At 39.7% G+C, this 71721-nt stretch overlaps 4 protein-coding genes and 1 long non-coding RNA gene across 6 annotated transcripts in view; 2 read left to right on the top strand and 3 right to left on the bottom strand.

The window, feature by feature from the left end:
* LOC141753476 (uncharacterized) overlaps positions 1-21831 on the top strand; it is a 56170-nt gene extending 34339 nt beyond the window's left edge. Inside the window, exons 2-3 of the long non-coding RNA XR_012590462.1 lie at positions 16878-16961; positions 21656-21831. This is a non-coding gene — a long non-coding RNA (uncharacterized LOC141753476). The remainder of the gene's footprint in view (positions 1-16877; positions 16962-21655) is intronic.
* A 1945-nt stretch (positions 21832-23776) lies between these two features.
* On the bottom strand, positions 23777-29232 carry htatsf1 (HIV-1 Tat specific factor 1). Its single transcript, XM_074612199.1, has 10 exons — positions 29009-29232; positions 27797-27961; positions 26581-26818; positions 26289-26336; positions 26046-26200; positions 25726-25889; positions 25480-25576; positions 25306-25395; positions 25061-25198; positions 23777-24763 (listed from the first exon to the last, which is right to left on the bottom strand). The coding sequence occupies exons 2-10, from the start codon at positions 27959-27961 to the stop codon at positions 24458-24460; spliced, it is 1401 nt and encodes a 466-aa protein (XP_074468300.1). The 5' UTR covers positions 29009-29232; the 3' UTR covers positions 23777-24457.
* A 1229-nt stretch (positions 29233-30461) lies between these two features.
* On the top strand, positions 30462-47747 carry LOC141752594 (uncharacterized). The gene is made up of 8 exons (XM_074610635.1): positions 30462-30692; positions 31429-31553; positions 33678-33889; positions 36449-36468; positions 38704-38782; positions 41003-41145; positions 43662-43873; positions 46785-47747. The coding sequence occupies exons 1-8, from the start codon at positions 30564-30566 to the stop codon at positions 47110-47112; spliced, it is 1248 nt and encodes a 415-aa protein (XP_074466736.1). The 5' UTR covers positions 30462-30563; the 3' UTR covers positions 47113-47747.
* On the bottom strand, positions 47657-53675 carry bnip1b (BCL2 interacting protein 1b). 2 transcript variants are annotated; one of them, XM_074612201.1, is made up of 6 exons: positions 53519-53675; positions 51786-51878; positions 51601-51692; positions 51027-51134; positions 49649-49767; positions 47657-49465 (listed from the first exon to the last, which is right to left on the bottom strand). In XM_074612201.1, the coding sequence occupies exons 1-6, from the start codon at positions 53600-53602 to the stop codon at positions 49269-49271; spliced, it is 693 nt and encodes a 230-aa protein (XP_074468302.1). In that variant the 5' UTR covers positions 53603-53675; the 3' UTR covers positions 47657-49268. The 2 variants fall into 2 exon arrangements, with proteins under 2 accessions (XP_074468302.1, XP_074468301.1); XM_074612200.1 differs by having other exon boundaries at positions 51601-51878.
* Positions 53676-62346: 8671 nt separating this feature from the next.
* The window catches only part of crebrf (creb3 regulatory factor), a 30517-nt gene continuing 21142 nt past the window's right edge, over positions 62347-71721 (bottom strand). The window contains exons 5-10 of the mRNA XM_074611739.1: positions 71570-71721; positions 71211-71408; positions 69538-69727; positions 69262-69335; positions 68897-69016; positions 62347-65819 (exon numbers count right to left, since the gene is read on the bottom strand). The exon at positions 71570-71721 is cut by the window's right edge and continues 1026 nt beyond it. Of these exons, the coding sequence (XP_074467840.1) occupies positions 65701-65819; positions 68897-69016; positions 69262-69335; positions 69538-69727; positions 71211-71408; positions 71570-71721 (853 nt within the window). The 3' untranslated portion in view covers positions 62347-65700. The remainder of the gene's footprint in view (positions 65820-68896; positions 69017-69261; positions 69336-69537; positions 69728-71210; positions 71409-71569) is intronic.

Below are 71721 nucleotides of genomic sequence, written 5' to 3' on the forward strand. Positions count from 1 at the left end.
TGTCAACACACTCATTAGCGCCAAGCCACACTCACTCACAAAAACACGCGCACACACACACACAAACAAGCCACAACTTGCCCAGCAGATACACATTTAACCATGATGCCTCAGGGGACAGCCAGAAGGTAGCCGGAGGGTAGAAAACAGAGAGAGAGAAAGAGATGGAGGGAAGAAAGAACAGTGCAAACATCTAAGGTCACATTCCTCCTGGTGCAGCGAGCTTCCCGCTTTGATTAAAATTGATTTAAGTTTTGTAGCAGCAATGATTAGTGTTAAAGATAATACTCCTCACTCTGTAACTCGTGCACACCAACATACAGTATCTTGGCTTCATAACTCCGACAGACGTGGTCTTGTTCATGTAAGCCACATTCTTCCATATTTGGGCATCCTTCCCATTTCCTGCTATGAATATGTATGCGAGTGGATGGAATCTACCACAAGCACACCATAGAGAGCTCCCGACACGCGCACACACACACACACACACACACACACACACACACCTGAATACCACTGAGTGTTAAGAGATGTATATCAACACTCATGTGAAGCTGAACAAACAGAAACTACGGAGAGTTAACCACCATTAAATGAACTCACCAAATCTCTTGTAGATTATTCGCTCTAGTGCTCCATGCTAACACTTAAGCATTAAATACTGCATGTTGAGTGACAGTAGGTGACTTAGCCAAAGTAGGGTGATCATATTTTCAAACCCCCAAACCGGGACTCTAAGTGTACCGCACGTGCAAAACATACGTTGTTGAAAGTTGTGCTGAGCATCACGAACGATGTACACAAATCAAATAGATTACATTTTGTGATTATTTCACGAACTGCTGTAAGACTGTGTTGATATGTCCCACTAAATCAATTTGTATGTAATCCACGTAATCGTGAACCAGGAAGTATATATGGCGACAAACGCTGCAAAGGGAGGATGTCGGGGTGGATGGGTGGGTCAAAAAACACTTTCGCCCAGGAGACTGTTGTTCGTATCCTGTGTGAAACCAGAAGACACAATAGATTTATTTGTCACGTAACTTCCATACTTAACGCTACTTCCGTAGTTATTTTAACCCAAAAACCACGATCTTTTCCTAAACCTAAGTTGTTTTGTTGCCTAAACCTAACCAAGAAGTTTCCTGTGAAGATGGAAGTTTATTTTGAAAATACTCCATGCATGTAACAAGCGGATATTAACACGTGTTGCTGGACAGTCTTAAAAAAATGCACGAAAAATGAGTAATAACTTTCGTAAGATATCATATGAACCGTTGTATGAGAATACATTGATCCTATTCATGAACGTACGGAGGGAGATCTGGAGGAAACACAGGCCCAGATTTGCTCTACATTCAGTATGAATGCATTTTTAAAACTTGATTTGGGTTCCTGTTTCTTGAGACTTGACTTTGATAAGATGAGATGCTTCACTTTTGTGAAATTGTATTCATCTTGACCGTGATAATGCTTTCATTCTATTAAAAAATTAATATGCTGGACTTGATTCTCGTTTAGCTCGGTTTCACACTTTTTTACTCGAGACTGCAGAGCTGTGCGGCAGGTATAAGTTAAACAAGCAAATTCAGGAGACAAGCAGAGTGAGAAAAAGTTGGAAACGCCTCTGACATGTTAACACACTCGGGGGTGAGGTGAGTAACCACAGCTTTCTGTATCCACAGTGATTAGTGCCACAGCAACTTCCTCACTTCACCTCAGCAGAGCATCTCACGGCTGGAAGCACACACACACACACACACACACACACACAAACACACACACACACACACACACACACACGCACACAAACATACAGAGAAAACCTCTGTTTAAATAACACATGTTACACACACACACACACATTCACTCTGTTATGCTGTAATGTGTGACAGTGATGTGGAGCATCATTACAGAGAGACAAAGCAAACTATTTTTGTTCTGCAAAAACAAAACAGGATTCAACACTTTGTAGCACTCTGTTCGGAGACAAAGTATAAACAAGCAGTATAATTATGGGCTCATTTGAGACAAACAACCAGCGTCTGTGTGTGTGTGTGTGTGTGTGTGTGTGTGTGTGTCTGTTTGTCTGTCTGTATGCGTGCGTGTGTGTGTGTGTGTCTGCAAACACAGCTACGTTCTCTATCAGGGATGAGATGAGAAGAAAAGGATGAAAGATACTCTGTCTTACTTTGACAAGATGACAAATAAATGACACACCAATACACACATATGTACACTTGTGTAAAACACACACACACACACACACACATGCAAGCAAGCACACAAACACACACTCCAAACAAATTTGTTTGAAAAGTGACACTTTTCACACTGTCATTACACAGCTCACGGCTGTCATTTTAGCGTTTCTCATCAGTACATCACACAGACAAAAATTTGTTCACACATGCAGAGACACGCACACACACACACACACACGCTGCTACAGTACCATACCGGGCTGACAAATGCGCAAAATCATTTTAACACAAACAGCGAATGCACAGCCAGGGAGCTACAAAAACCTCTTGTGTTTCTACAAAACAAACTGACTTTTTTAGTTCTGATGAAACTCCAACAGGAAGCGCTAATGAATACAAACACCGATGTGACGGATGCAAGGATGTATGTTTCATATGGGGTAATATTAGCATAAAAAACTGTCAGATTTATTTTCTCAAGGGAGCGAGACACCACTAGCATTAATATGATGGGTTTTAGTGTAAATATCATACAGCATTCACCACTGTTGATATGTCAGAGGAGTTTACCTCCTCAAAGGATTGTTTTTGAGAACATAAATTATCCGGCTTTTGTTAAATGTCCATCAACATTTCAGGACTAATTAGTGCTTAGTTTTCTTGAGGTATTTTCTTGAAATGTATCAACGAATATCTTCATTTGACTTACAGCCTTGCATCACTGGTGAGCTTACAGTAAATCAGCTCAAACATGTGTGTAAAACCCAGCACTTCAACCAATCACATTAATATAAACAAATGATTATCTTTTGATTTAAACCGTCGCAAACGCACTGTAGTGCACGTTTGTTACAAAACTGGCTCAAAACTATGATTTTAAGATTTCTTAACAATTTTTTACTCCTGAGTTGCAAAAGAAATAAAAACACTGAATCATAAGTAGGATTGAGCTTTTGTTGGCTCAAATTTCCCCCCTTGTTATTCTGGAGTAATTGTGCCCTTCTTGATACAGAAGGAAGCTGAAAGAAAAAGGGTGAAAAAGGAGCCGTTAGGAGCTCCACTTGAGTCTCTGATAACAAGCCCACTGCTCTTTCTTTCCCCTCGCCTTTGCACCAGCTACCAAACTGCAGTGTTGCATTTTTCAACATGAGAAAAAAAGATGGAAAACAGGCAACATTGAGAGCGGTGTCGTTCTTTAACCCTGTCCAAATGAACTGTAAAGTTTCTACATATGTTTCCAAACTAATCCCTACACTTTTTCAAGTCCATCTGTCTTTATTTAGATTTTCTGCAGCTGTAAAGATCAGACAGAGTTGCCTTAAATTCTATTTTATCCTATTTAAAATGCTGTCTTACTTTACTTTATAAGAGTATTTTGATATGCTGAAGGAGGTGATGGACAGAGCCATACTGCCCCCTGTTGTGTCAGACGGATCATGGCACCATATACTGTATTTCACAAGTCTCAGTTACATTTTCTAATTTTATGTTTAATGTCTTAGTCGGGGGAGAATTATTCAGTATGACAAGAAGAGATAAGACACCTGCAGTAGTGGAAGAAGTATTCAGTTTACTTCAGTAAAAGTACCAAAACATTCATGTCAAAATACACTACATTACAAGTAAACCTGCATTTGAAAATCATACTTGAATAAAAGTAAAGAAGTATTATCAGCAAAATAATTTAAAAGCTTCGAAAGTAAAAGTACTCATTCAGTCGATGACTGATATGTTATTACATCTGACATTATTAGACTGCTGCAACGATTCATAAGCAGCATTTTACTGTTGGTTGAGGTGGAGCTACTTTTAACTACTTTATATACACTTTAGGTCAGTGGTTTCCAACCTAGAGGTCGGGCCCTCTTCTAAAATAATAAATCTGAGGTGTCGTGAGATGATTAATGCGGAAGAAAAGAAGAAAAACAAACTAAACTCTTTACCTCTTTATGCTTCGAATAGTTATTTAAATGAAACTATCTGAAAGGTTTCAATGTGGTATGTCTCTTTGTTGGAACAGCTAACAACTCATATACATCTGAAACGTGACAAGAGGCCCAAACTTTTTTTTGAAGGGGTCACAAGCCAAATATGTTGGGAGCTACTAATTTAAGTAGGGATGCACCAATTCCGATACTGGATCAGATATCGGGGCCGATACCGACTCAAATAGCTGGATCGGATATCAGTGACAATGGGGCAGATCTATTCAATTCGGTTCTATGTTTATATACTGTATACATTATAGGCTGGAATTTGAATTCCTGTTGAAGTTTTGACCAATTTGTTGCTGCATTCAAAAGGTTTACACTTCACTTTTTTATTTTTTTTTTAAGATGCTGGCATACGATTTATTATTTTAATAATAAATAACTAAGTAAATTTATATCTATGTATTTATTTTGTTTAACAAAGTTAGGAAAGCAATGTTTAAGTGAAGCCTGATATTGCCTTACACATAAAAGAATGATCCCAATCACTTCCACACAGTGAGAGATACAGCTTATTGATTAAACACTGGTATCGGATCGGTACTCGGTATTGGCCGATACCCAAAGACAAGGTATCACTATTGGTATCATCCCTAGATTTAAGGCATTTTATTTCATGAGTGTATTATATGTTGTTGTTTTTTTATGTAAAATGTAAATCTTAAAAGTACAGCAGTCAAATAAATGTAGTGGATCAATATAAAGTAGCATAAAATGGAAATACTCGAGTAAAGTTCCTCAAAATTGTACTTAAGTACAGTAAATATAGTTAGTTATTTTCCATCACTGGGAACCTGCATAATCAGTGTCTACTAATAAACAAATTCCGCTACTGAAATTGTGAATTTTGTCAGTAGTTTCATTGGTTCCTTTAAGATTGTAAGTTCATTTCTCACTTTTAAAAGCAGAGTTGTACTGTACGAACCCAAATTTCTCATTTTTTCTTGCTTCTCTCTCTAACTTTCTGTGTTACATGTATCCAAACTTGGCCAGCTAACTTCCTCCTGCAGCAGTAGAGAGAGAGAGAGAGAGAGAGAGTCATAGAGAGGGAGAGATGGATGCACACATAGTGAAGAAGGAGACAAAGTACAGATGAAAAATAGTAACCTGTGACGGATGAGCGACAAAAACAGAGATGCGAATGGAGAGATTGATGGCCGGCTGAGAGAAATATAGAGGGTAGAAGGAGAGGGATGGGTACGGAGAGTTGAAGCTGGCAGCAAAAGTGAGTGAGAGGTTGAAAGCGGAGGATGAAAAAGTAGAGGAAAGGTTCATCTCTCTCCCCCTCTTCCTCTCAGTCCCTTTCTCTTCGTCTTTCTCTCTTGGCCAGTTGACAACTCAGTAGGAGTCAGACTACCATCTGTCTATTGGAGAGGAGCGAACAGCCCTCCACCTACTTCTCCTCCTCCTCCTCCTCCTCACTTCCCTCCTTATCTCCCTCCATTTCTCCTCCTCTGCGTCCTCCTTGTGAAACTCTTCCTCTCCATTCTGACAGCATGTGAGAGAAAGAAAACCAGACAGAGCCAATTGACAGACAGGATACTAATACGCTAATATGCTAATCCTGCTTTGCACTTGTATGCTATCTGGGCTGTTTTATAGCGTATGTGTGTGTGCGTGCATGCATGCGTGTGTGCGTTGTGTGTGTGCGTGCATGCATATGTGTGTGCATGTGTGTGTGGCAAGGCCTAGCCCCTGGGTAATAAAACAATACAAAGAGAGCTTTAGGCCTGCTGGGCCCGCAACAGCACTTGAATACCAAATCAGCCAGCAGAGATCACTGGGGGAAAGGTGTAGTGTGTGTGTGTGTAGTGTGTGTGTGTGTGTGTGGGGTGGGGGGGGATGTGTGTGTCTCTGCAGGAGTGAGACAGATAGCAGAAAGCGGCCTTGTTTTTCCAGTGGTGGTGACCGTTGTTTCGGTAACTCCTGCTTCTAAAAGTAGGAGAGCAACTTCGCAACAGCTCCGGGCACAGATGGATGAATTTCTAAAAAAAAGAGAGGGAGATTGATGATGGGGGGGCGCCTGAAAAAGCAAACAAGAACGGGGGATTTATAAAAAGATATAGAGTACGGAGCGCCGTAGAAAGGATTGTACAGTTAAAATGCTATTTCCACCAGTTTCACTTCTCTGTTGCTTCGACACACGGTCATATATATATACACACACACCCATCCCGCCCATTTCTTCCCTCTGTATCTCACCCTCGTCTGTCAGCCAGCCCTTGCCTTAATGGACCATACACACAATTACTACTGATTAATATACCACTTAACATTTTGACCCCATTCAGGCAACACACACATATACACCACTTAACATTCTGGCCTTGCCCTGGTATGATTGGCTTCTCAGGTACCCAGCATGCTGCAGCGACGCTCCAGGGCAGCCCCACTGAGACCACTGCTGTCTGAAGAGCAGAGTAAAAGTGTGTGTGTGTGTGTGTGTGTGTGTGTGTGTTGAGATGAGAACATGCCAGTGCCAGCCCCCTGAGGGACCACCATCCAGTCCAAGTCCTCAGGGAGCCTCGACACTTTAGGAAATGCCACTACAGTGGGGCATCATCGCAGCCAAGAGGCCCAGAGGGATAGAGGGATGGGGAGGGAAGGGAGGTCGATTGGGGAACAGTGGGGCCCGATCATCATCAAGGGCCCCAAAGGGAGGATGGACTGATATATGTGAAAGGTGGATAAAAGATTGAGAGTGTAATGAAGAAGCGGTGGGTGAAAAGCTGTCAATGCATCTCTACATCAAAGATGAACTCGTCCGAAACTGAACTGTAGTCAAACACATCGCTTCCTATACTGGCAACAAGAGTGTGAGAGGATAGAGGGATATGAGGAAACCAGAGAAAATATTATGTATGAATACAATGCAATTCTGACCTGTGGAGACTTTGAGTCAACATCAAGCTATTCAATGAATTGTGTTTCTAAAAGAATAAAACTTAAACCTACATTAACAGATTTTTTTGGCCACTTGGGGGCAGCAGAAACACGGTGTGAACACAACAATGACATATCGTCACATTTGAAGTTGATATGACGAACTTGTAGCAAACAGTTGCAGCAGTTACAGAGCAACATTATCATTCATTTAGAGTAGTGTTTCTGTCCACCTGGTGAATCCAGTATTCTCTCTCTTTTATCTCCATTTTTGGTCTCCACCATCTCCTGAGGGAAATATCTGTCTCTTTAGCTGCTAAATGCTCCACTATGTTCACCAGCTAGTCGCCAGCTGTGTCTGTCTGCTGTTTGGAGCTGAGCAGCTAGTGAATGCTGGGATTTTAGAGCTTTTTCAGCTTTATGAGAGCCGTGAGAGTGAACCATAACGTTGCGATCCGGACAGCTAAGTAATGAGCTTGTTATAAAGCTTCTTAAAGCCGAGGGGAGCTGCAGATTCAGGTTATATTTCTCTGTAGGTTCATCACTACGAGCGACTCCTTTCACATAGTTTTCACATTGTCAATTTATACATTGTTATTATAAATAAATATAATTCTTCTGTTACACAAATGTTTTTGCTAAACACAAAATAATGGGACTTTTTGACACGGACTGTTGCGAAACTGTCTCCAAAACTGCAGACCGGTGACAAGTAAAGTAGCGAAACATAATAAATCCAGCTGCTTCTACATATATGAGCATGACGGTTATGAAGGGGTTGAGTCTGAAAATGATGTAAATCATAAACTATGGCCTTCACATGTTGGATTGTACGTTTACGGACAGACAAATCAGATTGTAAGCATTTGTAGAAACGGTGCCACACTACTGTTTTTCGTACGGTAAAGACAACAGTTTGCCATCACAACACTTAAACAAAAAGGCTTTTGTTAAGTTGCTTTGACAGCTCACATTTAGACTTTTTGTCTCAGACAGACAGTAAACCTGCACACGCTACAGTCCAAGACCTGAGCAGAACTTTACTTTATTTCACCACAAACCAGCTTAATTTAGTAAACTATTCACTTTAGTATGGTAAGAGTGTAGCTGAGAGCAAAAAGATAAAAGCGCCACAAGCAACCGAGTGAGTTAAATGATATGAAGAGAGAGAAAAAGAGGGACACATTATAGAGATAAAAGGTTTGAACGTGGCATAAAGGTATAGCAGTGAGGGAGTAACAGATCAAGGTGTGCGAGGACCACAAGGGAGAGGCGGGGATGGTGTGGCAGTGAAGGCTGGAGGGAGGGTGCGAGTCGAAAATACAAATCAGAGGAGAAACATAGAGAAGGATATTAATTATATTCAGGGCACTGATGTGAACACACCATGGGCCTGATGTTCTCATGATGGAGACATGCACATCACACAAACCCAAGAGGGTTACCTGGTGCAGGAGAACTGTGATAGTGTGACAGCTCAGTCACAAAAGTTTTACTGAGTTGAAGAATGCATGACGTTTATCCTGCAAGTTCACAGAAGTTGAGGAAACTGGGTTTTTATTTGTCTTTTTAGCGTGGGCATCTGTCTCTATGTTGAGTCCAGGTGTTGACAGACAGCAAAAATGATCTCAGATCATCATGGGAAACAAATTAAATCCAGAGATCTTGGATAAAAATATTTTTCAATGTTTCTCTTTATTCTATGTTTTTTTTTTCTATATTTTTATTTTCTATACATATTGAGACCTTTTACATGCGTAATAGTAGCAATACTGCAGTATAAAATACTTAAAAGCAGCAAAAAATACAGTATCAAAAGTAAAAGTACTCAGGCGCAATGTTCAGAGTGTTATATGTATCATATATAAATTGTAGGCGTTGTTTCAAAAACGTAATTTAACAACTTTATATTATCTATAATATACAATTCTTTATATTTTATAAACTGAATATGTTTTATGTGTAAAATCTTAATGTGCAAAGTAACTATCAGGTAACAGGTCGCTCTTTGAAAAAAGATTTTAATCTCAATGTGTATTTTTACCTGGTTAAATAAAGGATATATAAACTATAGCTGTCAAATAAATGCAGTGGAGTATGGATGGAGTAATGCAGTAAAAGTAAAATTTCAATACTCGAGTAAAGTACAATTACCTCAAAACTATACGTGAGTAGTGCTAACTTACTTTCTGCCACGGCACTGTAGTTCTTCCAAGTGATTCGGTGCTTGCAGCAACATTTAGACAGAAAATCAATTCCTGATGCGCTTCTATTCACGGCTGCTACAGGGCAAGCAAAGGTATATGTCCTGCCATAGTTTGTACACAAAGTGCTTGCATGCCAAAAGGAAATGTAAAAGAATGTAAAAACTTGGAAATATGTTAGTAATCTGAGTTTTTTGTTTCTTGCACTAAAAAATATTAATTGTCGACTATATAATTGACATGTTGTGTTCATATAATGTGAATTCAAAAACATATACAGTACTTTTCACAATCAAAAAATGTACCATTGTTGCAGCTGTATCTAGTAGAACATTTCTGCAAGACATCTGAATTTTAAAGAATTGTAAAAGCGAACAAAAATATCTACCTGTGCAACTGCAATGTAAATTAGCCACAGCAGGTGCAGCAACTTCAAATGTAACCCTGTCTCCTAGACATTATTCATACAGGCCTACTATTAATTTGCAACAGCAAATACATTATGCATTATAGGATGATGTTTTTCAACATAAGGAAGTGTTTTAGATGAACATAATTGCAAAATGTTCATACTGAACATGTCTGCGTTTTATTTATTTGTTTTCATTAGGGCTGTCAAAGTTAACGCGATAATAACGTGTTTATGCAGATTCATTTTAACGCCACGCAACTTGCGATTGTTAATTAAACCGTTATTTGACCTTTCAGAGGTCGTAGCGGGCTCAGTTTTAAAGCAAGAGTGATGATACTGGCATGACATGAAACTACAAAAGGGGGAGGAATCTATTGGTAACAAACATGTCTGTTGCGAAAGAGGCTAAATAACGCTCCAAACGTATGCTACATTTTGGCGTGAAAAAACTGGCAGAGTCATTTTCAAAGGGGTCCCTTGACCTCTGACCTCAAGATATGTGAATGAAAATGGTTTCTATGGGTACCCACGAGTCTCCCCTTTACAGACATGCCCACTTTATGATAATCACATGCAGTTTGGGGCAAGTCATAGTCAAGTCAGCACACTGACACACTGACAGCTGTTGTTGCCTGTTGGGCTGCAGTTTGCCATGTTATGATTTGAGCATATTTTTTTATGCTAAATGTAGTACCTTTCTGGGCAATATTTGTCATTGTTTTGTGTTGTTAGATTTCCAATAATAAATATATACATACATTTGCATAAAGCAAGCATATTTGCCCACTCCCATGTGAGATAAAATATGGACAATCATGCGATCAATTGCGATTAAATATTTTAATCGATTGACAGCCCTAGTTTTCCCACAATATCTCGTAGCGAACAAAGCACGATTCAACTTTTTTCTTGTTGTATTTTGGCACTCACAGCCCCCCTTGGTTAAGGTTAGAGAAAGATTGCAGACAGAATGTTTTTACTTTGGTAACTGAAATCACAAATGTGAGCATTTCATACAACCACTGCGCAGAACAATAATATAGCTCCCACACTGAAACAGCATTTCCAGGCAGCAATTACATTTCTCTTCAAAATTTAAGTTTAGTAGTATAGAAACATAAACATTTTAGACATCTACAGTTAGTTTCTTACTCACACCAGAGATGAAACTCATGTGGTGAAGAAAGCTGATGTGTTGCAGTGTTTTGCCGCTAATGAGATATTGACTCCATTGTGACTGTGGTACATTGTTTATCCCACTTATTTATTTATGCACAATTGATGTGTGGGTTCAGCTGAGTTCCTACAAACACACACGGTGAATGAGCGAGGCAGAGAGATCAATATGCAACATTAACACAGGATAGTCTTTAATGTTATTTTCATTTGGGAAACACAAGCCCACTGTTTATTTCCATTTCCACAATGCTCATTCACTCTTATGATTGATACCTCTCGGTGTAGCTGTCTCACCCCCACCCCACTACCCCCCATCCAAACGCACACACACACACACACACACACATCACACCCGGCCCTCTCTTTTCTCCCTCTCTCCTGGCTGTGTCAGCAGCAGCACCAGCAGTACTTGGGTCTTTGTGTCTCCTTCATATCATCTTGTTAAAAATTAAAGTGATTCTACTTCCCTCCATCTTTCTCTCTCTCTCTAATGCTAATCTGTTCCCTGTTGGACCAGTATGCAGATGAGACGCAAATACAGCGCAGCCTGATGAATAGTGATGAGGCTACAACACACACGCACACACACATAGACACACACCTGAGCAGCCTTGGAATGCCCTGTGGTTTACCTGTCTGTCTGTCAATCAAAGCAGTGACCGAGTGAAGGAAGGTTTGTGTGTCTGTCTGTGTGTGTGCGTGTGTGTCCTTAAATTCACCCCTCAAACCATGAAATTAAAGTTAAATTATGATCCAAAAAGTCTGTCATTTTTTAAATATAATTGTTTTAGAACAAGCAATGATCTTTTGTCTTATAATTTGGTTCATTTACAGACGAAAAAGTGATGTTAGTAATGTTTTATATATAATATTTGATCAGGATTAATCGCATGATTGTCCATAGTTAATCGTGATAAATCGCAAATTAAGTGCACATTTTTTATCGCACATTTTTTGTCTGATCTGGTCAGAGGTCAAGGGACCCTTTTAACCTTGGAGCGTTATTTAACCTCCTCCCTGACAAGCTAGTATGACATGTCTGGTACCAATAGATTCTTTAGGTTTTCTAGTTTCATATGATGCCAGTATCACTCTATCTTTAAAACTGAGCCTGCTACAACCTCCGAAAGATTGAATACGTTAATGTATTAAATAAATTAGTGCCCTTAAAACGAATTTGCATTAACGCATTATTATCGCGTTAACTTCGACAGCCCCGGTCTGAATATCTCCATCTAAGAATAAAGGAAGGAATCTCTGTCCGTCTTTCCCTATGTCCTTCGCATAGCTCGAGAAACGTTAATCTGATCGACTTCACACTTGGCGGGTGTATTGCTGGGGACCCAGGGGAGTGCTTTGTTAAATTTGGTGCAACTTGGACATGCGACACGTTCGATAATGATAAACTTTGAATAAACAAGCACACAGTGCTCTGTTCAGCAGCGGGGGAGGGGCTTTCGAGGCACTGTAGGCGATCCATCATGTCGTCCATAGCGGGCAGACCACGGGTCATTGCAGTTCACAACGGGACATTTCACTTCCCTGGAGTCAACACGAACGGAGACGCAGAATCGAACCAGAGTATATTTCACCGTGTGACCGTGAATAAGCCACGGGTGTGTTTTCCCCTGTGAGTACGACTCTATTTCCCCGTTGTCAGACTTGATCCTTGTAAGGTGTCCTTGGGTGTCCAGAAAGGCGCCACTAAATAAAATGTATTATTATTATTATTACTTGATACTAACGTATAACACTACTGTAATAACGTCACCGCCATCAAAATACCTCCATTAAACCCATGCTCTACTTTATAACCGCAGTGGTCAAAGCAAGCATCTATTTGGAAATTACCTCTGCTAATAAGTGTATTTCACCAATTTTTCTGACCGTGATTCGCCGCGACATGGGTGTGTTCACAGGCCAAGCATTTAGTTCGGCATGAACAGGCATGTTTTAAACAGGCACTACTTTTCATTAAAAGAACATTTCACATGGTGCCTGTGTTACAGATAAATGCGTTTGTTTTTTTTGACGATATTATCACAGTCGACAGTATAGACATCCAAACAAGTAAAAATTTGACAGTGTTGATGGGACCAGAGACGTACAAACTAGATGTTTACATAATGCTTACTAGTCAGTTTATATGAAGATCTGTCAACCACACATGTGTTTTCCCTCTAAACATTGCTTCTCTCCGTGAATATCTTTAACTGGGTAGAGGGGGGGGGGGGGCGGGATTCCCCTTTGTCCCACTGGTAGATGTATGGTTTCCTGCATGAGTGACCCGGGTGTGAATTGGGTCTATTACACACATAGACAGACAGGAAACAGAAGTAAGAGAGACACCTCCAGGGTCAACATGTGCCAGAATTTGAATCCATGTTGTGACATTTGATATTCTGTGAAATCATTTATTTTTTTTTTTACAAACATACATGGATGCATGATGTAGTGAACTGGTGCTGACCTCATAAAGTACAGGCAGGATATACAGTATGACAGCAAACTAAACATAAACATATTAGATGTATGCAATAAGAGGCAAAATTATGTTCCAGTGCAGCAGCAGCAAGAGGAGCTGGTGACAATATGAGGACATAAACTTACAGTATGTGCTCTGGGATGTATGTAGCTATGAGTTGTTGAAAGTCAACCCAATCTCATGGGAACAGGACATTCCAGTTGTCTTGAGGATGCATTTCAGGCTTTTAGCGTGTCATTTGTAGGCCACACAACAAAACTACGGTAACGTCTGCAGTAGTCGGTGTTAACGGTGTTACACAGTGTTTGGGCAAAGACTGATTACAGTGCTTGGCCACCGCCCCCACCGTCATTTTGCTTTTTTTGTACAAATAAAACCCATTTCGTTCATATTTCGTTCAATACGTACGGAAACAACGTAACATAAATACGGAAAACATGTCACAAATGTCACTAAAAAACACGTCACTAATGTAACAAAAAACTCCTAGTTGAAAGTCATGTGTTTCACGCCTTTGCAAATTATCGTGCCATTGATGTGCCTTTTGGTGCGATCGGGCTGTGAAAATATTCATGTCTGAAGGAGCTGGGAATAAAGTGACATGGATGAGCTGGTGCATAAAAAAGTAACAAGCTAAATGCAACTTGTATGACCCTATAGGAAAAGATGTACAGAAAGCAATTGTGCAAAGCAGAGCAAGGTTGAATGATAGCTTGATCAGCTCCGGCAAAAAAGTTCAACCATGCTCAACTTTTGCTGCAACACAATGTGACGTCCTCTGGCAAGGCGCTGCATTGGCTAATCAAATACATGCAAGAGCACATTTCTGGTAAATTACTTTGTACGGTAAAGTGCGTATTTCTACCGTTTACCTTGCAATCGTCGTGACAAGATAAAATAGTGGCCAGCATGATTCCACATTTGTAAATTCCTGTATGTGAGTTTTACAAATCATTACACAGGTACCTTAAACAACGTGCCAACACCAATGCAGCCCTCTGCGCTGTTTTAATGCAGAGCTGTTTTAACGCAGAGCTGTTTTTGGCTCTGCAAGGCTGTACTTAAGAGCCAAATGCTTTTTTTTTTATTTAGTGCAAATAGACATAACAGGCAAAACTTGGTTCCTCACCTGTTCTTTGGATAAACCTGTCGTTTACCTGCCAAACCTACTGCTTCATTTGGATTGTAAGTTAATTTCTACAATAAATCACTGAACTCTTCCTGCTGCCTCCTCATCCGGACATTTGAATATATTCTGAATATATAATATATAATATATAATAGCAAACTGCTGCTGCTAATCACAAGCACACATATAAATACACACACACAGCTGCAGAGTAGGCTGTTTCCTGTATGCCGTTCTCCACATTACTGTTCCATCTGCACAGGCATTTCCTGTCCGACCTTGAAATCAGGCCCTCACCCACGACCAACATCACTCCGCACACACCCATGCACTCTTCCCTCATTTCCCCACATACCCATGTGCTTTTTGACATCCTTTTTGCGCAACAGTCACACATCCATTCACATACTCATTCACCGTCCAAACCCACAACACCCTCATATGTTCACTTGAGCACTGACAAGTGTCCAAATTAAAGAGTGACTTGGCAAAAACAATCACCAGTGGAAGATAAATACGTAATGCCTGAAACCTGTAATTATTAGTTATGAAAAACTAAACTCCTATGGGGAAACAACTTGGCGTTGTTTTCATGACTAGAAGCTAAAATACAGCACAAACTTGAACTTTACGAGCACCTAGAGTTACTCCAATCTGCCACTTTCACACCGGGGAGCCGTGATGTCATCAATCAGTAACCCAGCGCTCGAGCAGCGGCCAGCCTTCCCCAAACTGGCCACATGTGTTTTTATTCAGCGAGAAAGTTATAGCAGAAAAGGTTAGGTCACAGATAGTTTACAATAATATTATTCATGTAAAGGAAAGTGGAAACGATCCCTGCATGTGACTTCACTCTGTTTACACAAGCATGCCCTGAATACATTGATATCGCCAGCCAGTAAAACTCACCACACACACACACACACACACACACACACATTACACATTAATTGCATGAACTGGATTTCATAAGGTGAAGGAAAGGAACCGAGCCAAAGTTCGACAATTAGCAGAGATTTAAAATAACAACTGAGGGCCTGAGGCGTAGTGTTAAAGCAGAGGAGACATAATGAGAGTCAGAGTTATGATTCCAACTCGCTGGAGAAACAGAGACACTGTTGTAGTGTTGAAATATGCAATGCCAAGTTGTTACAGCTCTTGGATTGGCTCTCTGGTTGTTTTTAAGAGTGACTTGCTGAGGAAAATATTGATTAAAATACGGCACATTAGATCATGGAATAGGCATTTTGTAAATGAATGCTGTTGGCCATGTTTTAAGACCAGTGGCAGGAGAAATGGATGGGTGCAAGCTATAAACTTACTCTTTTTGCTTTACAAAACTGTCTTGTCCAAGTGAACACGTGTATGTGTGCAGATTATGTGTGTCTGACTTGTATTAATAACATTGTGGGGACTCGCTTCCCATTCTGGGGGCTGGTCCCAGTGGGCTACCTCCGGGTATGAGAAGTGAAGCCAATGCTGAAGTGCCGTAAACTTGCATTATTTCTATATCCAGCAGGGGGCGACTCCTCTGTTTGCAAAAAGAAGTCTGATTGTATAGAAGTCGTTGAGAAAATGACCCTACTTCTCACTTGATTTATTACCTCAGTAAACATTGTAAACATGAGTTTATGGTCTCAATCGCTAGTTTCAAGGTTAAGACTTGGTTTTTCCTTGAGGTCAGGGTACGTCTGATTGTAATGCAATGTCCTCCTAAGTGATAAAAACAAGTCTCTGTGTGTGTTACAGTCATAGTTTCCGTGTGAAAAGAGGACACGTCATCAGACACACAGGATACAGCACCACAATTCCCACGGGAGAATACAGAACATAGCAAAGGAGAGAGAGATGTGGTCATGACTCTCAACATTCACACGGCTGTTGTCCAGCTGAAATAAGTGATTGAGACCATCTGCAAAAAGGTTTTGCTCTTTTTTACCCTTCCTGCCTTCTTAATTATTTGAGATAGTTTGCGTTTCCTTATACGAAATATCACAAAATACTTTTAACGCTTGGGACCCGATCACAGTGAGACGCGTCGCTATAGAAACCATAGCCGTACCACAGGAAAACAATGATTTTGTGGGCGACGCAGCTGCCGTGCGCTCCTCACCTGTCAAGTGTCAAGTTTACAGCTTGTTTCTGCATCCCGAGTGGCCAAAACATCATTTATTGCAGGTCCAGAGGGTCCAGTCGCAGCTTGAATTTCATGATAGTAAAGTGCTATATAGAAGCTGTGATGTATGCAGTCAAAATAAAATACTTTCCTGCTATGTATAAGTCAACATGTTTAAACCAATTAAAATTAAAAAAAAAAAAAAAAACTGAAAATAAAAGTTGATTTTACTTGAATGAATTCAAATTGGTGCCCTCTTTTCTTCCAGGGCTGCGTTCTACAAGAAAAAAACAAGAATGAGGATGAAGAGACTCGACTGCCTTGCTCAAGGACTTCTCAGTTACTGGTAAAGGTAGAGTACCTTCATCTGTTCTCCCATCCCTGTATCTTCTTTGTTATTCAGACTCACTTCTGTAGCCATTAAGCTACTGCTGGCCCCGTCAGCTGGTCAAACTTTGTTTAAAAAAAAAAAGGAAATGCAACACAGTCTTTTTCACTAACCCACACACCAATAAAAAACACACCCATTTCCATAAAGAGTCAACCTTATGTCATTTTCCCAGTAGACTGGAGCATCTGCAGCAAATCAACCTCGCTTCCTCCCTCCTTTCTCTCTCTCTGTCTCCCACTCACTTGCTTCCTCCATTTATTTTTCATTTTTCAGTTATTAGGAACAAGTGTAAATGGCCAAAAACACCCTTCCTTTATCTCTGAAACAACCACACATTCTTTGGCTCTTACTGTAATGCATGTTTGCTGTCATGCACAGGTGCTTGTCTTCAGCCTGTCTCAGCAGTTAAAATGCTTCCCCGAGACTCCAAAATGGAAAGAAAAATAGAAAAATTGATTACTAGATGCCTTCCCCCAACACTTAACTCTTTTTAATTGCATTATAAGGTGGAATCACTGTGATTCATGTATGTATAAAGATGTATAAAGAGAATTGGATACAACATTGGAGGTGGATATACCGTGTGAAACCAGAAGTCGACATTGATTTATTTGTGACGTAACTTCCATACTTAATTTACGCCACTTCCGGAGTTATTTTTAGCCAAACCACGATCTTTTCCTAAAACTAAGACGATTTATTGCCTAAACCTAACCAAGACATTTTGTTGCCTAAACCTAAGGAAGTTGTTTCCTGTGAAGACGGAAGTTTATTTTGAAAAGACTGTATGCATGTAGCGGGCGGAAATTGACACGTGTTGCTGGACATTGGTAGGAAAACAAACGAAAAAAGAGGAATAACTTTTTTGTAAGAAATCATACATCAGAATACGTTGCAGTAGGCTTCATGACTTTATTGACTCAAGTTCCCAGTTCACACACTGGAAGTCCCCCCCCCCCCTTGTGCACGCCGTTAATGGAGCAGGACCTGTCTATGCAGCGCAATGGACACATCTACTCGCTGGAATTTCCCATGGCTGATCGTCATCTACGGTCACGGACGCCTTCCACCCCCGCCATCTCGCCCACTCTCCATCCCAACGCAACAAAGAGGGAAAACAAATCAAACAATTCAGTTTCCCATATTCTCTGTCTGTCAGCATATGGTTCCAATCAGCTGTGTGTGTGTGTGTGTGTGTGTGTGTGTGTGTGTGTGTGTGTGTGTGTGTGTGTGTGTGTGTGTGTGTGTGTGTGTGTGTGTGTGTGTGTGTGTGTGTGTGTGTGTGTGTGTGTGTGTGTGTGTGTGTGTGTGTGTGTGTGTGTGTGTGTGTGTGTGTGTGTGTGTGTGTGTGTGTGTGTGTGTGACACCATGTGAATGTTTTTATTTTCCATACATTTTCTCCTCAGATACAAAGCTCTTTGTCCACACTCTTTCTCCATCTCTTTGGCTCCTCCTTCCTCTCACGCCCTCTCCATCTTCCTTCTCTCTTTCTCTCTCTCTCTCTCTCTCTCTCTCTATTTTAGTCTTGCTTTTCTTGGCTGCAAGTCAGACCTCAGGCAGACCTAGAGGTCTTTTTCCCAAGCGATCTCCAGGGTGGACTCCAGGGAACAGAACGCAATCACACACACACACACACACACACACACACACACACACACAGACCCTGCTTTCACATGCTCTGTCCATTTCCTCCTCCGTCTCTTGCTCCTATCCCATATCTTTCTCTGTCTGCACCTCCTTGTTGACTCATACAATATTGTTGCATTACTGTTAAACTGTGTTGCAGTCATGGTTTATTGGAAAACAGAGAACACAGTGTTCAAAATCAAGTGTTGTGTTCTTGGCCCAGCGGTGCTCTCTGCTACACGCACACCCATTTGTACATTACATGCTTTGTGGGTGTTTTAAGGCTTTATTTATCCAGGTTAGTCCAACTGGGATTAGGGATCTCATTTACAAGGGAGACCTGGTCGAGACTGCAGCAGCACATTTAGTCAGACAGAACAACTGCAAATACAAATGCACCCACAAGGTTGATCGAGTGCTATAGCTTCTCAGTGAATTTAAGATTGAATAACACTGAAGGATATTATTCGTTGATAACAAGATCTGTGCTGTATCCTTTACTCCACCCTGCAAAAAAAAGGTATTTCCAAAGAAACTACATGAGTTACTGTATAAAACCTTTGCATTCAAATTGGATCAAATTCATTTGAAATGGCAATACTGTACAATCAGTGATGGAAGAAGTCCTCAGATCTTTTAATTTAGTCCTTTTTAAGTCTAAATCTTTAAGTGTAAATAGCAATAGCACAATGTAGAAATACGGTTACGAGAAAAAGTCATGCATTCAAACTTGTACTTCAATAAAAGTATGTGGGAATTAGCATCAAAATATACTTAAAGGTACAGTGTGTAACATCTAGCGGTATCAAGTGGTGAGGTTGCAGATTACAACTTCTCCCTGTGTGCCAAGCGTGTAGGAGAGCTACGGTGGCCGACTTGAAAATGCGAATGGCCCTATCTAGAGCCAGTTGTTGTAAGAGTAGCGTAGGTCATTTGGAGCAGAGTGTGTACGTTGGAAGTGAGTTTTGAAGCAGGAGAGAGAGAGTGAGGCTGAATGTGTGTGAGCGAACCAGTTAGCTAGTGGAGCAGAAGACAGCGTTAGTTTTTGAGAATACCAAGTAAATGTAAACTGCAACTTCACTGAATTACTGAAAGTATTAGATTGGCCCACTCTGACAGGCAGCGTTGTGCTCTGTGCTGTCTGCGGCTGCAAGGGCCAAGCTGGCCTATGCCGGGGTTGTAAAAAAAAAAGAAAAGAAGATTGGCCCACCGGGAAAATTCACAAGACCAGTCCACCCCTGCTGTAGAAACATGGCGGCCAGCTCTGTGAAGAGAGGACCTGCTCCCTATGTAGATATAAACGCCTCATTGTAAGGTAACGAAAAGACAACGATTCTTATTTTCAGGTGACTATACACTAAAGAAAACATAGTTATGAATATTATATTCCATTACTGCCAATAGATCCCCCTAATTGTTACACACTGGTCCTTTAATGTTGCAGCTAGTCACTGGAGACAATTTTAACTACTTATATGCTGCTGGATAGCTTAATGTATAATAATACATCATTTTTTAAATTATATTTTGTTTTAATAATTTGAATCTCGAAAGTAATTAGTAACTTGAGCAAAAATACAATATTTGCCTCCAATATACTTTACTAGTTTTATACTTGTAGCCCACTTTTTTAGTTCATGAAAGTACACTTTAAAGTATACTCTCAGTAAACAAGTAGTTTATTAGTTTTTACTGCTAGTATACTTGTAAGTTTTCTTTAACTTATAGTACTTAGCCAATTATTTATGCATTACATAAATGGACTTTTGCTATTTGACTTGATATTTTGTGATGAGATTAAAAAATAAAAAGAAGAAATCCTCACATCCTCCATGGTGAACAGAGAATGCAAAAACGTAGAAAATTCTTGAAAATGTAATGTAAATTTATATCAAAACATGCGTTTACAAACTCTCACACCCTCTAATAGGCTACTCTATCAAAAAGAAAGCATAAGCCAAATATACTTAGACTTTTCTGGATACTTGTCACTAGAAGTCCAGTATACTTAAGTATAATTTTATTAAGCATATCTTTGATAAGTAGATAAAAAGTAAACTTAAAGCATACTCTCTTGTTTTAAGTTTAAAAGATGTGTACTAATAGCACACTTGAATAAACCTCTTTTTGGTAAGGGTCGGGCTATGACCACATTGAGTTTTGCACTGATGAGGATTTTATTAACTTATTATTATATATTACTGTTTTGCTTGATTTTATGATGTCTTGATACATTGCTGCTTGTTATTAACTGTGAAGGTGTCCTTGAGTGCTTTGAAAGGCGCATATAAATAAAAATGCATTATTATTAATATTACCTAAAACTTGTACTCAAGCACAGTAAATGTATGTATGTTACTTTCCCCCACTTTATGCAAGCAGTATTAGGAAGTTAGGTAACTGTGAAAAAGACAGTAGTGTTATGGTGCTAATGTGACATAACTCTGATGTTATCAACTGTATATGAGAACAAAGTTCACCATCCAACAGAGGCAACAGCAGGATTGCAGTGCTCTCTAGTGGTGAAGCAGGGTGGAGTCCAGATGTTCCAGTTTTAGGATTTTTGTCATTAGCAGAGAGTTACTGGTGGTTTCTAATGTGCAAACAACAAAATGTTTTCTAAAGAACTTGTGATAAGAATACTACTTTTATGGATACTTCTACTGTGAGGTTAATGTTTGGACTTTCATGTGGATTCTTTTAGGGATGACATGGTGTTGGAAGAAGATCAGATCTTCTCTGTTGATCAGTTTAAAACATTCACAGTGATTCAATGTTGTAGAACAATGAAAACAAGAAAGAAATCAAAGTAAGTAATGGATGGATGGTGGAAGTTATAATTCAAATCAGAATGATCAGCTGATGTGGTGTACCTGAAGTTCAACATTTTGCTGGATCAGGAGCTGCATCTCCTCCATCTTGCTCACCTCTTCCTTGTTGAGCCACTTCTCATCCACCTCTCTGCTCTGTTTCTGCAGCTCCTGAGTTTCCTTAAAGGTCTCCTCTTCTTCACTGTCTCAATCTGGCAGATCTCTGTCTCTATTGCTCTCAGCTTGGCCAGATTTCGCTCTTCCAGTGCCATCATTTCCTTTCTGACACTGGTGATCACATCATCCTTTTCCTGGATGATCTGGCTCGCCTTCTTCTCACAGTCCTGCTGCAGAGTTTCCAGCTCGGCAACTACTGCCTTCTGTTTAACAGTCCACCAGCTTTCCATCTCTTCATTTAACTGTATCACAGTTTTGTCAAAGGAAAGTTGACTTTCCTTCAAGGAGCGGACTTCCATCTGATTTTCTTTCATTTTTCTCTCCATCTCCTTGCGCTGAGTGTCAAACTGTTTTTGACTGGCTCTTGCAGACTCTAAAGCCTTACCCATGTCATTTCTGACCGTAAACAGAGTTGACACTATAGAGTCCATGTCATTCAGCTGCTTCTTCTATCTTCCTCCTTGTTGACTGTCTGTACCCTCAGTGCAGCATTTTCTGCAGCCAGCTCCTTGTATTCCTCGTCGCAGACCGTTAAGGATACTGACCAGATCACACTGAAGGACACAGATATACATGCAATAGACAAGTGAATGAAGTGTAGCCATTTGCATCTGTTTTAAAGCAGCCCTGAATCACTACCAGCAAAATTAAATTCCCTTCATTCATTGCTTCAGCCAAAACAGTCAAATTCTCAATTTACTATTGAATGATGGTATTTAAGGGAAGTTGTGTCTGTATTTCACCAAAATACAGTCACTTAATAGCAAATAGAAATATCCTCAACAGTCAACTGCATAGTTTCACAAAACTAATGTCAGGTAAACTAAACTACAGCGGCACCAAAAGCCTATTGTGTCTATTACTCGCAGTAAACATATTACTGCAATCATGTTGTAAAATTCAAAACACTACAGTTCAGATGTCTCAATACGACAAATTTGTGTAATTTACAGACAATTTTGGAAATGAAAAACAAAATGTATAATATAACTCAATCATCTTTCCACATCTCTTTAATATATTTAATAGCCTATACTGTAGATAATATGGGGAACAGAAGTGACCATTCAGTCAGAATATCAGGATACCCTTCTCTTGAAAATTATTCATAGTAATTATATTTGTTGAAGCTTTAGACAAAAGGTAAAGAAATTAAAGAAAAACAAGCTGTCCTAAGTAAGTGTAGTGCTAAAAAGAAATAGCCTAAAAGTGTTTCCTGCTTAGAAAATCTCACCTCGTCTTCTGAGTTGTTGCTTTTCTCCGGGTCTGCTGAACACTGATTCTTTAGCGATATTGGAGTTGTAGTATTTGCTTGTAGTTCTGGTGTACTTTCCATAGTTGCAGTTTTCCACTGAGAGATGTTTTCTCTGTTGAAGGTCAACCATGTTGTTTTTTTTCTAAACCTAACTATAGTGGTTTTATTGCCTGAACCTAAGCAGTGTTTTTGTTTACTTGACAACATTAAGCACGTGTTTACTGCGACCAAAAAAGAGGGTTCTGACAAAGCGTCTGCATTTTGTGTAATTACAGGGTTTCAGAATGTGATGGTATCACAAGACCTCAAAATGTTACAAATCCATACAACTATTCAACAAATCAATGCTCTTCTTTACAAGAGAGCATCCAAACGGACTGTGTATTTGTAATAATAAGTGTCTTATAGCACACAGCCCTGGTTACCACCAGATCCAGATACTGGACACTAAAAAGGAAACGGACCATTATTCATCTATTTTTGTTTGCATTCTTATATGTGGATGCACTATCTAGTGTACGTTACAGTTAATTGTCTCTTGTTTGAAAGTCCCTTTATGGCTCTTCACGTCTGAACCCGGGTAGTCAGCACACCGTTTTTTTATATACCAGCTATGAAAATTACCAAATCAAAACTCTGTTAAAGCAAACATGCAACCATTGTGGAAATGAAAAAAGCAATCCCTTAAATGTACTGTGTTGAAGCTTGAACTTATTTTGAAGCTCGATCTTGTGAAAACTGACCAATTTTGACTTTTTACTAACATACATAACATGTATTCCTACAAGGTTTGGGCGATGGGACAATCCATACCATGAAACAATATACATTTGTGTACTTCATGATTCAAACTGTCCCTTCGATATCTGTGGTCAGTTGTGGGCAAAGTTGTACAATGAGCAGTCCTGTTTTATGACAGTTTTCGATTTTTATGTTGTTTTTTTTTGCTCTTTTGACAACTTTCAATTCACGAGTATTCTGTGATGTGTTCAGATAATCGAGGAGGAAATTCAAAAAACCTCAAAACCCTGATTACAAAAAGAAACAATCAACAGCAACATACTGTCACAACATGCTGAGCTGCAAAGTCATAATGGGGAAGATATCAAATAAACATTAGCTGTTTGTTCCAATTCTGCTTTTTTTTTTAAAACTCTAATATATTCCAAGATGTAAAGAACAAATCAGAGCCAACTGTTGGGATTTCAACTAAAGTGTAATGAGTACTGAAGAAGCTTGAACAATCTTCTACAACTCAATTCCAACACAGTCTCAGTTCTTTAGTAATTCATCAATATTTTAGGGTTATTAGCAAAAAACTGTAAACAAACTGGCACACTGAAATCCAGGGAAAGCTATAATGTGCTTGTCAAGTCCAGGTTAATTACTATGTAAACCAAAAGGATGAAAATAGGTAGACAAAAGCATTATTTTATTTTTCTAATTTACAAAACAGCCTCAAACTGTCCAAATACCATCTCCTCTTCCTCCTTTTTGCCTGCTCAACACGGAGGTTTGCCACAGTTCACTTTCTAGCAGGACTGTCCTAATTGGTTGCCATGGGGACCAAAGATGTGGATGTTAAGTATCTAGGCTTTCTCATCATCACTCCCTGCCATGCTGCTGTCTGTAGAATCTGCTTCCTCTTCCTCTTCCTCTTCCTCTTCCTCTTCCTCTTCCTGTTGTTGTGGTTCTGTTTTTGGGTGCTGTTCGGGTTCCGTGGTGCTGGAGGGCTCTGTGGGTTCTGTTGTGGTGGTGGTGCCGCCCTCTGCTGGCTTGGCAGTGTTGTCCTCTGCTGGCTTGGCAGTGTTGTCCTGCTGGCCCTTATCGCCTCCATCCAGGAAAGTAGACCAACCCTTCAGTCGCTCCTCCCGCTCGCGTGTCGTCTCTTCCACCTGCACAAAAAGAATTAGCATGTAAATTCTTACCAGATGTAGAGTGTAAGTTTAAAATCTAAGATATCACAATAACTCAAATATCACGTGACTTGTTTGTAAGAATGATGACCGACAGGCTCCGGTATCCTATTGGTATGTTGGTATTGGTACGTTATCCTGACTACGTTATTCACTAGTATGGATGAAGCTTCAAAAATGCTGCATCCGGAAAACTTCCATAATGCAACTCAATGGCATATTTTCATCATCCCTCTTGCTTGCTAAATGCCCATTTGTATTTTGCATTTGGTCTACCTGATAGTCTGTCGTTCCATCCCAAAGCACAGCAGTCAGCTGCCTTCCTCCAAACCAGCGACCATTGAACGACTGAATGCATGCATCGGCTTGATCAGGCTCCTTGAATGCGACCGATGCCACGCCGTCTGGGTGTCTCTGCAGCATCAACACAACCATATACCAGCTCCTTATTGATGCCGCTAACATAAAATTCAAACCATTCTGCTATGACTATGTAACAACACAAATGACATCAAACTCACGTCAAAGAGGATGACCTTCTTGACCTCCCCGAACTTCTCACACTCTGTCCGCAGATCCTCACGATACTCATTCAACTCCAGGGGGTCTTCCTACAAAGGCCAACACAGAGATTAATACCCTCAATGAACAGTGAGTGTGTGAGCGTGCATATGCATGTGTGCGTCTCTCCACACCTCAAAGTCACTGGGGTGGAACATGTTCCTAATGATGACAACTTTTTCATGCCTCTTCCTCACGTCTCCTTGCTTCTCTGGCCTCCAGTCCAGCTGTCTACACAGAGAAAGACACAGACAAAAGGAATACTCAATTACTTGACGTCTCTTAATCCACTTCAGCATTTTGGGGAGTGTTTATCCCGACATTGCTTAGTGGCACTTGTGGGAGGTCAAACAAAAAAAGAACAAGGAAGTAACGTTTACTTCTGTTGCTGCTGCATCTTCTTCCTATAATCTTTGTTCTTCTTCTTCTTCTTGCTGGCGTCATACTGGCCCTTTAGCTCAAACCGTGCCGCTTCCACGTGTAGTCGGTAACCTCGGACCTCTGACTCATCTATCAGACGCAGAGCCAATGCCACTGACTCCTTCTGCAGAGAATCACAAACATGCACACTGTTACGTCACTTGAGTGTAACGCAATACTAACTAATACTTATGATCTGTACAGTGTCATTCAAAGCCAAAACCCATGCGGCTGTGGAAATTATAAATTAACTTTTAGGCAAGCAGAAGGACAGACAGACCTTGAGATAGCAGCAGAGACCATCTCCCTTCAGATTTCCCTCTTTGTCCTTGTAGAGTTTGACCTTGTAGTCCTCAGAGATGGGGTCCCGCATCACAATGCCACACTTGGACATCAACTCAGCAAACTCCTCAGTGCTGATGTCAGGGGGCAGGCCTGAGGAGGAAGAAGATCAGGAGAGAGAGTGAGATAGGATGAACAGTCAGCTACTCAAAGAGAAAAGAAGTTAGTTAGCTATACCAACCTGATACGTAGACATTTGTGTTTTTATTTTCTTCGATATCAAACCATCCTATAAGCACAAAAAAAGGGGAAAAAAGCATTTATCAAAAGATGAGTTTGTACAAATTAAACTTAGAAATTGTATGTATAAATACTGTTAAGTCATTATTGTAGGCAGGGAGAAACGTGGAAACATACACTGACTGTAGCTCTTAAAAAACACCATTATTATACCACCATTTGGAGATTCCCATTTGTGTGTTACGTTACTGCACTGGTTTTCTCTCGTCCCTCTGGTTGTGGATGACGTTTACCTGGGTCTGGTTTCCTCTTCTCCCCTTTCTGTTTGGCTTCTTTATCTTGGGCCTCGTGCTGGTCGTCTGGGTCCGGCTTCTTGGCGGCAACTCCTGGTTTCTCCTTTTCTGAGGCCTTGCTGTCTGGTTCTGGGGCTGCTGGGTTGGAGCTGCTCACTGCAGCTTGGTTGGCATCTGGATCTCCGTCCTTAGTGAAGCCATAGTTGGCCTGGTAGGCAGCAATGAAGTCCTCTGTTATCTAGAGAAACAAAGCAAACCTACTTAAAGCTTCAGTAGGCCACAATTTTTTGGCATCATTGGGCAAAAATTCCATAATAACCTTTCAGCATATTGTAATTCAAGTGTTCTGAGAGAAAACTAGACTCCTGCACCTCCTCATGGCTCTGTTTTCAGGCTTTAAAAAATGTAGCCCGTGACAGGAGACTTTGACCAATCACAGGTAATTTCAGTGAGAGAGCGTTTCTATTGGTTGTGCTCTGGTCATGTAAGCGGTGCTTGGTATTTCCTCAAGAGATTTCAACATGGCTGCCGGGTCACAAACGTTCTCATTTTACAGCTAAACCGTGCACTACAAGATGATTCTGAAAACATTTGAGGCAAGAAATAGGCATTACAGCAACAGAATATTGATTCATATTTGATCAGCGCTGCCTAGTTTGAACATTTGGTCGGAGTTCGCAAGTGATTGACAGCCAGCTCTCATAGAAGCTGGACGGCGGACGCCAGATCAGCTCTGACTGGTTATTTCTCTCCGGTCTGTGAAATCCTGCAGATGCCGTTAGGAGCATTCGAGGACATAGAAGAACATGATTTTTTTCTGATTACCTGTTTCATGTACTACTGTCAGGATATTTTTTATAAAAATAACTTTTTTTAATCATATTTGCTCCAATCTCTAAGTCAGCTTTATCATTAATATGAAAACTGTTAATAATACATGCAAAAAAATAGGCCTGCAATCCAGTTTGGGGTGCAGTGACATCTGTATTTAGTGCTTCCACTTGTGTTTGGGTCACCAATCATGCATTTTATTGCCAAGTGTGGTTAGTGGCAAGTACAACCCATAATCATTGTTAACAAATGCCACATACATTTATATGCAATATATATGCCAAAGACTGCTGCACATACAGCAACAGAAAGCAAGAAAGATCTGAGGCTCAGGGACTGAGGGCCACAGGAAAACTAAAGCTGAGAGGTAAAGAAAAGTTCATACTTTAGGGAACCAGGCCTTCTTTTCATGGTCCCATTCATACACAGTCCCATCCTCTGGGTCAGTGTAGTTGTTGGGGTCAGAGCCATCCTCAGTTCTCCGGTCATAGAGTTCCTGCATCCGCAGCTGCTCCATAATCTCTTTGTTGGCATTTGATTGACCAGTCATCTGCAACAAGAATGTGAAATATTAAATCATCCACGTCGACAAGCCAAAGCAGTTGTATTATGCCCCAAATGTGGCAACATGTTGATTTAAGATCCTGCTTTTTTAATTTCCTAATTATAATTTCAGAAGATGTTGCAAAGATTTAGGATGATTATGGTTAGCCATTATAAGTCAGAAAAGAAAGCAAATAAGCTTGTCTTTTCTCTTTGCTCATAGATTTGGTAAACATCTGCCAAAATATGTGTGGTTAAAGCAGGATGGTAAATGCATATGCCACTGTCCTAGTCAGGGAGAGTGCTGTAACAGCCTGCTTCTCAGTCCTGACCACAGACATGTCTGACATGTCTTTGGTCAGGACCACAGATAGATAAATAGTAACTTTATTGATCCTGAGGGAAATTCAAGTTTCCAGCATCACAGTTCCATTGTGCAAAACATGTTAGTAAAAAGGCAGTAAAAAAGTTAGTAGTGCAAAGTACAAAGTACAACAAAATATACCAGATATAAAAATACAAGGAGATGAAGAAAGACTGTTGAAACTGAATATAGTGCAGGGTAACAGCTGTGATACACGACTATTAAAAAGTGCAGAAGAGACTGTTAAGAATGAGTATAGTGCAGGGTAACTCCAGTAGCTTAGTCTATGAAAGTGCACTCTATGCATTATTATTCATAGACATGTCTATGGTCCTGACACAACAAAGCTTTTGCACAAAAAAAAGCCATTAGCACAACGCCAACCAATCATATGTTGACTGACCACCGTCACCGCCCAGTAAGTCATGAACAAGGTATCAACCAGCTGCTTTAATTAATCACAACTGAGAGCTGACAGCTTGAATCAGATAGTAGACAAAGCTAATGCTAGTTTAGACACATTAAACTCTGCTGCCCGTGTTTCCACTGGCTGCTGAGGTTCAGGATCATTCACTGATGCAGTAACATCTGGATGTCTGTGCTTGTGAGTATATTAAGACAGTACACAGCAGGTAAAGGTAGTATTAGTTAGTTGATGTTAGCCAACATGGCTAGTTAGCTTATCGTTACCTTTTACAATAGTCCAGGCGACCTATACTCTGGTAGGTGCAAAAGAGAAGAACTCCGTGTAAAAACCGCAACCACAGGACCGGTATATTTATGATAATTCAGCTAGTGTTGTAAATGAATTGTACTTGTAAAATGAAGCACTGCGCGCTAACGTTTACCCCCTACTTCCGGTAGTTTCGTGAAGTACTTCCGGGGTCAGGTTACGTTTGCGCATGCGTGACAACTGGAGTGAAGCGCTCGATTTGTGATTCTACGTTTTCATCGCCACAGAGAGCCTTTATACACAAAACCAGGGGTCAGCAACCTTTACTATCAAAAGAGTCATTTTAGTCAAAATAAAAAAAACTAAAATCTGTCTGGAGCCGCAAAACATTTGAGCATAGTGATGAAGGTAACACAGTTTATAGTCTAACTATATAGTATATAAGTCTAATGCAGTGAGGGCCACATTGAGGGGAAAAAAATCTGAGATTTCCAGAATAAAGTCATGATATTACGAGAAAAAAGTCATAACTTTAAGAGGAAAAAAAGTAATAACTTTACGAGGAAAAAAAGTCGTAGCTTTACGATAAAAAAAGTAACATTACGATAAAAAAGTCATAACTTTAAGAGAAAAAAATTTGGAATATTAAGAGAATAAAGTCATAACTTTACGAGAAAAAAAGTCGAAATATTACGAGAATAAAGTCATAACTTTACGAGAATAAAGTGGTAGTATTACGAGAATAAAGTCATAACTTTACGGGGAAAAAAGTCGTAATATTACGAGAATAAAGTCATAACTTTACGGGAAAAAAAGTCGTAATATTACGAGAATAAAGTCATAACTTTACGGGGAAAAAAGTCATAACTTTACGAGAATAAAGTCGTAATATTACAAGAATAAAGTCATAACTTTACGGGGAAAAAAAGTCGTAATATTACGAGAATAAAGTCATAACTTTACGGGGAAAAAAGTCATAACTTTACGAGAATAAAGTCGTAATATTACGAGAATAAAGTCATAACTTTACGGGAAAAAAAGTCGTAATATTACGAGAATAAAGTCATAACTTTACGAGAATAAAGTCATAACTTTACGAGAATAAAGTCGTAATATTACGAGAATAAAGTCATAACTTTACTAGAAAAAAAGAAAATAACTCGTAAAATCACTACTTTATAATACTGACTTTATTCTCATATTACAACTTTCTTTCTCATAAACTTGTGACTTTATTCTCGTAATATTATGACTTTATTCTCATAATATTACAACTTTTTTCTCATGAACTTTTTACTTTTTTCTCATAATATTATTACTTTATTCCCGAAATCTCAGATTTTTTTTTGTTATTCATTTCCATGTTTATAAATCCACAGGGAGCCACTGGAGAGGAGCTACAGAACCTCATGTGTCTCTGGAGTTGCAGGCTGCTTAGAGACCCCTAACCCAAAACGAACGAGGTGAGGTGGACCGGTGTTACAAAACAAGCGCGGACTGCTCAGCTGCCTTAGCTTTCACTGAGCTAGCTAGCAGGTGAGTTCATTTAGCACATCTTTCCTCTGGCTCGACATGGCGGAGGGTCCGGCCAACCTTCCTCCGGGAGACCCGCAGCTCATCGGTATGATCGTGGAGCATCTGAAGAACCGGGGGCTGTTTGACGAGTTCCGTCGGGACTGTCTCGCCGACGTTGATACGAAGGTAACTAGCTAGTCAGCTAACTAAAGCTAGCTGGGCTACTTCTGTGGTTTAACGTTAGCAAGCCAGACTCAAAGCCAATGTTAGCTCATGTTGCTAATCAAGCTGGTAATCACTTATAATTGGTATTTAGCTTGTTATTAAATCGTTGCTGTTAAATTTAGCCGTGTGCTTGTCATTTTTTTAATTAATATTATGTAGTAATATATGACAATATTATATAATAATATATTATAATATAATAATAATATATATTTAATAATATAATAATATATTATAATATATATATGTATTATAATATAATAATAATTATAATAAAATACAATTAGTATATAATATATTATAATAATAATTATATTATAATATTATATATTATAATAATATATTATAATAATAATTATATAATATATTATGATATAATAATTATAATAAAATTAAATAATATAATATAATACATTATAATTTTCAAAAAACACCTCAAACACCACATGTTCATCAAGGCCTATGATCTCAGCTGACTTCCTACACATCACTCTTTTAATTACTCAGCTATAGTTTCTCCTGTGTTATTTATTAGTATGATTTTTGTGTGCCCCTGCTTTCTGAAAGGCGCTCTATAAGTCTAATTTTGTATTATTATTATTATTGTAATTGTTATTATTGTATTGATAATTGTTGTTATCTACACTATCATGTGTAATGATTGAGTTTACATGGCTGTCACTGTCCTTGCTGCCAGCCTGCCTATCAGAACCTGCGGCAGAAAGTTGACAACTATGTCACGTCGCACCTGAGCACACAAGACTGGAACCCGTCCATCAACAAGAACCAGATGAGGAACGGACTAAGACAAAGTGTTGTCCAGTAAGTGTTACCTTTCACTGTCTTTGACTTATTATTACTCATCCTCTGTACACTGTACAGGGACAACAGTGTAAAATGCATTCGCTACTTTATGAATTTTGAATATTTTTTGATGAAGAATTGTATTAAAGGGACTGTTTGTAAGAATCAGAATTGCTTGTTAACAGCGACACCTGTGGCCGTTAACAAAAGTCAGCGTCGGGCTCGGGCTTGTGCTCGCTCTAAATAGACATGAACGAGCATCGCTCAAGACAGTGAGCTGAGCGAGAGTGGAGGCAGGCAGGCAGCAGAGCAGAGTACAGCAGAGACTCCGGCCCTGGAGATCAAAGCTACGGTCTCACCCGCGTCCTCCAACTCTGTTTTGTAAGACGGGCTTCACTAGATATAACTTTGAGGTTTTGGTGCTGCTTAGTAGTTTGTGTTCGAGTCTTGTCTGAACAGCGTAGCCACACGCGAGCGCACATGGGACACTGACCCCGGATTGATTTATACGTGTAAGAAGTTACAAACAGTCCCTTTTAATGTCCATGACCTCAATGATGCAATGTAACGGACATGGCAGCAGTCACACAAATGTACCCACTCACATGTGGTGTATCTACGGGAAATTGTCCCTAGATAACCCTGATGACATCATTAGGGTTATCTTGTCACTCTTCAGAAAGCTCCCTCAAAACCACTGAAGTCAATGAACAACATTGTTCACAGTATACGTAGTGCCTCCATAAAGATTAAACTGATCTTTGTGTGTGAAGTCGGTCCAGGGGTTAAATTGAGATTTATTGGGCTCTGTGGTTTCGGTAGTTGGTCTGGGGGATCCTCCCCCATGGATTCTTTATAAACAAGCTCTATTTTGATTTACTCTGACACCTTATTTACGTTCAAAGTACATGTCTCAATAATAAATTGGTATATTATTATTATAGATTAAACTACCCAGCAGTATATAAAGCAATTCAAATGAGCTCATCTTTTACCAGCTGCAACATTGAAGTGATAAACACATTAATGCATCAGAGTTTATAATCCAATAATATAATATATATTATTCTGAAATGGGCCATTCCGCATAATGAGTACTTTTACTTTTGGTAGCCTACTTTAAGTATAATTTGATACTAATACTTTTGTACTTGAGTATTATTTTGAATGCAGGACCTTTGTTTGTAACAGAGTATTTTACACTGTAGTATTGCTACTTTTACTTATGTAAAGATCTGAGTACTTCTTCCACCACTGTATGGTAACTTTAGTTTATTGAAATATTAAAAGGATTTTCTTTTACTCACACAATTCTCAGATGCAGTTCATGCAGTGTAGCCTAGTGCGTGCAGTGTTTAGGCCTACCTCTCCATCATCTATTGCTGTCTCTTTCTGTCTGTCTGTCTGTATGTATGTCTCTCTCTCTCCACTGGGACTTTAAGAAAGTGCGTTACTGCACGGAGTTCTCAAAACGGTAAATGACTCATTTTACTAGAGGTGAAAACTCTTTGGAGACAGACAGACAGACAGACGATAGAGAGGTAAACAGTGCACGCACTCCACTGCATTAACTGTATCTGAGAATTTTGTGCATGTGCATGAAAGGAAACCCATTTAATATTTCAATAAACTAATAGCAACATACAGAGATTGAAGAAAAACTCAGATCTCTACTTAAGTGAACGTATTAATACTACAGTGTAAAATACTAGCTACAAGTAAGTCCTACATTCAAAATATTAAGCTACTCAAGTAAAAGTACAGAAGTATTAGCATCAATATATACGAAAAGTACTCATGCAGAAAATATATTTTATTGTATTCAAATTATTGATACATTAAAGTGTTCACCACTTTAATGTTTCAGCTGGTAAACGTGGAGGTAATTTTAATGACTTTATATACTGCTTTATATACATCATAATTTATTAGTTAATTATATTTTGTATTAATAACCTGAATCGGCAATGTAGGCTAACTAAAGTTATTACATTTATTAAACTTAGTTGTTTAAGAGAGGGGGAAAAACTGTATTGGATTGGTATCTAACATTAAAAAGTGGTATCCAGCCATCTCTAAGTCAAATAACAGTACTTCTGTAACTCTACTATTTGTGTTGTAATTTTTTTTATTTTTTTTTAGGTCAGGTATGCTGGAGTCCGGTGTGGACAGGATCATCACTCAGGTCGTGGATCCCAAGATGAACCACACTTTCCGGCCGCACATAGAAACTGCTATCCATGATTTCTTGTCAGGGGACAGGAGGGAGGAGAATGCCTTGAGTTGTAACTCTGCACCGTCTGAACAGACAGAACTACAGGAGGCCCCGTCTGCCTCTGGCCCCAAAACGCCCTGAGGTTTGTTTAAAACTGAAGTACAGTGTAAGGTCAATTTGGAAATACAGTTAAGAAATCAATATTTACTCTCTTACTGCAGGTACACTTGCTGGTCTATACATAATGTTGTATGGCTGTGCTAGCCTCTTGAAAGGTGCAGCATCAGACAAGAGGAGAATGAAGAAGGAGAGGAGGAGGAGGTTGTTTCCTGCTACGTCGAGTTAGGAGTGTTTCTGCATTCAAAATGTTCAGCATGAGATGTTGTTTCATTATCCGTCTGTGCTGCACAAGGTTACTGCTGGAGAAGTTGGACAATTCGGAGCGGTGCACTTTCACTGCTCTGCACGATTCTGCCTTTAAAAAAAAAAAAAACGGCACAAGACTGGATCATTATTTTTGATTATTTTGTGTGTGATATCAGACAGATTTTTACTTTGGAACGTTATAAAATGTGTAATGCAGATTTCTCTCTCAGGCTGTTGTATAGACATTTTCCACAGATAACATGTTGACTAACAATATGTCAAACTTGCAAACTACACTGATTCAGAATGATGGTTGAAGTCAATGGGCTGGTTCCAGTTCGGACGATTAGAGGAAGAAGATCCTGCAGTTTCCTTTTAACTCGAATTGAATTATTGAAAGACATTTTTTGTAAATATATATTGATCAGTATCTAGAGGTCTCTGTTTTTTATCACACCGTGTCCGGTGTCCTTTTGGTGCATGCATTTCATTTTTAGCATTGATTGTGCATCTTATGTGCTCTATTAAACACCTTTGACATCATGTTCCTCTCTGTCGCTTTTATTAGTAAAGATAACTATGTAAACGTATTGGCTAAGCAACACAATTCTTGGGTTATTGCCATTACTCTTTCCTCTGTGTTATTGCAATAACTTTCTGTTTCCTGCAATGAAAACAGAGACCAGAGCCCATAATCATAAAACAGTACCACTAGGTGGGGTAGTTTTTCTCAGTCAGGCATTTTAAAGGCAGAATCCACTAAAACGTATTCCTAGGCTTATATTTTAGAGGCAAATCCTCTGATTCCACCACCTAAAACATATACAGGTCCTATATGCATATTTGAGACAATGCACAACTTGAAGTCACAAGTTGCATTGAGTGATGACTGGCTTGGTACCTTTTTCATGAGCCACAGTGGAATTGTTAGGAGGGGGGACATATACACTACAGCTACTTGTGTTCATTCTGTAATATAAAATATACCATTGACCCTGCAGAGGCATGCAAAATGGTGTAAATAAAAGTTTTTATTCAACTTACTCTAAAAATGTCATTGAAGAAGTAGTGTAATGGTGCAACTTTACACTCTCAGAGCCTTCATAAATCCAGTCTTATTCCGTCAGTTTTGTGTGTGTGTGTGTGTGTGTCATCGTAGCTTGCGTAACTTTATTGATTTAACTGCTTGTTTTTGGCAGTAGACTGATCCACACGTTAACACAAATGTGTGTCAGAGTGTGTCTGTAAATCCTCTGTTCGTCTGTGTGTACTACGTATGTTTCTGTGCTATGCGAAGTCCGATACGCTTCAAGTGTTGCACTGAACGAAGTGGATTTATGGATGAATATATTCATTATTTAAATAATCCTTATTGACCATTTAAAAATCAATTAATGAAATACCCAATAGTTTCATCTTTTTTCCCAACTGTACAAAAACTTCATCAAAAATCTGTGTTTTATGGATTCACAATTAAACCTTTTTAATTCTTGTTACCGTTGTTTTGGTGCCTTCAAATGGGGTCGTGTTTACCGCGTTCACGAGAAGAGTCCACATTCACGACCTAAGTGGAAAGTTTCTGAAATCTCAGTTTACAACTTGTGACGTGTTTGTTGACGTCAGAAATTGCGGAGGCCATGGAAGTACATAATAAGTGAATATATTGTAATTTTATATCTCTGAGGAAAATGTTGATATTCCCAATGGCCTCATCTTTGTGAGGACTGGCATGTAAAACCATAGAAAACCAGCAATAGGGTGTTTAAAGTTGATTTAAATAGTGAACTGAAGGCAAAAGGGCAAACAGGCAACTGATCTGAGTTCATAAACCCAAAGGTTATAGTAATGCTTCCTCCTCAGATCAATTATCACATCACACAAAGCAGATACTGAATGAATGTGATGTATATGCACAGAGAAACACAGCCAGAGGCAGACATGTTGTTTACAACATGATCATGTAAGAGACAGAGAGCATGAGAGATTCCTGCATATTTGCTGTTTGCACAGTAGTGTCTATGTGCATTAGTGTGCCATTTTGGATGTGTGTGTGTGTGTGTTCAGTGTCGGGATGAAGGGTCATCGTGTGGGTGGTCGTCGGGGGTTTTGTGAGGGGAAGCTGTGTGATGTTGTTTTGAAGCACGAGGAGACAGAATGAGCGGGAAAGGTCAGGGAAAGTCCTCCAACAAACGTCCGAACATTAGCCCCCCGTAAGAGTACACACATAAACACACCCTGTCTTTGTACCTTGACCTCACATTACAACACACACACATTTGTAAACCATGTTCACTGAAGGCCTCTTGGATGCAGGTTAGGTAAACCCGAGGAGGCTGGGGAGCTAGGGGAGAGGTATGAAGTATTTTTTTTACTCTGATTTTGAGATGCTGATGTCATGGTGTCACATGACTATGGCCTGTCTCTTTGTGGATGTCAAAGGTCATGGCCATTATCAAACAAAACACAACCACAACAACTAGGCTGCGAGATTTGAACGTATTGTGAAGAAAAAAATCAAAGCTTAACTCACCTTGGACTCGCAAACGCAAACATGTAACTCTTTGATGTGACTGTTGTAGCGCACAAATTGTCTGAAACTACCAACAGATATAGTTGGGGCCCGCACACCGACAACGTCGGGCCAGCGAAGGCCCTATTGAAACTGTAGTGTTTATTCTTTTTCTTAAAATGAATCGCCTTTTTGAGGGCCTTAACATGCTCAAAAAGTTATTGAACCAGCAAAATGGCTCGCTAGCGCCCCCTAGAAAGTTGGAAAAATTGAGCCCCTCACTATGGTTTCACCTACAAGTATGAAATTTGGCAGACAGATGTAACGTGGAGACGCACAAAAAAGCCTCCTGGAGGTATGCCCAAAAATCAACAGGAAGTCAGCCATTTTGAATTTAATATGCGATTTTCACCCATTTTTAGCGTTTTATAGGCCGTGTACTTTAACGAACTACTCCTACAGATTTAATCAGATCAACTTGAAATTTGGTCAGGACCATCTTAAGACCTTAAGGATGAAATGTTATTCAAATGGTGAGTTTTCACTGAACGACCTGACCGTGGCGGCCATTTTGAGCCAAATATGCACTTGTTGTAACTCCGCTGTACATAGTACGATCTGCCCCAAATTTCTCAGGCATGATAAGGGTCCAGTCCTGAGGACATGTACATGCAAATATATACTCATAGCCCCGCACCACCCCCTTTCATAACTCATGAATCGTTTGTCATAGTCTTGTGAGTGGCGTCATTGCACTAATCAGAGTCCCGGGTTCATTGTGCCTGGTCGTGTCGATCAGCATCCCGCCAGTACCCCCGACGTGCGGGAAGGTGCGATGGCCCGTTCATTACTGCTCGCAGCATTAATTTTATATTTTTTTGTTTCCTATCCCCTGTAGTTTTAAACAGCTGGTTCAAACAAACTACAAAATAATCTCACTTACCTCTAGTGGTATCTACTGTAGACATGATAGGTTTGGTTTAATCTGCTGAGGTTTTGAGCTATCTGTCGCTGAGATTTCTGCTTCCACCCCTTACAATGGAGGATGACCACACGCTAAACTACAGTTATATTATTTTATCACAGTTTCGACCAGACTTGGTATTTTTCAACGCAAGTTTAACCAAAGGTATCAAACACAACCTTCTATAATACATACACCGCCCAGTGGCAACCTCACAGTTAAAGTCAGAAATAATTATTCAGTATTTTGTTTTTTAAAAAGTTGGCAAATACATCAATATCTATAAACATTTTGACAGGAGACATATCATAAAAAACCCTTAAGTGATTTATTAACCATCAATAAAGCCATTAGTTGCAACTTATGAACCCTTTATAGCCCAAATAGTGCCTTATTAGAGGGTGGTACCGGTTATGTTGTATAAGAACAGGCCTGTCAGTGTGCAGGAATGTAGCACTAACAATTTGTAAAACCTGACTCTCTTCACACACTCTTTCTCTCTCTCTCTCTCTTTCAGTCTGGGTGCTCCTGATACGTTCCTCACAGCACATTTCCCTGCCAAGAAGGCAGCTGCTAACCCTCAAACACACACACACATACACACACAGTCGGGTTAATTGAGTGTGAATGTCTTGAGTGGTTGACCTTCACGTACCCCCGCAGACTCTAGAGGAACAGGAAGACCTTATAAGAGCATTTTTAGATACTATTATTATTAAAGGCTATCGGATAATAAATAAGAAAATTAAACGGGATCGATACCAAATCATCAATGAACCAATTTATTCCAACACAACAACATATTGTGCTGCTGTCGGTGCTCTCTTTCTCTCATCAATGATAAACTTTTGGCTCTAGTGTGGTGCGTGTTCACAGGGCTGCGCTGTGATTGGTGGAGACAAAACATGAACGCGCAGCACACATGCTGCTTTATATATTTCAGGCTTCATGTGGCGGTCACACTTTATGGTGGAAACTCCTCTGCAAGGCTTCACCCGTGCTGCTCCAACCTACAAATTAAACAAACAAAAAACTCCAATACAAAGTTTGATCAGTCCGAAACATGCCGGCCAACTTGTCCTCTGTGTTTTTTCTGCTCCTGGCATGTCTCCAGGTGCTGACCATGGATCTGCATGATGCCCAGGAGAAACAAGTGAGCCAAGCCAAAAGACGCCTGTCTCTGCAGAGCACAGGTGAGTTCTGACAGCAGGTGCGCTGCTGCCATAACTGTCTACCCTTTGTCACACTGAATCCAGATATTTGCAATGTTTACTCATACAAAAGAGTCTCTGGTGGCCTCCAGAAAAATGAAGGTTCGATTAGACGTATGAGAATATGGAATTCAAAGCATGTGCAAGGTTGCCAAGAGCAATCTCTGCAGGACGATTGATCATGGTTTGACTAAAAGCACTTGTTAACATTGAAAAGTTTGACAAGCTTAGGTTTAGCATTTAAATATGCACTTTTTGCATTTAATCAAATAGTGTATAGTTTGTTTTTGGACAGGCATTAGGTCTTTACTTTGCAGAGAAAACCTTCACTAGCCTACTTTCTGTACAGCTTTTGCACTGATTAGATAACTGTGGGGTCTGTCTGCTGCGTTGTGATGCTCGCTCTGGATCCCACTGACACACTGCCATGTAAATATGTTATAATATTGTATATAACATAGTATTATTACAGTTTTAGCAGTATAGTGAGGTGCGTTGAAGTGATCATATGGCTCTTGATGGTAGCCTATTATTTTTATCTTCTATATGTTGGCCTTTCATTGCATCGTCATTCGGCAAAATGGTTTGCATGCTGTGCAGCCTACAGTAGCCTATATCAGTTTAAATTATATCATAAGCCGGCCGTGTCTGTCCCGGACCGAGCCGAGTGGCTGTAACTCAATGCGCAGCTCCGGTGGCTCGATCCTGTCAAAGCACATTCCCTCCGTACTGGCGACCCGATGCTGACCTGCAAGCTGCACAACATCAACAGCAACAACTAGTACAGACCTACATCAGCAAGAACGACGTAGTAATATTTTTGTTTTTAAGATTAATTTAAATGAAATAAAGAATCACAAGATGATATAGATATAGTGATTATAATATCCCAAGCAAAAGAGAACAAAAACTCTTCTCTAAGCAATATCTTTATTTAACATTTGTAAACATTTTGAACAACAGGGAAGTAGTTCCTTGCTTCCGTACATTCATCGTTATGAAGGCCGGAGGTTCTCAAACCTTTTTGAGGCAGGGAACCCTTACATGGGAGAACATTTTCTAAGGACCCCCTCATAATCGTAACACAGATTAAGCATAATGCTTACCGCCATTTTTACTCTTAGATACCATTGGAACTATTTGTATTCTAAAACGTAACGCAACCGAAATACTTCAGACCTGTTTCATAGTAACAAACAGAAACGCATTTCAATTTGAATAATGTTAATACTAGGGCTCTCAAAGATAACGCGATGATAATGTTAATGCAAATTCGTTTTAACGCCACTAATTTCTTTAATGCATTAACGTGATTTTTAGGTTGTAGCGGGCTCAGTTTTAAAGCTAGAGTGAAGATACTGGCATCATATGAAACTAGAAAACTTAAAGAATCCATCAGTACCAGCCATTTCATACTAGCTTGTCGTGAAGGAAGTTAAATAACGCTCCAAACCTACACTCAATTTTGGCAAGGAAAAACTGTCATGGCCAATTTCAAAGAGGTCCCTTGACCTCTGACCTCAAGATATGTGAATGAAAATGGGTTCTATGGGTACCCACGAGTCTCCCCTTTACAGACATGCCCACTTTATGATAATCACATGCAGTTTGGGGCAAGTCATAGTCAAGTCAGCACACTGACACACCCGACAGCTGTTGTTGCCTGTTGGGCTGCAGTTTGAGAATGACTGTTGTAGGCTGCATTCCGCGCACTTCAAATTGAAATGACTGAAATGACAAATCACTTTCTGCAAAGTGAAAGCATTGCTGTCCATCACTGATGTTGTACAGTTTGAGCTCGCTGTCTCCTCTGGATGATGCTCCATCCCGTCATCCTATTTGCTGTCCACTGCAGTGTAACTTGTGTTATAGGAATACTTAAACTCACTAGTATCTGAAAACAAACTATACAAGAACATTGAACTCACAACTACTTAAAATTACATGACAAGGAAATTAACTTTTCTTTCTGTAAAACTGATGCAGTGTAATGTCTGGACATGACATGACAGGAAGTACCTGAGGTCATCCTTACGTGTGATATCATTATAATGCTGATTGCCCTCTTTGATCAGAATATAGCACATTAGCACATATGATTTAGAGACATACTTGCTTCTGTGGTATCACTGTAGGGATGTTAATACTCATCTCTCTCTCTCTCTCTCTCTCTCTCTCTCTCTGGTTTTCTGTCTCTCTCAGCGGAGATTCAGAGTTGCCTGGTGAGTTCAGGGGATGTCGGCTGTGGAACGTTTCAGTGTTTCAACAACAACTCCTGTGAAATCCAAGGGCTGCACCAAATCTGTCTCACTCTGCTGCACAACGCCGGGCGCTACGACTCACAGGTGGGGAGCAGCACGACACTCAGCCACTTAGAAAACACTGTTTACACTTTTATTCTGTTTGCCCTTAAGCCAAAGGCGTCGATTTCATTTCAATATTGGTGGGGGGCGGGGGCACTTTTGAATGTCAAATAGACCTACTTCTTTTCTTGCATTATGATGAATTTCAATGCACCCATTTATGATGGAAAGGTCTTTATTTATGTAAAGGAAAACAAAATTCAGGTGACAATTCAAAATATAAAAAAAAAAAGAAAAGGAATTTAATGCAGTAATAAGGCTCTCCAGCATTCTCTATTGCTTTCAAATATTTCTTCTCCTTGAGATCAACTATTTTGTGTATTTAGTGTATAATGTTAGCCCTGCTGAGTCAACACACATGTAGGCATGATTTACTCCTCCATCCTCCTTTGTGTCTTTTGTTTGGGAAAGTGTTGCACCTATTCATGCTATTCATGCTTTTCTGACCATTCTGATCTACAATCGTCTGTGCAGCAGATATATGAGCAAGAGGGTTGAAGTTCAAGGCACAATGTTATTAAGAAGTAGTATTTCCTATTTGTATGCATACTATATGCAACAGTACGTACTTTGTGAGGGCAGCTGCATTATATACTAAAAGTAAAAATAAAAAGTATGCAATTTGGAACGTAAGCATACTATACAATGACGTTTTAATGATACACTATACTTAGATTTTTTTATGGCATACTATACTATGATTTTTTTATGACATGCTATACAATGACATTTTTAATGGCATACTATACTATGATTTTTTTTACAACACACTACACTAGGACTTTTTATGACGGACTGTAAAGTGACTTTTTTATGACATTTTTACAGCATACTATACTATGACATTTTTATGGCATATTATACTTTGACATTTTTATGGCATACTATACTATGACTTTATGGCATACTATACTATGAATTTTTTTTTGGCATACTATACTAGGACTTTTTATGATGGACTGTAAACTGACTTTTTAATGACAATTTTAACAGCGTACCATACTATGACTTTTTTCAATATACTATACTGGGACTTTTATGCCGTACTATACTATGACTTTTTTATGGCATACTATATTATAACTCTGTATGGCATACTATACTTTGTTTTTTTATGACATACTTTACTATGACACTTTTACGGAATTACGTTTACGACATGCTAAACTATGACTTTTTTATGGCACATTATACTATGACTTCTTAATGACTTATCGACCTACTATACTATGACTTTTTCGACTTTTACAATATACTACGCTGACTTTTTTCTGACTTTTTCAACATACTATACAATTACCTTTTTATAACTTTCTTGACACACTATACTACGTCTTTTTTATGACTTTGTTGACTACTATACTATGACTTTCTTTGACATACTATACTATGACTTGGAGGCAATGTTGCGTCTGAGTTGCATTTTAGCGGTTCTTCAAAAGACGTCCTCTGCTACTTTCATGTTTTATTGGGGGGGGGGACAAATGCACAAGTTCTAAATATTGAGGGGGACGTATCCCCTGCATCCCTCCCGAGATCTGCGCCTATGCATTAGGCCCCTTTTGCACTAACTGACAGTCTGAAACCGTGTCCAACAGCAACTAAAGGGCAGGCTTAGATGAGACATTTTTGGATACATGTTTTTATTTCATCTAATCCTTTCAGTCATTACAGTCATTTGGGAGAAATGCATATTGTAGAAGGAGCAGTGTATAGTTATGCATGGTGGTACTGGATACAGAACAAACTTAGAGGGAACAGCTTGTCTACTTTAATAGAAGTGCATGAGAGAGTGATGCAAGTCTAATGTGTCTCCAGCATGAATAGGCACAGTGGATGATGTTCAGTAAGGATCTGTGAGTGAGTGTACTGGATTTTTAATACAGTTCCATACAGTAACAGACAATATGATTAAAAACAAAACATGTAAATTCCCTTTAGGAACACAGAACAAGTGATTTGCAGAGCAGATATGCTGTAGTAGACGGAAACAAATGCAATTTAATTTCAGTTGGACTTTAAGTTAGTGTGTTAATGGCTATGGTAGAAATATTGCACTTGCCTACAACTCAATTATCTACTTGTAATGGGACACACATGCACGTACTTTCACTCTGTAAAAAGATACATATGACCTGCTCTTTCACAACACATGCACGGTCACTATTTTTATCCAGTTTGGTTCACTGATGCCTGCTTAATGTAACAACACTGTTACTTTATTCACTTAAGATAATACAAGCAAGCATGCAAGCATCTCAAGATAACTTCTGTAATGATTTGACGCTATATAAAAATAAATTAAATTGAATGTCAGATTCTGGTGGCTCCAATGTACACAAATAAAGGAAAGTCTGTAGTTATGTAATTTCACAAAGAAAGTGGCAGAAGCAGGGGAGTTGGCACACATCCCAGGCCAGATTTGACATTGTGATCGCTTAGTTCATGCAGCTTGGCAGAAATGATACTGATTCCTCCTGTTGCTCTCCTCCTCCCAGGGAAAGTCATTTGTGAAGGATGCGTTGCGGTGCATGGCGCTGGGACTGCGGCAGCGCTTCAGCTGTGTGAGTCGTCGGTGCTCAGCGGTAAAAGAGATGGTGTTCTCGCTCCAGAGAGAGTGCTACTCCAAACACCTGCTCTGTCTGGCGCTACGAGACCATATGGATACCATGGGCAACCTGGTCCAGTTCCATCTGATGTTTCCCCCGGGGTGAGACACGCACGCACACACACACACACTAACAAAATAATCAGTAAGCTTTTATCACCATCCAAAGGAAAAAGTCTAAACGTAAGGCTTTCGTAAAACCTCTCTGAAAGATGCAGTATTCTTCCCTGTTCAATAATGTAATATTGACCTGTAGTTTAACAGTAATAACTTGTTTTTTTTTTCGACATAACATACTTTGACTTTTTTTCAACAGACTATACTATGACTTTTTTAAGAATTTTTTCGACATACTGTACTATGATTTTTTTGTCATTATACGATGCCTTTTTTCAAAATACTATACTGTCTTTTTTTAATAAGTCATTCTATAGTAGGTCGGAAAAAATAAAAAATCATAGTATAATATGTCGAAAAAAGTCAGAGTACAGTAGGTCGAAAAAAAAAAAAAAAAGTCCTAGTATAGTATGTTGAAAAAATAAGTCATAGTATATCGAAAAAAATTCAGTCATAGCAAAGTATGTCAAAAAAAGCCATAGTATAGTATGTCGAAAAAAGTCATATAGTATGTCGAAAAAATTAAAAAAAGTAATATAGTATGTAAAAAAAAGCCACAGTATAGTACTGTATGTTGAAAAAAAATTCAAAGTCATAGTATATGTCAAAGAAATAAGTTATAATATAGTATGTCCAAAAAAAAATCCATAGTATAGTATGTTGAAAATAGGCACATTATAGTATGTCGAATAAGTCATAGTTCAGCATGTCGAAAAAATTAAAACAAGCCATAGTATAGTAGGTCGAAAAAATAAAAAAGTCAGTGTAGTATGTAAAAAAATAAGTCATAGTACAGTATGTCGAAAAATAAAAGTCATAGTATAGTATGTCGAAAAAATTAAAAAAACTCATAGTATGGTATGTAAAAAAAAAAGCCATAGCATAGTATGTCGGAAAAAAAGTTTGTCGAAAGAATAAAAAAAGTCATAGTCGAAAAAAGTCGAAAAAAAGTCATAGATGGTAGATTGCATAATAGAAAGAGGGGGCGCTGCAGAAAAGGTTTGGGAACCACTTGTATAGTACGTCATAAAAGTCATGGTAACGTGTCATACATTTTTTTATAAAAGATGTCCTAGAATAGTATGTCATAAAAAAAAGTCATAGTTCTATTAAGGACTAGGTGTTACAATCCCTTGTTTGTTGCACATACCTTGAGACCTTGCTGTTGTGAGTGGGAACGATGATGATGACATCTCAGGGTTTTCAAGCGGCCACATCTGCCGAGGTAGGAGACCAAATTGAAGGCACCAGAGCTTCAACCTGCCAGGAAGCAAGGACTTGTCGATGCTCTCGAGGCCGCTGGTGGTGTCCCGCTTAAGCTGGTCCACTTGGTCTGTGTCCTTAAGGGTGGCATCATACCAGCGTCCCAGACTTTTGACTGGCTTGTCCGTCACAGTTGGTATGGGCTCATCGCCAATGTGGAAGTGTTGCTGACAGCTTCTTCTTGACGATTGATATGCTCCTGGACTTTCTCGGCTTATTGTCATCGGGGGCCCACTCAATGTTCTCCTGCAACTTTCTCAGTAGTCGCATGCCTTGGTTGTGGTGGATGTGGTCACGTCATCCATGTATGCACATGGGTGTGGGACCCGCAGGCCAGGTTTCAGCTGCTCTTCTCCCACTACCCACGCTCAGATGATGATGTCCATGGCCATTGTGAAGGCGAGCAGGGAGATGGTGCATCCTGCCATGATGCCCATTTCCAGACGCTGTCACGCTGTGTTGTACTCTGCTGTCGTCAAGCATAGCTGCACGTCCTGGAAGTAGGTTTTGACAAGGACAGTAATAGCCTCTGGGACCCTGAAGTAGTTAAGTGAAGTCCAAAGGAGGTTGTGAGGAACCGAGCCAAAAGTGTTGGCTAGGTCCAGGAATGCGACGTGGACTGTGATTCTTCCATCCCTTTTAGCGGCTTGGATTTGATGCCATATCATGCTTGTGTGTTCCAAACATCCAGAAAAGCCTGGAATCCCTGCTCTCTGCACCAATGTGGCGATAAAGTGGTTCCTTTCTAGGTAGATGGAGCCACTACGCTGAAAAAGATTTTGCCTTCAATGTTAAAGAGGCTGATTTGGCGAAAGTGGCTGATGCCAGCAGAGTCCTTTTGCTTTGGGATTACGATGCTTCTTGCCCTCTGCTTCCAGCTGGTGTTCTCGGAGTGTATTAGTGGCATGTCAGATGGAAGGATGATCTGTTCACGCCGCCAGCTGTCGTGAGTGTTTTTTTTCTTTGAGTTCCTTCTTTGATGTTACGAGTTTGCCACTTTTCTCCTTCGTGCACAGACCCTTCACAAACTTGAAGGGGTCTTTGAAGAAGCTTGTCCTGGTCTGGTCTTCTTCCTGCGCCTCTTTCTCAGGTTCTTAGCTCTCCTCAGTGCTGTTTGATTCAGCTCCGTAGCTGTAGATCAGTTCTCCCATTCTCTCCAGTTTCTTCTCTGCAGTTCCCCCCAGGTGCTCCAAGATTTAGCTGAGGTCTGTGTTGACCGTTGTCCACTCCTTTTTCTCATTGGGTTTTGGCCACTTGAGTAGCGGCCTTCGCCTCTGGATCTTAGTCTCGGTTGCAGGTTGTGGTAGGCTAGGCTTGTGGTGCTCTGCTGTGCTTGATTCCTCCTCTTCCTCTGGGACAGGGGGATTGATGTCCTGCAGTACAGTAGGTCATAAAAAAAGTCATAGGCTGTATTTGAAACCGCCGACTATATACTAATGACGCAGAATACAGTACATACCGCATACACTGTTGTTGTGACCTCCGACCTGTACCAGTCCGGCGCTTTGCATTGTGGGATACAGTAGGGTAGGTAGACTGGTCCGATGCATACTGGAGATTTTTTTTAAATCAGTACGACATCCACGTATTTTTGGCATACTGTTACTGTTTTTTCTCGTGTGTGTCCCATTAGACCGTACGTGGAGCTGATGAACTTCCTGTTGAAGTGCGGAGACGAGGTCAGGTTGTGGGTCGGCAGGCGGCTGCGCGGGCAGTGCGAGCAACACTGGGGGGCACTGTGCAGCAGCTTCGGCAGCACCTGCTCTCCAAGCCAATCAGACGCTCCGCAGCACACCACCGTCCCACCACCCACCGCGCCCTGGCCTATCACCGCTCAAGGACCCCTGCAGCAGCCAACCAGAGCGGCCGAGCCAGATGACAGGAACGGGCTAAGTCAGATCGATAACGCGACCGAATCTGGTCTCCCCGTGTCTGAGAAATCCAATGTTACGGCTTCATAAACAGACAGGCGAGTCACACAGAGGTGCAGACAGGGTACACATGCACTTATTACTATTTTATTAGTAGTTGAATGAGTAAAAGTAGTGGTAGTTGTTTAGTGTTGCATTGCAGGTGAAGGCAATGCAACATAACCTATTTAATCTGTTGGGTATTTGTGCTATACTAATATTTTTTCTTTACATTTGACTTTGTACATGGATGAAAACCTATTATCTACCTCACTTCAAAATCGCAGTAAACCACAGTGGCTGTATCCTTCAGCAAAGGGCATTGACACACACGAGTAAACATTACAGGGAATCACTCAAGTGCAGCTGATGGCTCAAAGTCAGTATTCTACCTATTTAAATCTGTTTTTGTATTTATGAGGGTTGTTATATTAATGCATCGTATAGTTGACATGCTATCAAACGTTATCTTGTAGACAGTCAAGGTGCAGTCTGCAGGAAGGGAAGCACTCTTTTGGTTATGACATGTTATAAATATGTATTTTTGATGTTCTACTTGGACAATCACATTTCATACAGACCCCAGGTTTCAAGCTATGTTTTTTAAGTTTTTATTTAAATTAATCCAAAAATACATTTGTATGCATTTTGATTGAAATTAAATAAACTACAATGATGTCACTGGACACAGAAGTGTGTTAATTAATTAGTTCTGTCCTTTAAAATCATTCTTCACACAAATTAACAGTATAAGCATCTCTGATGGTGATAAATGTTGGGTATCCTGCCATCTACTGGCGCATCTGTGGCTATGCTTCACAACAACGTATCCCTCATTATATGGAAATGGAAGTATTCATCTTTATTCTAAACAAACATTGTTCAACATTCACACCGTCTCTGACTCGACATGGCGGACGCATTTTACGGGATCAGTAATTCCAACGGAAGAAAAGGCACAAGGTAAACTCGTCAATAATTGTAACAATGGCGTCTTTGGAATAGCCGTCCAGAGTAGACAAACATACACACCGTCTATGTTGAACACACACAGATTGTAATTCGACATAAAGTAAACAAAGTGAGGGGTTGTTGCATACTATGGCTTTGACCCTGGTTAAGGGAGGAAGCATTAAGGCCTCAGTATGCTTCAAAGTGCTTCTCTAAAACAGTCACGCCAACTTCGTGGTCAGTTGTGCAAAGTTGTAAAAGTCGGTAGGATTTGAACTTCTCTCAAAGCGCTCTTCTGCTGCTGTCTCTTTTCATGTAGCACCGTGAAAGCCTTTCGAGGAGAAACTGTCTGAAAGTGTGCACCCTTGTCTTAATTTGCATGAATCTCTGCATGGACACTACACAGTCACTCAAAAGCCACAGAGTGCTTACGCCGGGTTCAGACTGGACGCGGAAGCACCACACAAAGCGCTGCACTATGTCAATTGTCGCACGAGCAAAAGTGAAAAAACTGGGAGCGCATTGGGGGAATTGAAACTCCGAGAGAACAGCAGGGAGCGAGGGGAGAGAAGTCAAAAGCTTCATGGGATACATATTTTATCATTTATCAGAATCATCATTTATATCATATATAGTATATCGTTTATAGTAGATTAGTGTGTTTTCTTGCCAGATTTGCTTGCGGCACGCAGAGAAACTAGACCAGACGGCAAAAATATCGCTGAAGATCACAAGTCGGTAGTGGCGTGGAGCGTCCTGTGTGAACAGCCCAATTGGATTACATGGGCACCAAGAGGACGCTTGCAGCGCTTCTCCGAAAGGACGCGGGCAGCGCTTCTCCGAAAAGCGCTGTGCTTCCGCGTCCAGTGTGAACCCGGTGTTTGAGAGAGTCTATGACAGCTGGCTTTTTGCCCCATTTGCCTTTAGACATGGTTGAACAGCATAAGTTTGTTTGAAGCATGCTATGGCTTTAACGCAATCACTGTTGTTGCATGAAACCTCATAATGCCAGTTTAAGTTTACCCTTCAAACCTATTTTAAAAATTCACATATTGAATATTGTTAAGCTAAATTCAAGGGTGCTAAACAAGGTGAAAAGTTTTGACTTGACACCCTCTCTATGTGCGGAAGGCTGGACAGCTTCCAACACTCCATGTAGTCCATACCTGCTAAACGTCCTTGTGGTAACTCTCTGCTGAGTGAAATAACAGGAAAACATTGTTCCTGAAGCCTGGATGTGTTCTTCAGCCAGCCAGCTAAATGAAGGGGAAGAGACGTTTCTTAAGGATGTAGAGGACGGTGGCGAAGAAGAGGGCCAGAGCCAGGAAGATGAGCAGCTTGTCTGTCAGCTCCCGCCGGTTGTACTTCAAGATCAGTTTCCTCCCCAGGTGGATGGTTCCTGTCATGCTTTTAAACTCCTCGTTGGTTTCCTGCACCGTCCTGGAGGAGGTGGCTGTGTGAGTGTGAGGAGGAAGAGAAATATTAAGGGTAAAAGATGCGTTCGGAAAAGTTGATGAGATAGAAACATAAGGGTTTCACAGGGAAAAACATTGTTGTAAATTGGATTTACCTTTTGTACACAAACTATAACCCTAAAAGATTTAGACACATGGACAAAGTAGAGTGTTTTTCTTACACAGTGTGCCGATAGTGTCCTCGCTCTGCTTGACCTGTTCAGCCATCATCCTGCTCATAGACATCAGATTCTCTGTGATGTTGCCACTGGTTTCTACCAGGCTTTCTTTGGTCGCCTTCCTGATTAAAAAAAAAAAGCACACACACAAAAGCATACCAGAGTCAAAGCGGGGAAAAGTGTCAATAAGTTAACAAAGTGTTTGTCAATGTTGTCCATTAATTCCTCATTTACCAGACCAATATCATTCAGTAGCTTTATTTCAGCTACTTCAACCAATATAGTAAATTTAAACACAGTTACTGAAATGCTGTTAAACCACGTTCAGAATATATACGCAGCCTAATTAAAAAAAAAAATCATTTTGTAACTATTCTGCAGCTGCACCACAATCCTGCTCACTCAGAAATATTAACATATAATCTTAAAAGTTTAAGTTATCTCTCTTCCTGGAAGTGAAAACCCAGAGGGTTCATCAGGGTTAACTAATGGTGCCTTCAAATGAAACTCATGAGCTCATGTTTACAACATGGGAAGTCATGTACATGATATGTTTGGCGTTCAAGTGGTTAAGTCGTGAAGGTGATGCGTGGTTGCTGTTAGTAATATGTTGTGTATATATTGTGTGTACAAGTGGGAGTTAAAGTCCAGGAAATCTTTGTTTATTCTGGAATAGTTTCTGTTTAGAGCATCTACCAGCAGAGCAAAGCCACAATCAACAATTGCTCTAATTTTGTATTCATCTTTTTTTTATCATTTAATCATTTGAGCTCTTAAATATAAAACTTAATGACCCATCACAAATAACTGGAAACCAAAGTGATATCTAAAAATCACTGACAAAAGCCTCATTCAGACAGGATTAATATTACAGGGATGTGGCAGGTAATAAAATGTATCCTCCTTCTTAATTAAAGTTTTTTTAATCACTGGCAAATGACTGGAGATGGTTCTGTAACAGACAATAATCCGCTGCAGGAAAACCTTCATTAACTGTGGGCTTTGTATTATTTTTAGGGCTGTCAATCGATTCAAATATTGAATCGCGATTAATCGCATGAATGTCCATGATTAATTGCAATAAATTACACATTTTTTATCTGTTCAAAATGTACCTTAAAGGGAGATTTGTCAAGTATTTAATACTCTTATCAGCATGGTATTTGGCAAATATACTTGCTTTATGCAAATGTATGTATATATGTATTATTGGAAATCAATTACCAACACATAACAATGACAAATATTGTCCAGAATCCCCCACAAGTACTACATTTAGCATACAAAATATGCTCAAATCATATGATATGGTATGGTATGAAGTTGATGGACTCATCATTTCATCACCACAGTAGAGCTTCAGCCTCAGAATAGTACTGACCTCTGTCTGATGCTCGGGTTTTCTACTCGACGCAGCAGCTCGTCCTTCTCCGTGTTGTCTATGGCTAGTTTACAAGCCAGGTTAGCTTTCCTCCACGCTGTCTGGTTACTGGAATCCACAGAAAAATAACAAAGAAACCAACTTTGAGAACTTTGGTTCCTGTTAAAGATTTCTTCTTCTCATCTGGTCTGTTGTGTCTGAATCTGTTTTGTGTGCATGCTGTTTGACCCCATCAATGCCAAATTTACTACTTGCATCATCTGCCTCTGAAAGTCCTATTAGCTCCAGATATGAATGTACTGCACATTTCTTTCAAGGGTCAACACCTAGAATGTGAAATACTTCCTAAAGCATCAGGAACTAAATAAATTAGAGGTTACAGAGGCACCACCAAACCTGATGCAACGAGCAAAGAGGGGTTACAACCAAGCGTGACAGCTCATTTTGGTGTGTTGAATGAGAGCAAGATACAGATCGGTTCACTCACTTAAACACTGAACTGAACGCTGGCATTTTAGTGGGATTGATGACATCAATAAAGTCAGTAATTCAAGGGGGAAATGAGTTCACACACCTCAGCATTTGCCTTCTCTGGCTCTCCGTCTCTGCCTGGATGGCCAGTCTGTCTGTTTCTCTGTCCTGCTCTCTGGCCATCTGCTCCAGATCCTGACAACAACACACCACGTCAAATAAAACAGTTTGGATTTTAAGCAAGAAATCTGTCAGATGCAACACAGTACATGTGATGTGAGGCCTGACCTGTATTCTGAGTCTGAGCTGGTTGAACTTCTCTTTGACGTGAGAGTTGAACTCCATGAGAGTTGACTGAGGTCCAGAGCAATCCCTGATGTCCTGCAGGTAACACACAAACACACAATTAAATGGTATGTATTCATGAGTATATAATCTTCCACTCCTTGAGGGCACTGGTGCCCTCAGCCAACTACACTTTTTTCAGGATGTAAGCTGTAGCAGGCTTTGTTTTAGAGCTAGAGTGAAGGTACTGCTATCATATGAAACTAGAAAACCTAAGGAACCCATTGGTACCAACCGTGTCGGCAAGAAAACTAAATAACACTACGCTAAATATTGGCGAGGAAAAAACTGGCATGACGATTTTCAAAGAGGTCCCTTGACCTCAGGCCTCAAGATATCTGAATGAAAATGGGTTCTATGGGTACCCACGAGTCTTTATTTATTATTTATGCTAATTGCATGCAGTTGGGGGCAAAAAAACATTTTTTGCAAGCAGTATAAATGTGTTATTTTCACCTATACTAAAAGGGTGTATTTGAATATTTCTGCATCCCTAAACAGTCTTGGAATTGCATAAATTGGGTATCACTGTAAAGCTGAGACTTTTGTGGGTCCAATGAGCCCAATTGAATTCATATGTGATGTTAGTCCCCATAGTAGCCATTGCATATAGTGAAACCATGTTTTCCCTTTGACCTCACTGTATAAGATGACCTGTGGTGGCCTCTAGGATAATCACATCCTCATGAAACTTCACAACCACAAACTATAGACCTAGAGCATTCAGAGGATGTGTGGCTCCCCTAGGTAGGTTGAAGATAAGGGGGTTTCTGAGCAGTTTCTATCATTTTTATCAATTTGAGTGGTAAAAAAAATTGTTAAATTTAGCACCAAATCTGTGAAACAAATTTATGCAACAACTTATGAGACATAATAGAGCATTGGATGGCCATCATATACTTCTATCATAACGCTCTAAGCCCTTATACACTTCCACAGTTTTACTTATATTACTTTTATTGGTAATCATCTACACAACACAATAGTAACCTATATGCAGTAGCCTATGTCATGTAAATATTTTCAAATAACATTTTATAGCAAATATTAAGGCTGTGACTCTAACGTTATACTGTATGGATTCATCTACAGATTTAACTACTTTCTTGATTAATCAATTAATCATTTGGTCTATAAAATGTCAGAAATAATGATAAAAATAGCTTAACAGTTTGTTTTCTCTGAACAAAATCCAACTAGTACATGTTTTACTTAAGGATATTATTTAAAATAATGTGTCGTTTATTTAAATTGTTGGCTTGGCTACTTGTTTGAGCTCTAAATCCCTGAAAACAAACCTCTCCCATGTGCTCCCTGCGACCCAATCAGTCAATCAGCACAGCTGTTGGATCAGCTGGTTAGCTAGCTTCATGCTAACCATGAAGGAGCTAATCCAACAGCTAAATTAAGTCATTAAAATCGAGGGGAAATGTCAGCAGTGATCGACGAGACTAAAGTTAACAACGTTACATTAATAAGCGGACACGTTACCTCTTTCTATTACCGAGTCTCTTAACTGTTTACCCGTTAGCTACTGTTAGCTTCACTGCTAACTAACAGTGAGAGCAGCGTTCAGACCTGTTGTGTGATGCCTTCACGGATATCTCTCCACAACCGATATATATAATATAACCAGCATGAATTAAAAAGACCAACCACTCCTTCTCAGTTATTACCTGAACGAGAGCCTTAATCTCGAGGTCATATTTTATAATCTCTTGTCCACAGATTCGGACGTGTACGTCCGCAGAAGAGGCCATGTTTGTTTGGGTACGGTGAGCTGAGAGGCCAAAAAGACAAGACGCGTTTTGCTGATGGCCTCCAGTCTATTATTCATACCAATGACCATAGTGATGGGAGTTTGGGCTCTTTTTAGTGAGCCGGTTCATTTGGCTCAGCTCACCAAGAAGAGCCGGATCTTTCGGCTCCCAAACGGCTCTTCGTTTTACCACTTCTGCCTTTTATAATTCAGCCAAATTTAGCGCTGTTTTGACCTATGATTAGTATGTGTGCACATATATCACTTAAATTATTCAATATAATTATACCAAACCTTAGAATTTCCAGAATACCATAATTTTACATGCTGCTTCGTTTCCGACTGTCACTCATCTTGTCTGCTATTCGTGCACCGTACCACACTGCAACGCACCGCACCGCAAACGCAACGCAATGCAAACGCAATGCAACACAAACGCAATGCAGCGCAACGCAACTGACCGCAGCGCAACTGACCGCAGCGCAACGCATCGCATCGCACCGCACCGCACCACACCACACCGCAAGGCAACGCCCAAATGCATACATGGGCAGAAGAAATCTGTCAAAAGCCAAAATTGAGAACTAACTGTTTATTTAAGAGAGATTACAAATGTGGTGTAATTGAAGAAGAAAGACTGTGTCAATATTGTGAACTGAATGAGGTTGAGAACGAAATTCAATTAATTGTATTTTGTCCTTTATATCATGATTTATGACAATTATTATTTAAAAATGTTCATGTTCCTGATTTAGATGTGATAGGTATGCAGACTGGAGATTTAATTAAATATCTTTTTGATGCTCTTTTTGTATTTTCAGAATATAGTCCTCAGACTTTCTTTGTCATGTTTGCTATGCTAAGCTTTATCAACAGGAAAATGGGAACCAATATCCAAATTGACGTATTTGATGTGATGTTGTATCTTGTGGTAAGTGGGGTGGAAATTAATATTTTATACAGAATTCAGTTGCTGATCCAAACCCTGCTTTCCAAAATCTAAGCCAAAAAAGCCAAGACTATATTTGAAGAAGTTTGAAGTCGTGGATGTATATATATATGACATTTGTATAAATCAGTATGTACACTTGGATCTTCATCTCAGTCATCCAAAACCCCATGCGCACACAGTTACTTTAACCAATAAACACACAAGAGTCAGGATGGGGTGCTAATGGTTTTATTATTTTGATAATAAAATCAATAAACATAATCAGACTATTGTGGTTACAAGCAGAGCTGTAGTACCAACTCCCGGCTGATACAACAGAGAAAGAATGATTTAAAAAATAAGAAAGAAAAAAAAAAGAGAGGCACAATAACACAACAGAGATTCAGGGCAGGTGACCGCAGGATGTCAAGCAGCCAGAGACAAAAACTCTCAGAAGCTCTGAAACAGAATGAGCTGTTACTGTACAAACCAAAAAAATAAACTTTTTTTAGATTTCCATGCCTGTGCATGAAGCCACCCACTGTGCCTCCAAGAAAGAAAAAAAATACAATGTAAAACAAAAACAAAAAGTTAGATAAAACAAAAGTAAAAACCCAGCACGACATTTATTACACAACATAAATATAACAACTGTCAAGATATTGTATTCGAACAGGCATATATGTGAACTACAAATATAGACGTCATTGCTAAAGAGAGGATCAAGTTAGTTTCAGCAGGATACACTTTCTGCAGGTTTTGCTTCTTTATGAAATTATAATCACCAAGAGATCTATTATAGAGCACTTAGCAATGAAGTACAGCCTTCCTACTGAGACTGGGGAGAGGAACACACACAGGACTAACTACAGAAAGATCCCATGCTGTTGATCTAGTCAAATAAGTTACCATACAAGACCAGAAGCATCATAACAATGGCATGTAGCTGTGGAGCTCAGGATGACCGATACCTCCCACATCCTCTACATGGACTTGTAAGGATTTTCCTATAAAATCATCTCACTGTCTGTCTTTATTATCAAAATTGAAAAAATAAAGAAACAGAACATATGCTTTAAGATAAACATTTTCTGTTTGTTAAATGTCTCTCTCCATGCATTTTGGCAAATCTGGAAGGAGATGTAAATTACTGCAGTGTTGAATGATGACGTGTGTAGATATGGAAAGAGGGGTTTTGTTTTTTATTATCAAGGGTTGGTTGTTGTTGTTTACTTCTTTAACATCAGTCTGCAAAAGAGGAAATGACTCCCCCCCGTGGATCATTCATTGCAGGGGAGGGTGAGGGGTCTCTGCCCACCAGCCTTTAGTGGCCCCTGGCTAATCTCAGAAGCTCCCTGACAAGACAACTGCGAACCAAAGCCCTTCTGAAAAACAAAAAAAAGCACCCAGAAGGGGGCAAACATCTCTGGCGCAGTGGTGAAGTTTTCCCAGAAAACTGATCAAATGTTCAAATTTCCCCACCAAAGTTAGAGAGAGCAGGCAAGCCGACTCCTAACCTGAGCTCTGAGGCTGCGGAGCACCGGAACCTCGGTCCAGAGTCATGACTAAAGAAGAGTTGTGTCAAGGAGAGGTTCTCTTTACTGACACGGTGAGTCTGGTTTAGGGCTCTATCGCCCCGTCCGACCACCTCAAACCTTCAATGACAGAACGCCTCATGGGCTTCACAGACAACGATTACTCAAAGTCACATTGAAACTGCAGCATCTTGTTTTCTTTAAGTGGCATTAGTGCAGAGCATAATGCAGAGAAAGTATAAAGTCATAGGATACTGAAAGACAGGAAGGCAATAAGTGAAGCCACTATGTTTGGTATTTTATGTAATTATACTAGATTTGAGCATATTTTTATGCTAAATGCAGTACCTGTGAGGGTTTCTGGACAATATTTGTCATTGTTTTGTGTTGGTAATTGATTTCCAATAATAAATGTATACATACATTTGCATAAAGCAAGCATATTTGCCCACTTCCATGTTGATAAGAGTATTAAATACTTGACAAATCTCCCTTTTTAAGGTACATTTTGAACAGATAAAAATGTGTGATTAATTTGCTATTAATCGCGATTAAATATTTTAATCAATTGAAAGCCCTAAATTATACATTTTAAATTATTCTGATGACATATTCTTAGTTTTGTGGACAAATCTGGTGAAAGTCGGTGCAGTCTGTGTTTTACTTTCAGTAAAACTTTTTAGTTCTGTCCGCACTAAACCAACACATTTTTTAAAAATGCTGTTTTGTTACGAAAACGACTTGTGTCCACACAAACGCTAAAGAAAATGACTAGATCTCTTGTTCATCTTTCTGATTGAGTGCATCCCAGCCAACAACTGGTTGCCTGGCAACCTCACAGTGACAACAGGACTCCAGGAAGTCACTTCCCCGTGCCAAGAAGTAGTCCGGCACATGATCCCTGTAAAACTGGTTTATATTTTGGTACCAATTAAAAAAATACTTTATTAGATGCAGACAATAGGAACTAGGGATTGAACCATCAACCTACCTTGTGGTTAAAGGACAACCACTCTACACACTGAGCTGAGATTTAACATGTTAACCAGTGAGCATTAGAGGTGCTGACAGGTTGATGTTTATAAGTTGAGGACGGAGCAAGTTTCCCTGTTTCCAGTCTTTTGCACTGTTCATTCTATTTGCAAGCCTGTTGTTTTATTTGGATTTTGCTAGCATATTTACAAATTTGTTTATCTATATTAATTATCTGTTGATTTATTTAGTAATTTATAAATCAAATTTTAATCAGATTTATTTTATTTCTACAGATTTATTGTATTTCTATTGTCTCTTTCTATTGTCAAACTAAATTGCTTTGCAATCTGATCTTTTTATTGATGCACTCTTTACTGTCTAATTAAACATTAATTAATGATCGTTTTTATAGCCATTTGCATCTCCAGTGGCTTGATTATACAAAAGTCTTATTTATGATGAGGTAATATTACAGATATATTATGAGTAAATCTAATACAATTTCTAGGTAAAAACACAAAAAAGGAATTTTGTAATTATAATTACATAGTTGTATAAAATAACATTGGAAAAAAAAAAGAAGAAGTCATTTCTGGTTTCACTGTGACTTTGATTCATGTCAATGAATCTCATGTGAAGTCTGTGACTCCTGGTAAAGCCCACTTCAGTGGAAAAGCTATAAAGTCTAGTTTCAACAAATTGTTTCCTTACATGTTAATTTACAGGACGAAACAAATAAATATCAAAGAAATGGTATGAACACTGGGATCAGGGAAAAAAGGCAATAAAATATAATTTAGGAAAAAAAATTCAAACGTGCAACATTTGACGAAGTCAGAGCATAAATATCAAACCATAATATTAATTTAAAAAAAAAAAAAAAGAGTTTAAACATACAAGCAGGACAGCGGCCATATAAAGATACAACATTCATGATCTTTCAGGATCCTGATGACAACAGTCTCCCTCTGTGTTCCAAAACAAAAGTCTAACAGGAAGTAGCACAACAGGAAAAGCTCCACCAGACACTCGCTTCTGTCTGTATGATCCTGCTGAGGAAGACTAGTCTACATTCATCAGCAAAGCAGCAGCAGCAGCAGAGTTATACCTCGCTATGTCAGCATACAGCAGTCAGAAACAAAAGACTGACCAGAGTCATCGACAGAAGGAATAATATGGCTAATACAGCTTTTTAACACAGCCATGTTAGCACCCAGCCACTGACAGATTAGCACCACAGTTTACCTCCATGCTCAGTTTGTTGCTTCATCCGCAACCTGCGACTCAGTGCCAACACTGACTTCAAGGAGGGTCTGGCACTTCATAATAGCAAAGTTAAGAAACGAAAAGGTCTGTTTTATGCTTTTTTGTTTTGTTTTTCTCGAAAAAGGTCTCAAGAGGCAGCAACACGGTGCTCCATGTCAAAACCACAGAAGAATAAGAAGAATGCATTGTAATTGACTAGGTAAAAAGCAGGCCCAAGTCTCCCTCTGCCTCAGACACAGTGGAAGTTTGCTCTTCTCTACACGAACACACCAGCGGTGATAGCAGCAGCAGCCAATACAGAAAACACAATAACGTGGCGTGGTGGGCAGAGAAATAGTTAAAAAATTGAACCAGGTTTCCCAAAACATCAATTTAGTTTATGCTCTTCTTCGGGAATACTTTGGAAGGGACATCCTATGCAGACATGACAAACAGCTTCTCTGCTGCTAAAGGCTGATTATTATAAAAAAATGTATTGATTTAGGGTTAAAATTAGGTTTTCATTTCATTTTTGTACTTCAAGTTTAGGTTTTTGGGAAACCCAGCCCCTCGTTTCTGTCGGGAAACCCCCTCCAGACTGACAGAAGGTGCAGATTTGTGTTCTCATATATTTGATTAAGGCACCTGGTTCAGCAGGCATCATATTCAAAAACCAAGTGCAAGGTGAGTAACACTGTTGGTCTTTTGACTGTCGTAGGAAAAAGGTGTGGAGAAAAAAAAAACAGGGTGTGTTGTAATAATATACTGTAATTGTGTCATGGACACTCTAAACCAAAAAGTCTCTTTGTGCTCATTCAATAGCAGCAAGTATGAAATCATTCGACTGAGAGTGCAGTAAGTGAACTTTGTGACGATGGATTTCAGTTGATTGGCCAAATTATTTCCCAATCTACAAAGAACTCCAGACGTCACTTGATTCTCTCAGTGCTATGCAGGGAATCGGCATGCAGAAACATCATTCCTACTGCGTTTTGTTTTTTTTGTCACAGAGTAGATTTCTGTTTGTTACACAGGGAAAATGTGGAGGGTGGTAGCCTCTGAAGATGTTTTGACAGGCAACGAGGGCAGCCCACATGGGTCCGAACAAGACGGGAAACATTTCAAATGCCCCGCAAGAAACTTGAAACCAGACTCTGAGATCTGACATCACAACCAGCAGGAGGTGAAGTCATTTTTTTTTTTTTTTTTTTTTTTTTTTACAAACCCAATTTATTGAGATAAAAATATTTGGTAACGCTCATCTTACAGAACTGTAATTTCCTAATAACCTCCTAAGAAGTTTCTTTATGTATCTTTTCTCCTAAATTTGTTGTGGTGAACATGTTAGCAAACAGTATCATTCATTTTGAGTCGTGTGTCTGTCCAATATTAACTCTCTTTTAGCTCTGTTTTGGTCTCTACCAACTCCTGACAGAAATATCTGGATATTTAGCAGCTAAATGTTCCACTATATTCACCAGATAACTGTCTGCCGTTTGGTCCTGAGCAGATAGTGAACAGTGGGTTTTTAGAGCTTTACAGCCGGGGCTGGAAACTACGCTGATGGGAGCGGCAAGACTAAACCAAAACAGTGAAGTTGTGGGACGTAAAAACCAAAACAATGAGCTTAAAGATACTAAAAAGCTCAGTATAGCTGAGGGAAGCTCAGTATAGCTGAGGGAAGCTGCAGTCTATTCAGTCCTCTGCGGGTTCATTACTACGAGCAACACCTGTCACTTTACATGAAGTATTCGTGTATATATATTTTTATACATAAATATTGATTAGTGCAGCTTTAATCTCAAGTATATCTCACTCATTATTGAATTTCTATTCTCCATATATGTATCATTAACTGTAAGTGTATGAATTATTATTTTACCAAATTGCATAGCTCTTTCAAGGAAACTTCTTTGAAATTATGCAAAAATTACAGAAACAATAATACAAAAAAGCGTTACAAAACATTTCCTCTGGAGATTGTTCTTGAATACACAAGTTGAATATATATCATGTTACCATGTAACATGTTAACATTAGAAATTCCACTTGCTATTTAAATCAACAATACACCAGAATAAGTGCATTTAGTTAGCAGTTCTGGTGAATATTATGCACCTCTCAGATGAAATAAAGATCCTCTGTGACTTTGGGCAGTGGTATCAAATCCAGGAGTCTGACTTTTACAAAAGAAATAATGGTATTCTTAACAATAGCGATCATACAGCTCAATAACACAGAAATCACCATTCTGTTGTTGTTCAGAGTAACAATCTTTCTCTGATTGGTCCAACAGGGACAGTTAAAATAAATGAAAATGATCGGGAGGGGAAGTCTGGTCTGAGGACAAATATTGAGAACAATAATCACATGTTATCTGTGAGTGGATCAAAATACAGATGCAATTTTAAATCTTGGATGGTTTCTTGGATAATGAAAAGTGATCAGCACCATGTGACAAAACCCATTTGGATCACGGCAGGAAATCAGAGTCAAATCCTTAGTGAGAGGAAAATGTTGTAAGTTGTGTATGCTTGAATACCGATCTGGAGAAAGCGGAGAAACTTTGTGAATTATTGTGACAAGTCTGTTGGCCTTTTTTTTCAGTTTGTGTAGAGAGCATTGCACTATATTGATTGACATTGATAATTCATAACACACACACACACACACACAAAATATTTTGTACAGAGTAAAGAATGGCGACAATAATTGGAATACATAAATATATTTTCTTTTGATTTTATATGTCATCACATATGTCAGATAGAAGAACGATATTACCCTGATTTGCTGAAGAAGAGCTTTATGGATCCACTTAGCTTGTATTGGACAAGAGTAGCACAAAGTTACACACTCTATTAGCTTAATAGTTGACTGTATAGGATTTATATCAACAAGAAATAAAAAGAATAAGGAATATTTTTACTGGCGTGGATTTTCACTCATTTCCTTGACTGTTAAAATGCCACAGAGTCTCCTGGCTTGAATGTAAAGTTGCACAGCTTGCGCCTATCATGTTAAATGTAAAAACCTGTGAGGACTCTTTCTTGAATCAGCCTCGTGATCGACTACAAAACACACGCGCTCCGCTGAGCTGGTCTACTGTTAGCCAACCAGCAGCCCTTTAACCACCGTTGACCCCCTACCAGACCAAAATGTAGCTGAAAAGAATTGCTTCAAATATTGTCCCACCTGAGCACTCAAATCTTTGAAGCCATTTTTCAGCCATATTTCATCACGTCTGCTACTTCAGTCAAGGTTGTTTTGAGCCAATCAGGCTGAATGATTTTGTTGTTGTTGTTGTTGACCGTGTATTGGCAGAACAATGTCATAAACCTCGGACACACCCCTTGGCAACTGACATGTCTGCCAAGTTATTATTTTTGTTTGTGTGTAAGTGAAAAGTTCAAAAAGGCATTAAGTGTCCGGATTGAGTCTCCATTTGTAACTGGCTTGCCATACAGTACAGTGATATAGTAACTTCCCCCAAGGCGGCCCGGAACAACATCTTTCAAACGGGCTCTTCCTGGCCGCCCTAGGCTAAACCCCCTCCTCATTAAGTCACAAGTAGAAATCAGTTTACAAATGATAACAATATAGCTCTCTGGAGAAATGTGTCTACACTGTACATCACCCTGAAGAGGAAGCCAAAGCAGAATTTGTTTTTCCATAGGAAACCTCTACTGAAGGCAAATGAATCATGACGCCAAGGGGGTCAGCATCAGGATCAACGTAGGGGCCCTGGAATCAAAACCCTCTTTTTTTTTAAGACCACAAACACACTATCCACACGGTTCCTGGCCAGGAAATAGACCTATCCTGTCAAGAGACTGGGCTTCCCCAAAGTCAAGCAATGATATGCGCTCATACAACACATCATATCATTACATGGCTCCAGAAACATGTAGACCTAACCCTCGTCAGGCCGTACACCTATTCCCTGCTAGTTTATAGACCTAGCCACATCAGGTAATAGATCCATCCTAGCAAGTAGTCGTCAAGTACACTTGCAGCATTCACACCAGGCCTTTTAGCAGCAAATGGAAGAAAAAAATGCTTTTCTTTTTGTTGTTTTTTTCCTTTTTTGGACAAAGTGCTTTTGTTTTCAAACATATACGATAGAGTATTCTATACATATATCTAACATTTAGAAGATACATATTAACTTATAGTCTATTTACAAAAAATGAATCACTACTAAGAAAATAGCTATGGACGGTAGGGGAGAGCAAGTCATTAGGCTACAACTAGAACTAAGAAATCGAATAAGAATCATGGATACTCATCATTCTAGTTTCAGAAAAAAAGCACCATTTCTCCCTTTTTAGACGGAACAGAAATCAGTAAAAATATATATATGTAGCACTAGCTATTATTCAATCACGTGATACTGAAAGACCACAGCTCTGCATCACCATCATCAGAGTTCATTCTGTGAAGGAGTTCTTTCATCACTTCAAGCTAACCTGAATTCAGCCTTTTCGAACGCGTATCTTTTGTTTGTATTCGCCTGCTAACGGAGTGAACTCTGGTTGAATTTTAAAATTCCCGGGATTGGTGGCATTTTCTCTAAGGAAGCAGCAGGGAGGCAAGCATACAGGCATCATGCATTTCTAAATGTTGGACATGCTGCCAATTTGTAGCCTGGATATTGTAACTCTGCGTGTTTTGGTGAAGAAAGTTTGCGGCTGTGACCGGTCAGGAAGGATGTGAGCTGAGGACCGAAGGCAAGGCCAGGCAGATTAAATTCAGCAATGCGACCTCAAAGGCAGCAATGCCAATCCCAGGAAATGCAAAATTCAACCGATTTCATGGTCAAAGAGGAGAAATCCAGATCAATCTGGGACAGACTCAAATGGCTTTGGCTTTCTCACATCTCCACATTGTTGTCCTCAGAGTTTCTTGCTTTCCTTGACAAATCTCTGTCTTTGCTAAAGACAGCATGTCCTCATTCTCTTTATAGACCATTCACACTAGGCCATGGCGTCACTGCATTGTGTTTCAAATGAATCCAGTCCTGATTCTCTGTATATCCTTCAGCCAGCAAAGGAGACCGCAGGGGTCAAGTGTCGGTTTATTTATCCAACTATCAGATCAACTGGCTGCTCTTTAAGACCTTTCTCCTCTCGCATCTCTTTCTCTCCACTCAACGAATACTTCCAAACCAACACGAAAGATAGCAGGCAGCTAAAGTACAAAAATATAACGAGAACTTCTTTTTTTTTGGTTTTTGTGTTGTTTTTTTCCTCTAACTTCTCAATGCAAGGATAGGCTTTAGAAATGTGTCATGCTTAAAAATTAATCAATTGTCATGAAAAGTGGCATTTCACCATTGATAGATATAGCATTAATATTTCTATATACAGTACTTTAAAACACAATTCAGTTAATATTTTGTTGATGAACTAGACCTCGTCTACATACAGAAATCAAGCGAAAACAGGAACAAAACATTTTGGTTATTGTTGGTGACATTTTGACAAACAAAAATGTAACATAGCTTATCTACTAGCGCTCTTGGGTTTTTTGTCCTAGATAGCGCCATTAAAACAATTAGCATGTGGAGGGAGGAATCAGTTCAGGAATGAAGTGCTTGCTAAGCAACACGTCTACTGGAGAAGCCCACAGATGGGGTTAATTTTCAGATTTAAAAAAATTAATGAATGTTCCTTTTCTGTACAGAATTGGACCCAAGCTAATTTCACAGTTCTAAGAAGTTCCCTGACCCTCCCACATTTCTTACATTCAATACGGCGTCAGGTAAGCTGTGCAAAACCTTACTTTAACTGGCTGGTCGCCATTTCGTTGCATGTGTCTTTGGTACAAAAAACAATCAAAATATAGTGTGCAAATATTTTTTTGTAACTCTAAACGAAAATATCTGTTAACCCTCCCCCAATCCCTAAAGACAGAGTACCAAAAACCAAAAGTAATCCATTGCAGAGCCCTCCTATATACACAGACTCTGTGGCATGACGCAACGAGAGCTTCCACTTTTTTTATGTACATTCAGAATATCTTCAGACAACTGAAAAACACACAACCCCCGAAGTTGTCTCCCTCCTCGCATTCACTAACAACTTCCCTCAGTGTAAAGCTGTCCTCTCCTTGGCTGGACCTCAGGGAGTTCTGACCTCTCCTCGTTCAAACCCTCTCACACACACTCACTCAGACCTACAGAAACACACACATACATACACAAGGCACAATGAATAGAACTCTGATCAAACACTAGTATGAACACACCAAACTGTTAGCCTGGTCATCTCTACTGTACAAAAAGGGGAGCCGGTGCCGTTTTTCACTGGGAGACACTTTTATGTACAGTTTCCTAGAGGAGATGGATTACTGTTTATGTCATCTTCATCACCAACATCATCATCTTCCTCACAGTCTGCTCCCATTCTGGCAAAATGCCCGGTTCACCCAGTCCAGTTATAACCAGCACAAGGCCAAAAAGCACCAAACTACATGCACTTCCTCTCCACATGGTCAACCACCTCCTGCTGATTAAGTTAACGTCCTCAAAATGAGCCATTAAGCTCACTCCTGCCTGCCGTTAACTTCAACCAAGCAGGATGTCTGTCGCTTAATCATTAAAAGTCTAATTTTAACTTTAAGCTTCTGCTGCCTTTTTTGTTTCGAGCTTTGTTTTTCTAAAAGTTAACTCCTACATTTTAACAACAGCAGACCTGATTGGCAAACAGGGGATGGCATGAACATATTTAGGCCTTCAATACAAAATATTTCCAGCCACCCCGAAACGCCTCGGAGCAACCTGCTCTTTTTTTTCTCTGCAGCTGTCTTGGCAACCAAAGCTGTTTTCATCAAAGTACTTTTGAGTGGGTCAATTTAACATCCTGGAGTTAATTTTTGTTGCCATGTGAACCTCCTCTAGGTATTGACAACTGGAACTTCTTCCATCCTTTGATGGTGTCTGACATGTAATCCTTCCTCTGTCATTACAACCTCAAACAAATTGTGTGAAAGTATTCCAGTGGTTACACTCATGTGACTGTCTCCGTGTCAGCCCCGGAAGCAGACCTCCGATAGAGCCGACCCTACACAACACTATGTTAAACACATCTAATAATCACCAGTGGATTTAGGACGTGCTAATAGCTATACACCTAACCATCCCTTGCTTTTTTTCCCAACAGACGCTCACGATGGGTTGGGAGACAGTGACGCACTGACTCTGCGCACAGTGTGCGGAGAGACAGGAAGCTAGGGTGTATGCCATACATGTGCATGGCTAAAACAAGCACACATACATACACACAGGGAGTGGATGTGTGTTTGTGTGACTAACAATGTGTATGTACTCTGGGTTGGAGGTGCATGCAGAGGGGAGCATAGTTACAATGGGACAGCACGGTGGTAATATTTAGTCCACTCCTCTCAGTTTGTCTAGATTTTGGAGGTGGGGACTCGCAGGCCGACCAATCCGCCGGTGGGATCGCCGCGTCCTGTGTTCTCCAAGATCTTGTTGACGAAGTCTGAAGTCTGCCCAGCAACAGGTGATGCCACTGCATGCACAGAAACACATGAAGATACATTCAGAGATGTTAGACATTAAAAAACACCTTGATTATGTAACTTACTTGTCTCAAACAAATGTATACAATGTTTTTTGTACCGCAGCTACAGAACAGATACTTTTTATTGTCAATAACCTCCCTGTTCAGACTGAGCTTGATAATGTTTTCACCGGAGAATATTCATTTTTCAGACGGGACACATTCAAATTTAACTATAAAGCAAGGACTCTCTGTCTGTCTGTCTGTGGGTAAATATTCTTTGCATATCTCAAAGGGCCACTAATCCGATCTATTTCACACTTGGCGGGTGTATTGCTGGGGACCCAAGGGAGCGCTTCGTCAAATTTTGGTGCACTTCAAAGCAGCAGTCCACAAACCAATGGGTGACGTCACGGTGACTACATCTACTTCTTATACAGTCTATGCCTCAGGCTGGTGCTTCATGCACATTGAAATCATGACGGGAAAAAGTAATTTTCTCTTAATGAAAAACGTAGTCTCCTCAAAGCTTATGACAAACTGTCAAAATGAGCCAACGAGATGCAGCAGCGAAACTCGGTGTTCATCAGGCTACCTTGTGTAGTAAACAGTCATGGCTGCTAGTGATGGAAACAGGAAACAAATGCACACCGCATGGGGAAAGCACCTGTGGTTGAAGCTGTCCTTGAAACAGCTGTACTGTATTTTGAAACTGGCAATAAAATTCAGTAAATAGCAAAGCGTTGTCTGTTTCATTACTTTATATTCATGTAATAAATACACAAATGTCAATTAGATGATAATCTGCATGAGGAATAAAGAAAAAGAAAAAAAATTGGTTATAATAATCCTCCGCTTATAGTGATCAATTTCATTCGCACAGACGTGATCACTTTAATGTGTTTCCATTGTAATATAATGCAAATGGTCAACAGTTATTGAGTGATTTGCGGTCTCAATACTCTTGTCTCGTCGTCTGCTTTTTTTATCATGTAGACTGTAGTTTACCAGCTTTTTTACCACTTTCATAAAAATTTAATTTTGCTCCGTTTAGATTATTTTGAATCTTATTTTGAATGATATCATCATACTTGAATCTTGGTTTCATAATTTAACCCATATTTTATTATCAAATTTATTCGACAGAGAGTTTAGTAATCATTTATTTTTGACAGTAATTCTGCTAGAAATCTTTTTTTTTCTGTATACTACATATTTTAATTAACTCTTAAGTTTTCCACACAGTCAAAAAAAATTAAGCTTCCATTAAGGTAAGTATAAATAAATACACATATATATATATGTGTATATATATAAATATATATATATATATATAGACGTAGGCAAAGTTGTTGGTAACGTTCCGTTAAAGAGAGAAAAACCCACAATGGTCACTGAAATAACTTGAAACTGACAAAAGTAATAATAAATAAAAATTCACTGAAAATTAACTAATGAAAATCAGATATTGTTTTTGAATTATGGTTCAGCAGAATCATTTAAAAAAACAAACTAATGAAACTGGCCTAGACAAAAATGATGGTAACATTAACTTAATATTTTGTTGCACAACCTTTTGAGGCAATCACTGCAATCAAGTGATTTCTGTAACTCTCAATGAGACTTCTGCACCTGTCGACAGGTATGTTGGCCCACTCCTCGTGAGCAAACTGCTCCAGCTGTCTCAGGTTTGAAGAGTGCCTTCTCCAGACAGCATGTTTCAGCTCCTTCCACAGATGTTCAATAGGATTTAGATCAGGGCTCATAGAAGGCCACTTCAGAATAGTCCAATGTTTTGTTCTTAGCCATTCTTGGGTGTTTTTAGCTGTGTTTTGGGTCATTATCCTGTTTGAGGACCCATGACCTGCAACTGAGACCAAGCTTTCTGACACTGGGCAGCACATTTCGCTCCAGAATGCCTTGATAGTCTTGAGATTTCATTGCACCCTGCACAGATTCAAGACACCCTGTGCCAGATGCAACAAAGCAGCCCCATAACATAACCGAGCCTCCTCCATGTTTCACATTAGGTACAGTGTTCTTTTCTTTGGATGCTTCATCTCTTCGTCTGTGAACATAGAGCTGATGTGACTTGCCAAAAAGCTCCAGTTTTGTCTCATCTGTCCAAAGGACATTCTGCCAGAAGCTTTGTGGCTTGTCAATATGCATTTTGGAAAATTCCAGTCTCGCTTTTTTATGATTTGGTGTCCTCCTCGGTTGTCTTCCATTAAGTCCACTTTGGCTCAAACAGTGACGGATGGTGCGATCTGACACTGATGTACCTTGACCTTGGAGTTCACCTCTAATCTCTTTGGAAGTTGTTCTGGGCTCTTTGGTTACCATTCGTATTATCCGTCTCTTCGATATGTCATCAATTTTCCTCTTGCGGCCACGTCCAGGGAGGTAGGCTACAGTCCCATGGACCTTAAACTTCTGAATAATATGTACATATGTAGGAACATCAAGCTGCTTGGAGATGGTCTTATAGCCTTTACCTTTAACATGAAGGTCTATAATGTTCTTTCTGATCTCCTGAGACAACTCTCTCCTTAGCTTTCTGTGGTCCATGTTCAGTGAGGTACACACCATGACACCAAACAGCACAGTGACTACTTTTCACCCTTTAAATAGGCAGACTGACTGATTACAAGTTTGAAGACACCTGTGATGCTATTTACAGGACACACCTTAGTTTAATATGTCCCTATGGTCACATTATTTTCAATCTTTTCTAGGGCTACCATCATTTTTGTCTAGGCCAGTTTCATCAGTTTGTTTTTTTAAATGATTCTGTTGAACCACAATTCAAAAACAACAGCTGATTTTCATTAGTTCATTTTCAGTAAATTTTTATTTATTATTACTTTTGTCAGTTTCAAGTTATTTCAGTGACCATTGTGGGTTTTTCTCTCTTTAACGGAACGTTACCAACAACTTTGCCTACGTCTGTACACATATATATATATATATATATATATATATACACATCGTTTAAAATGAATGGAACTAAATTACATTTAATGTATATAATTCATCTTTCACAAGGTACTTCTAATGACTCAGTCGTCCCCCTCTTTAATTCTCACCGAGTGTCTCCTGGATGAGATTCTCCAGAGTGTCAGCCATGTTGGTCGGACGCGGAGATGAGTCCTCCACTCGGGCAACTATCTCCTCCTTGATGGCATTGATCACAAACAGCAGCCGATCTACAGGAGGACACGTGGTGGAGCACACAAACAAGCTTTAACTATAAGATTACGCACTCAGGAACAGCTGATGACAATACCCGTATTTACTCATCAACAGAGGGTCAATATTGAATGTGACAAAGCTTAAAAATAGACACAAGTAGATTTAGAGTAATACATTTGACAAACTATATCAAGGCATGAAAAAAATGGATGCAGAGGTTGATGAACTTGGTGTAAAAACTCTGTCGTAGGCAACGTACCGTATTCTGTGCTGAGTCCCCAGAGCTTCACCTTGTTTGCTTCATACTGGGCCTTCTTTTTTAAACGACAAGCTCTACAATACACAACAGATGAGTGGACTTTACTAATGCAAAACAGGAAAGAGCTCTTTTTAGCAAACAGTAGGCACTGGGAAACATGACATAATGCTCCAGAATAAGCATCTTGACTACAACTATACCCTAAAATACACTGATTGTACATAAAGGTCTGTGCCACTCTGGTGTGTCCGTACTGTACAAGCGTGCATGTTTTACCTTGACGCCAGCTTGTTCTTCTCCTTGCGTGACCGCGGTCGTGCGGTCAGCGGCAGCTCACTGACGGGGGTCAAGTCGCTGATCACCTTGTTCAGTTTGCGGAGCTCAGTGCCGATCTGCAGCAGCTTGCGTGGATTGGGAGTCAGGTCTTCCACGTCTGTGCGGCGAGACTTCTTCAGCATATACTTTCCTTCATGGCAACCAATGAAAAGAAGGCATTAGAGATGACTGACATCAAATTCAATGCGTCAGCAGGCATGGATTTCACTAAATATCTATCAGGGCATTTAGAGATTTTCTTGCTGTCAGCAGCAAACAGATCTTAAACTGTAATTTTCCATTCAATCACAGTTGCTGACAGTTGCGGTGGATCTATATTCAGTAAGAAAGGAAATGATCATGGTGTGTTGGATCACACTGAATTTTCAAATGCCACAAGCTTGAAGTGCTTTTTCTTTTTGAAAACCGCTACTAAAATATCAAAATGCAATACGAGTCATCCTCTACATATGCAAAGAATATTCAAACAAAAGGATAAAATACATACAGACGTGAATGCAAGAGAAATGCTTTGCAGGCCTGTGCCGTTTATGTGAGAAATTAGACATGCTCCTGTTATTTGCAATGCGATCACTTAAACTGTGGTATCACTGCAGCATGTTCTGCACAGCTGCTGTTGTGGAAAAACTGTCACAGTCCCTCTGAAAGACTCAACACTTGCACTGCAGTCTCCACTAAAAGGCATAAATGATACGTTTTATGGCGTGATTGAGGCTGTGAAATGAAATGTAAAAAATACAATAATCTAAAAGTCTTTGAAGATTCTCATCAAGCTTTTTACTAAACATAATGCAACTTGAGATTTTTAGGTTGTAGCGGGTTTAAAGCTAGAGTGAAGATACTGGTATCATATGAAACTATAGAAAACCTAAGGAATCCATTGGTACCAACCAGGTCATTCTAGCTTGGCGTGACAGAGGCTACATAACGCTCCAAACTTGGCGAGGAAAAGCTGGCATGTCCGATTTCCAAAGGGGTCCCTTGACCTCTGACCTCAACATATGTGACTGAAAATGGGTTCTATGGGTACCAACGAGTCTCCCCTTTACAGACATGCCCACTTCATGATAATCACATGCAGTTTGGGGCAAGTCATAGTCAAGTCAGCACACTGACACACTGACAGCTGTTGTTGCCTGTCGGGCCATGTTATGATTTGAGCATATTTTTTATGGTACATGCAGTACCAGTGTGGGTTTCTGGACAATACTTGTCATTGTTATACATACATTTGCATAAAGCAAGCATATTTGTCTATTCCCATGTTGAGAAGAGTATTAAAAACTTGACAAATCTCCCTGTGGTACATTTTGATACGTATTTTCATATATTTATATATATTTAGCCTCCTTCGCGACAAGCTGGTACAACATAGTTGATACCAATGAATTTCTTAGGTTTTGTAGATTCATATGATGCCAGTATCTTCACTCCAGCTTTAAAACTGAGCCTGCTACAACCTCCGGAAGTTCGATATTGCAAGTTGCGTTAATGCGTTAAAGAAATTAGTGGCGTTCAAACAAATTTGCGTTTGATCAACTTTGACAACTTTGCTGTGTGTGTGTGTGTGTCTGTGTGTGTGTGTGTGTGTGTGTGTCTGTGTGTATGTATACCATGGAGAGGCCCGTTCTTCTGGTACAGGTTGCTAGGCAGCGTGTGTCTGTCCCACTCAGATGGCTTAAGCATACGTTCCTGTTTAGAGGGAGTGAGCTGCTCGCTATACTCCCAGAAGTAGCGACGCTTGCCTCTTTTCCGGCTGGAGACTCCTGCTGTCAGGCCTTTTATGTCCTCCATCAGCTCCATGTCACAGCCTGGAGAAAACAAGATGGGGGAATAGGGAGGAAATCAGAAAGACAGTGGACGAGAATTAAGGGGAAATAAAGACAGAAAGGTAATAATTTAAGAAATAAATAACAAATTTCTGAAATAATGACAAGCCAGTGATTGGTCACACAAGATGACGGGTTGCTACCTGGCTCAGAGAAGGCGTCACTCATGTCGTCGTCCTTGTCAGCTTCGTAGTCTTCATCCTCCTCCTCATCCTCCTCCTCCTCCTCATCATCATTCTCTGACAGCTCGTGCTCACTGCCGAAACCCTCATCGTGGTCTTCGTCATCCATCTCA

Source organism: Sebastes fasciatus, chromosome 16 (assembly GCF_043250625.1).
Source record: "Sebastes fasciatus isolate fSebFas1 chromosome 16, fSebFas1.pri, whole genome shotgun sequence".
In the NCBI taxonomy this organism is placed as follows: domain Eukaryota; kingdom Metazoa; phylum Chordata; class Actinopteri; order Perciformes; family Sebastidae; genus Sebastes; species Sebastes fasciatus.

What these genes read in the sequence shown, in the direction of transcription:
- htatsf1 (XM_074612199.1), bottom strand. Translation starts at nt 27,961, where the DNA reads ATGACTGGTCAATCAAATGCCAACAAAGAGATTATGGAGCAGCTGCGG. An exon ending in CACAAATGTCTACGTATCAG is followed by an intron (nt 26,201 to 26,288) that starts GTTGGTATAGCT and finishes CTTCCTCCTCAG; the next exon opens with GCCTGCCCCCTGACATCAGC. An exon ending in TCCACCCCAGTGACTTTGAG is followed by an intron (nt 25,396 to 25,479) that starts GTGTGGAGAGAC and finishes TGGCCTTTGTAG; the next exon opens with GAAGACCCCCTGGAGTTGAA.
- LOC141752594 (XM_074610635.1), top strand. Translation starts at nt 30,564, where the DNA reads ATGGCGGAGGGTCCGGCCAACCTTCCTCCGGGAGACCCGCAGCTCATC. An exon ending in CTCTGGCCCCAAAACGCCCT is followed by an intron (nt 33,890 to 36,448) that starts GAGGTTTGTTTA and finishes AAACCCGAGGAG; the next exon opens with GCTGGGGAGCTAGGGGAGAG. An exon ending in CCGGGCGCTACGACTCACAG is followed by an intron (nt 41,146 to 43,661) that starts GTGGGGAGCAGC and finishes TCCTCCTCCCAG; the next exon opens with GGAAAGTCATTTGTGAAGGA.
- bnip1b (XM_074612200.1), bottom strand. Translation starts at nt 53,602, where the DNA reads ATGGCCTCTTCTGCGGACGTACACGTCCGAATCTGTGGACAAGAGATT. An exon ending in CAGAGAAGGCAAATGCTGAG is followed by an intron (nt 51,135 to 51,600) that starts GTGTGTGAACTC and finishes TGTGGATTCCAG; the next exon opens with TAACCAGACAGCGTGGAGGA. An exon ending in AACCCGAGCATCAGACAGAG is followed by an intron (nt 49,768 to 51,026) that starts GTCAGTACTATT and finishes TTTTTTAATCAG; the next exon opens with GAAGGCGACCAAAGAAAGCC.